Source organism: Pempheris klunzingeri, chromosome 15, assembly GCF_042242105.1.
Source record: "Pempheris klunzingeri isolate RE-2024b chromosome 15, fPemKlu1.hap1, whole genome shotgun sequence".
Lineage (NCBI taxonomy): Eukaryota > Metazoa > Chordata > Actinopteri > Acropomatiformes > Pempheridae > Pempheris > Pempheris klunzingeri.
In genome coordinates, this window is record NC_092026.1 from 13,679,793 (window position 1) to 13,745,349 (window position 65,557).

At 41.1% G+C, this 65,557-nt stretch overlaps 4 protein-coding genes and 3 non-coding genes across 7 annotated transcripts; 6 read left to right on the forward strand and 1 right to left on the reverse strand.

Moving 5' to 3' along the window:
• The first annotated feature begins 3,825 nt into the window (after positions 1 to 3,825).
• trnas-aga (transfer RNA serine (anticodon AGA)) lies at positions 3,826 to 3,907 on the forward strand. The gene has a single exon. It is a non-coding gene; the product is annotated as a tRNA-Ser (tRNA).
• An 837-nt stretch (positions 3,908 to 4,744) lies between these two features.
• Positions 4,745 to 4,816, forward strand: trnag-ucc (transfer RNA glycine (anticodon UCC)). The gene has a single exon. It is a non-coding gene; the product is annotated as a tRNA-Gly (tRNA).
• Positions 4,817 to 5,286: 470 nt separating this feature from the next.
• On the forward strand, positions 5,287 to 5,368 carry trnas-aga (transfer RNA serine (anticodon AGA)). Its single transcript has one exon. It is a non-coding gene; the product is annotated as a tRNA-Ser (tRNA).
• Positions 5,369 to 9,586: 4,218 nt separating this feature from the next.
• On the forward strand, positions 9,587 to 12,266 carry pdca (phosducin a). Its single transcript, XM_070845682.1, has 5 exons — positions 9,587 to 9,632; positions 9,803 to 9,939; positions 10,218 to 10,437; positions 10,569 to 10,681; positions 12,078 to 12,266. Exons 1-5 carry the CDS (start codon positions 9,587 to 9,589, stop codon positions 12,264 to 12,266), a joined length of 705 nt encoding a protein of 234 aa, XP_070701783.1.
• Positions 12,267 to 14,959: 2,693 nt separating this feature from the next.
• On the forward strand, positions 14,960 to 26,370 carry LOC139214109 (kinesin-associated protein 3-like). Its single transcript, XM_070844860.1, has 20 exons — positions 14,960 to 15,104; positions 16,267 to 16,398; positions 17,261 to 17,418; positions 18,195 to 18,256; positions 19,115 to 19,256; positions 20,181 to 20,280; positions 20,381 to 20,505; positions 20,611 to 20,709; positions 20,904 to 21,082; positions 22,112 to 22,274; positions 22,434 to 22,534; positions 22,638 to 22,746; positions 22,982 to 23,094; positions 23,314 to 23,479; positions 24,085 to 24,210; positions 24,514 to 24,612; positions 24,756 to 24,841; positions 25,002 to 25,155; positions 25,673 to 25,757; positions 26,135 to 26,370. The coding sequence occupies exons 1-20, from the start codon at positions 15,076 to 15,078 to the stop codon at positions 26,235 to 26,237; spliced, it is 2,331 nt and encodes a 776-aa protein (XP_070700961.1). The 5' UTR covers positions 14,960 to 15,075; the 3' UTR covers positions 26,238 to 26,370.
• Positions 26,371 to 30,486: 4,116 nt separating this feature from the next.
• On the forward strand, positions 30,487 to 42,464 carry olfml2bb (olfactomedin-like 2Bb). The gene is made up of 9 exons (XM_070844921.1): positions 30,487 to 30,699; positions 31,432 to 31,707; positions 31,808 to 31,915; positions 33,101 to 33,253; positions 33,396 to 33,585; positions 36,679 to 37,167; positions 37,295 to 37,471; positions 40,141 to 40,337; positions 41,783 to 42,464. The coding sequence occupies exons 1-9, from the start codon at positions 30,487 to 30,489 to the stop codon at positions 42,170 to 42,172; spliced, it is 2,193 nt and encodes a 730-aa protein (XP_070701022.1). The 3' UTR covers positions 42,173 to 42,464.
• A 5,941-nt stretch (positions 42,465 to 48,405) lies between these two features.
• On the reverse strand, positions 48,406 to 53,256 carry dusp12 (dual specificity phosphatase 12). Its single transcript, XM_070845383.1, has 7 exons — positions 52,982 to 53,256; positions 52,679 to 52,792; positions 50,612 to 50,730; positions 50,363 to 50,450; positions 50,020 to 50,111; positions 49,549 to 49,628; positions 48,406 to 49,178 (listed from the first exon to the last, which is right to left on the reverse strand). The coding sequence occupies exons 1-7, from the start codon at positions 53,242 to 53,244 to the stop codon at positions 49,041 to 49,043; spliced, it is 894 nt and encodes a 297-aa protein (XP_070701484.1). The 5' UTR covers positions 53,245 to 53,256; the 3' UTR covers positions 48,406 to 49,040.
• Positions 53,257 to 65,557: the final 12,301 nt, after the last annotated feature.

Below are 65,557 nucleotides of genomic sequence, written 5' to 3' on the forward strand. Positions count from 1 at the left end.
TATACCCTCAAACAGATCATGCGCTTAATCTGGAGGGTATCCTGCAGTGACATGAAAATGGGTAGGATTCTTAGTCAAAACACAATCCCTTTTAACTCCACAGCATACACTCTGTGTTTCCAGTGCACGCTTCAAATGAGCTTCATGAAGTTGCTGCGTTCGACGCTCAAAAACACCAGCAGTCAATGACTGAATTTCTGATTTCTTAGCTGTGCAGAATCTACAGATGTATTCAGCAGAAAAACTTTCCACAAAACCTGCCAGCCCGTGAGCACCTAGGTTGTCAGCTACTACACAACTAACAGTCCCTTTTATAGACTCACTCAACTGACTGATGAACACCCCACGTTGCTCCAAAATGACGAGATCTTTCAAAAGTGGATCCAACACTTGTTCAAACCCAAATGTCCTCACATCTTCACTTTTACAAAGCACAGCCAAATAAATGGATGACAGAGCAGAATGAGAGCCAGGAGGCAAATTCCCCAAGACCCAATATACACCACAAAGCTTATGCTTTTTGCGTGACGTCCCAAGAGGATTACAAATCTCGAACTCGTCAATATAAAGTCTTATGGAAATTCTCAATTCTCCAACAGCTAGAAAACTATTTGTTTTAATATGCTCACCATCTCGAAAAGACCTGTAAACACGCTGATCACCATGCAATTCCTCTCCATTTTCTTGAGCTATTTGTTCGTCAATCACTTTATCCAGTAATGTTTTGTGACTTAATATTTCCTGCAAGAACTGTAACAAAGGAATGTACTGAAATGACTGTCTTTGGTCTGCAGATAAAAAATACTCAACTGGCTCAATAACCCTAAAATTTTGCTTGTAGAATGCTTTTCTTTTGTAAGAAGTGGCAAGAGGGCCACACGTTCCCAATATTTTAGCTACAGGATTAGAAACACACACAGAATTGGCAAGTTCTTCAATGACAGCCTGACCAATATGGAGGTTATGGCTTTTGAAAATTTCAGTAACTGTATGCTTTGTGACAGATGCACAAGCTGAACTCAACAAAAAATGCAACTCTTCCAATAACTCATCAACTCTTCTTGCTGGAATATGAAAAATATGTTCCAATTTCAACAATATTAATGCTATTTTCTGCTCAGTTACTTCTGGCAGGTTTTCAACAGCACCATCATTTTCTGTCAATGATTCATTTTCAACTTCATCACATGACATGCTTCCTCTTTTTGTGTGTGTAAAAAGTACTGTAAACATTCGTTTTGAAAGGACAACCAAAAAACACACAACTAACCATCATTACTTTGCAGGTGTGTTCCAATATGAACAAAAAAAACTCTCTCAAAGGCTAGTTCAGCACATTCACATAACTCACATTTAAACGTCACTGAGTTAGAGGCTGTCTGTGTAAGCTGAGAAGAATGAGCTTTATGGACATGGCTGGCAAGTCCACTCCATGTCTTGAATGTGCATGGACAATTTACATATATGCACACATAATGTTGGCCTCGTCCGTAATGGTGGTGTAGTCTGTAATGTTTAATTAGTTTGTACCTACTACTCTCCTTGGTTGTACAATGTTTGCACTGCCACATACAGGTCACTGAAAGAAGAAGAAAGAAAAACATTAGCAAATGATGAAATGAAATAGGAATGCTCAATACAAAGACCCAACAGACTGGTCGGTGAGGGGCAACTAATAATGATGGTATTTTTAGGGCCCGAGCACCAAGCGGTGCGAGGACCCTATTGAAACTGCGTGGGGGAAAAACGTGCAAGGGAGGCAACGTGCAAGTACCCAAGAACCAAGAGGTGTACGGACCTCATTGGCCCCAAGCAGGTAGGCCTCGGAAAAATACGTCAAATGAAAAAAACCAGGCGACCAGGGGGCCGAAAACATAGTTGAAATTGAAGGAATTATTAGGGCCCGAGCACCAAGCGGTGCGAGGACCCTATTGAAACTGCGTGGGGGAAAAACGTGCAAGGGAGGAAAACGGGCCAGTACCCAAGAACCAAGAGGTGTACGGACCTCATAGGCCCCGAGCAGGTAGGCCTGGAAAAAACACGTGGAATGAAAAAAACCAGGCGACCGAAAACATAGTTGAAACTGAAGGAATTATGCAAGGGAGGAAAACGGGCCAGTACCCAAGAACCAAGAGGTGTACGGACCTCATAGGCCCCGAGCAGGTAGGCCTGGAAAAAATACGTGGAATGAAAAAAACTATTATTATTATTCTTCACCGTAAACAAAAGTAAATTTGGGGCCTTAACATGTACGTAGAGGCATGAAAATTTGCACAAAATTCAGGGTTTCGTAAATGGGCGTGAAAAAATGGCTCTATAGCGCCACCAGAAGGCAGCCCTGGAACTGCGGTTTATGTACATGTATGAAATTTGGTGAGTACATGTATCTCTTCAAGACATACAAAAAAGCCTCTTGGAGCATTGACCTAAACCAAACAGGAAGTTGGCTATTTTGAATTGCGTGTCAAAATTTGTGGAAAATAGCGGTTATAAATGAACGAACTAGTCCGAAGGGGTTGAAGCGATCGACTTCAAACTTGGTCAGCTGGTAGAAACAATATCAAGGATGAAAAGTTATCAAAGGTTTTATATAATCTTTAACGGTTTGGGCGTGGCGAGCTGTCAAAATTCAGTGCCTCGCAGTCAAACAGGAACTTGTTAATAACTTGACTGTACGTGATCCAATATGCACCAAACTTCACATGTCTGATGAGAGTCCCGCCCTGAAGATATCTACATGTCAATATTCATTCTAAGTCACAGCACCACCTGGTGGTGACTGGAAACGCTATGTTTTACGTTATGATGGCTCAAAACCAGCCAGTTGATCGGATCCACTTCAAATTTGGTCAGGAAAGCCTCAAGATGTTGATGTTGGTCTGGAGAGAATGCTGTAAGTCTCTGTCAAACGCTCTAACCGTGACGACGCCTCGTTCGCCATGAAAAGCGAAGTTAATTTCCGAGCTTACACATGCATGCACATTCACCAAATTTGGCATACATGTCAGGAGGCCCAAACTGAGTAATCTTATTTAGTTCATGGGTTTGGGTGGGCCAAAATGGCTCTACGGTGCCCCCTACAAAACTTTGACGAACTAGCCCCCGGTCTACGTTTTACCTACAAGTACCGAATTCGGTATACTTATGCAGGACGATAGGACCTACAAAAAAGCCTCTTGGAGCATTGACCTAAACCCAACAGGAAGTCGGCCATTTTGAATTACGTGTCAAAATTTCAGCCATTTATAGGGGTCGTAAATGAGCGAACTAGTCCGAGGGGATTGAAGCGATCGACTTCAAACTCGGTCAGCTGGTAGAAGAACTATTCAAGATGAAAAGTTATCAAAAGCTTTATATAATCCTTTATGGTTTGCCCGTGGCGAGCTGTCAAAGTTCAGTGTCCCGCCATGGCACCGAAAGTTCTTATAAATTCACTGTAGATTATCCAGTGTGTTTCACACTTCTCATGTTTTGTCTGAAAAGCATCAAGACCTTCACAGTGTAGTCAACACTTCATATACTGGAATATAGGACGTCATTAGCGCCCGTTTTCTAGTGCAACATAGGGGACGCAGGAAGTGACGTGTAAGTCCTTCACGCTCTGTCCAAACTACATGAACGCTCTGAGCCGCGTGGAAGGGTCAGAGTCCGGCACCGGGGCGGAGCCACCACACGCCCCGTCGCGCACGGAGGTGCGAGGGCCCTCCAACGCTGCTTGCAGCTTTAATTAGGAGGTTGATATCCTCTGCAACTGTAATCAAGGTGTGTCCAAATGGACTGCTATTGATTGAGGAACAGCACGTGCAGAGCAGTGGCGCAAGGGTGGTTGTCGTGGCCGAGTGGTTAAGGCGATGGACTAGAAATCCATTGGGGTCTCCCCGCGCAGGTTTGAATCCTGCCGACAACAGCGTTTATGTTAGCGGGCTGAGTCCACAGAACCAGCTCACTTGTTTCCAAAAGCGTCCCAGCTTCCCTTCACCCACTGAAAACCCTGCTCATGTCAATCTGATGATTGTCATCTGACTGCTGCTGCTCCTGGAACCTTTTGTGACGTATTTCTTTTGGTTTGCTGGTTCTAGTCTCTCAGTTGTCAGGATCTGCTGCTTCTTTTTGCTGAAACGTGTGTGATGAGTATTTTTTTGGACATTTTTCACAATATTCATTGACTTATTAAAAAAAATAAGGTGGTCAATATTTGACATGCTTGTCATTTACAGCCCTGAGCGTGACCCCGAAAGCCCCAAAAACTTTAAACGGAGGGGACTGCGTTCCTAAGGTGTTGAGGAAGCTTGTTCCATAGGTGTGGAGCGTCGAAACTAAAAGCTGCTTCACCTTGCTTAGTTCTGACCCCGGGAGCGCTGAGTAGACCTGCAGCGGACGAGTAAAGAAAAGCAAAGACAACCATTGAGTGTAATTGAATGCCCCAAACTCTAAAAAGTCTTTGTGATATCTTCAACATGGTTTCTTGTCTTTCATCACTTGTCAGGTCGTGCACCAAAGTTGGAGTGGCTCATTCTCTTCCTTTGCGGTTGTTTGGCAGATGGCGTAGGAAGCCATTGGGCTCTCCCTGCTGATGTTTGAATCCTGCCTACAATGCATGTCTATCATTATAGTGTACTATGCCTGATGTACCTCCCCCATGGCTCCCATCCATTCCTCCCCCTTCTCCTTCCCTCCTTTTCTTATTGAGTTCCTGCAGTAAACTGCTGAGTGTGTGGTGGAAGTTCCTGTGGTGTGATTTTCAGTGATGGTGGTATAGTGGTGAGCATAGCTGCCTTCCAAGCAGTTGACCTGGGTTCGATTCCCAGCCATCGCAGGTGCTTTCCTACGTGTTTCTTTTGATAGCCCAGTACCTGTAAGGGAATTGACCTGGATATACAAGTTCCTCTCAGCAGTAACCATTTCCAGCTCCAGCCGGGGAATCCTGAGCCATTCCCAAGCCCGATGAGCTCCAATGTATAATGTGCCCAGCGCTTCCTCGGTGTACCCAGAAAAGCCATCTCCCTCCCGAAGCTCCTGACCATAGCACGGGGGTTGGAACGTAGACCGAGTGGTAAATTGAAAGTTTTGACTTTATACTTTGTTCTCAGTTGTGATCAGTTGTGCTCACTCAACTTATGGATCTGCCCACTCAGCTGTCATGATTTTGTTTTGTTTTTCTTTCTTTTTTTTGTATATAATGTTTTTATTAGGAGGTTGATATCCTCTGCAACTGTAATCAAAGTGTGTCCAAATGGACTGCTATTGATTGAGGAACAGCACGTGCAAAGCGGTGGCGCAAGGGTGGTTGTCGTGGCCGAGTGGTTAAGGCGATAGACTAGAAATCCATTGGGGTCTCCCCGCGCAGGTTTGAATCCTGCCGACAACGGCAGATCTTTTAGCTGGCACAGTCCACAGAACCAGCTCACTTGTTTCCAAAGGCGTCCCACAACAACCATCACTTGTCAGGTCGTACACCAAAGTTGGAGTGGATCATTCTCTTCCTTTGCAGTTGTTATATATGTATATTTATATAAAAAATTGAATATAAATGCAAATTGATGTTAAATTTTTTTATATATGTATATATATATATGTAAAAAATAAATAAATATCAATTTACATTTAAATGCAAATTGATACTTAATGTTTCTTTATCGTTTGTCAGAATGTTCAATAAACACAATTTTCTTACAGCTGCCGAGGTGAGATAATAATAATGCTTGCCAGGGTGAAAAGGATATCCAGCCGGAATGGTGAAGACTATGGAACATAATTGTGATGCAGAATGTTTCTCACTGATTATCTGAAGAATTTGGATGCGAACAACAGTATGTCATCTCAGTAACAATTAATCTGAACAATACTTTGCAAGAAAGAAAATTTGATGGAGCACTGTTTTGTAATTCATTTTCAATAGTTATATAAATATTTCATTTCCATTATAATTAATTTTCATGTATATAAGAAAGTTAAAATTGAAAACTTTATTTGATATCACATTGAATTTCAAGATGTAATCTTTCAAGATATTGTTGATGATTTCTGGACTTATGTATGTTGATATTGTTTGATTTGTCTAATTTAATATTGTTCCTAATCATTGTTTATGGATGACATTTCAGTTCTGAGGGTTGCCTTTTCCTAAATAGAATAATAATAATTAGAGATATGGGGTAATTTAGTGTTAATCTCACAATCAAAAAGGGGGGACCTGTGAAGGAATTTTTGGAATTTGGTCACCTGATCTTCCCTTGGTTGTGGTTGGGTCAGGAGGGTCATCCTCAGACCGAACTGTAACCTGAAGTTGGAAAAGCCCTGTGTCTGTATTAAGCACAGGGCTCAGAGACAGGGAGGACCCAAATGCACGAAGCAAGACACTCAGAGACAGATTAACAAACTTTTAATTGAACAAGATACTTACTGAGACAAGATACTTACTATATACATGGCATGGAAAACTATGGCTTGGTTTACTAACACAAGAGACCTTTGACGCTCGAACAAGACAAGACAATCTGGCACAAGAAAAAGGGAGACGCAGACTACTTATACACAAGGTAATGGGGAACAGGTGGAGACAATCAGGGCGGGGCCGACAATCACACTGGCGGGAAAACACACAAGGGCAGGAAGTCAAACAGCCTGAAACGAGAGGAGAGTTTAGGGTTTCAAAATAAAACAGGAAGTGAGAGACAAGACTAGGCACAAGTGAACACAGACAACTTAACACACACGACGAGACATGACAGTCTGATTGTTTTGGGTTGGCTGGTGCCTCAAGATAGGGAGTAATGCTCCGTTGTCAGGGTTACCAAGTCTGCAGGTGATAGCTGTGCTGTCTCCTTTTGAATTACCATGATCACAGAGAGCTTGAGGTTCATATAACACGATCTGGGGCTATGTGAATGGTCAGAGATTTCAGAGGTAAATTTGGCTCGCCTAGAGGGGTTAAAAGACTAATCACAAGAGGCAGCCTTTCAGAACTGGGGTAACATCATGTTCTTGCTGAGTGCTGTTGTCTCACTTCTTCACGGAGCATCAATAAATTTTGCTGTGAAAGGTATCAAGGTCTCCAGCATCTTAAGTTGTAAATCTTTACTAATTATTATATCAGAGGTGTTGCCAGCTGGGATTGGCTTTGGGATTTTACTTTTGCTAACGTAAGCTTCGTCATAACCATTAATGCAGCCAGATAAGTGACAATGACAAGGAAATTAATGCACAGAACTGCTACTGTTAATAATTATACATATTCATAGTACAACGACAAGACCCCAAGATACTTAAATTCCCCCCTTGGGGCAGCAACTCGCTCCCAATCCAGAGGGGACAATCCACTGTTGTCTAGATCGGTGATAAGGGACAGCGGATAAGATCTCAAAATGTAAACCTGGCAGCTCAATAATTGTTTCACTCATTTTCTTTTTTAACAGTTGCATTTCAAAAGGTACACCATGGAACTATTAGATCAGTATATTTGGGCATGTTTTATTTTAGCTGCCAATCTTTATAATTGAGGAAAAAAATCCTGTGTCTACTTTGTCATTATCAGTTCATAATACTGAGCCTGGTATTACACCTAATCATATTAGACATCATCATAGTGACGCTGCTAATGAAGATAAAGCTTATTCCCTCATCTCTCTCCCCACCCTTTTCATAAACTTATGATTGCCTCTCCCCTGTCACTTCTCTATTTGTGGACACACCACTCAATGAATGCCCAGACTGACAGCTGATAGACACAGCGAAGATTGAAAAAAACAAATAAGCTGTAAGAAACTGAGTGACACCACTGAAGAGGCAAAGGTAAGACTTTCTGGCTATTTTAGTCAGGTGCCATGTAGTTATCTGTACAGTATGTCTTGTACGCACCTGCTGTTCTTTTTTCTTCACAAAAACTTGAGTTCTTTGGCTACAGTGGTAGTTTCTATACCCCAATAATGCTTCTGTTTATTTGATATACATCACTGTTAATCAGTCATGGTCACTGTATTCGCAACAAAAGTTTACATTTAGATACTTTCTGTATATATTTATTGTCGAGTTACTACATTATTGTTTGAATACCCAGAAAGTTGTATTTTTCTTTTTTGCATAATCATCGCCTTAGTCAAATACTTTGGTCATATGAAAGTAAAGTACATTACTCAGATATTTCCAATGTTTTTCATTGTTTAAAACTCGTGCAACTACTTGAAATCCATTTTCTAAACTACATTTCATTTAAACCAACTACACAAGAACTGTCTCTCTTGTCTCTGATAACATGAAGGAATTAACTGCCTCAGAGCATTATCTGTTGCATGACTGACGTAGTGTTGGATAGGACCCTGTTGTCATTGACAGCTCAGCTGTATCAGCATAATAGGTTTCCTCACCAGTGCACAGTCTGCATGTAACCAGCAGCATTCACTCCACATTTTGACAAAAGGAAAGGAGAGATCATGAGTGCAAAGGAACCCAAATGCGATGATTTTACATTTCAGAATTACTTTCAAGAACTATATAATCTATTTAATCAATGATTATGCTGGCATTAAATGAAGTGTAAAATGAGAAAGTAACATTCTCTCCTAAAAATGGAGTCTGTCACCAAAGGTTTATCTTAAATTGTCAGGGTCACAACTTGTTTGGGTTACAAAAAGGTAAAGAGAATAACAGGCTTAGCTAGATCACACACACAGCACATACATAATCAGATGTCCTAGGCATGTGTACTTGTCAGACTCCTGGTAATCTCATCATAATCTGATAAGTAAACGTCAGTCTGGCTCACACTAAGTGGTTGTGAGAACAATATGTTCAACAGCATAGACCCATGCACATGCACACACACAACGTTGTTGATAGTTAGCTTTGGGTGTGTCAAAGTGTTGAACATTGCTGTTATGGCAAGGTTTTGCTCACCGTTTTAGCCTTTCTTCCTCACCAAAAAACAACGCCTACCCTGGTGTATTAATCTGTGTATTTTACCGTCTGGTGGTGTGTTATTCCTTTAGCAAAGTGTGAGTTCATGTCAAATCATGAAACAATGATAGCTCTGTGTCAAACTTACAATGATGTTTACTCAGAGAACATTAATAACATTCATTTCATTTTCGATTAATTTCTAAAGAAGTAAAACTTAAGTCATGACCATCATTTGCATTAAAGGATAATTCATCTTGGTTTATTTCAACTTGCTATATTTCCCATTAGTGTAGCTATGGTTGGTGCTAACTTTGCGCTCCTCCAAACATAGATCCTTTTGCAGTTAGCCCTAATGGCTGTTCCAGTTTATGTGTTTACTCTTGGTCAGAATCAGAGACAAGCATTAATGCAAAAAACATGTTTATTAGTAATGCTACAGGAGGCTCCCAAGTCCTTATTTCACCAAATAGCTACAACAGAGGTAGCAAGTACAAAGCTGACATGGCCCAGAGTGCCCCAATGGCCACATGTATGGGAAATACATCAGGTTGAAATTAACTGGTATTTTCCTTTGGTTTCCTCCAATTGAGATGAATTTATAACATGGCCTTCAAAGGGCACATCTGCTCTCTGTGTGGAACTGGTCAGGTTATCCATTTTGTGTTTATTTGTATTGCAGACTGCTATCAGGATGTCTGGAGCAGCCCAGGAAGAAGATTTGCCTGCCAATCACACAGGTCAGACATATTAGTCAGACAGACATGAATCCCTAAAATGGCTGTCTAGTCTCACTCACACACTGTAGCTTTTGTAAGTCAGTCAGTCAGTACAAGAGGTGTACCATTATCACTCAAAACCAAAATCTCTATGAAAAGTTTCATTGACGTGCACATCTTTGTATCTGCAGGTCCAAAAGGGGTAATTAATGACTGGCGAAGGTTTAAGTTGGACAGTGTGGATCAGACAGTCCCGCAAAACAAGAGAGAGCTGCTCAGACAAATGTCCAGTCCACGAGAGGATGACAAGGAAAGAACCAACAGAAAGGTGGATAAACACAGAAAAACATACCCTCTGTACATTTTATAATAAAAGGATTTCAGTAGACATGATAATAGACACAACTGCAAAGACAACAAAAACATATCCACAGACAGAGGAAGAGAATCGAAATCATAGAGCACAGCATCCGTACACACATAAAGTAACACAAAGTTACAGGAAGACCAGCACAATCAAACAAAAACATTACACTGTGGCTTGCTTTGGACAAACATGTCTGCCAAAAGAATACATTTAAATCCTTTATATTTCTTTACCTCTAGATGAGTGTTCAGGAGTACGAACTGATCCAAGAAGAGGATGAACGTTGCCTGAAACGCTACAGAAAACAGTGTATGCAGGACATGCATGACCGCCTGAGCTTCGGTCCTACATTTGAGGAAGTCTATGAGCTTGAGAGTGGAGAAGACTTCCTAGAGGTCATAGAGAAGGAACATCGGTTAACCCTAGTGGTAGTCCACGTCTACCAGCACGGGGTCAAAGGTAAGGATTTTTTCTATCATGTGTGTGTATCATGTGATGTATTAGTTAATTGACTTGACATGTTACAATTATGGTTAAAGCTATGGTTCACTACAGTGCTGCTCATGCATGAATTGTCTGTCCTTTGTTAGGCTGCGAGCAGGTGAACTCATGTCTGGACTGTCTGGCTTCGGAGTACCCCAGTGTTAAATTTTGTCGCATTGATGCTGTGGCCACAGGGGCTGCTGAGCGCTTCTCCTCTGAGGTTAGTAAATTGTTAAAAACAAAAATAACAAAGAAAATGATGAGCATAATTAATAGAGTAGACTGAATGACTGAATTGCAATGATCCCTTTGGGACATTGGACTGTGGTAACAGAGTTTGTAGTCACTCTACTGTGAAGAACTGCAAGGTTATGAGAGGTTAATTGACCGCTAAACATGTCCCATGAACAGCAATTGTTGATATGCATGCAGCACTAGGAAAAGCAATAAAACAGCTATGAAACTAGAGGCTTCAAAACTAAAAGTCCCTTTTGCATATTTCTGTATGTTTTTCTTCTGTATCTGAGGAATGATGAGGATTAAACAAATCAGACTGACGAGAAATTGAAAAACTGACTGTAATGCAATTTTCACACATGGGAGAAAAGCAACACATTGATTCTGTTCCATGTTTGCTGACTCTGGACACCTGGAACTATCCTACAATGCCCCTGGTTAATCCCTGGTGAAAATGCCCAATATGTAGCCATGAAATCCATATTGAAGACTTTCAAAAAAATCATCCAGAAACCAGAAGCCAATTCCCCATCAACTCACTAAATTGAGTGCAGCAAATAACATCCACCACTAACAATCAGTTCAGTCAGGAAAACTGACTGTTGCTTTTGTCTTCCTCCATGTTAAATGATATTATGAATACAAATCTGCCTGTGTTGGCATGGTAAACTGCATTTTGCCAGAATGAAAATCTTGACAGGTGTAGCTACTCTAACTCTAACATTACGAAATCCATTTCAGTTCAAACGCAGCTGAATTTCCAGTTACACCTGCATACTGCTTGCATTAAAAAAAAAAATTATTATTTGGTTGGCAGTTTGACTTGACTTTGACTTTTTCTTTACTGATCCCCCATAGGGGGGAATTCACATTACAGCAGCAACAATAGAAAAAAAAGAGTAAAGAAAACAACAGTAGAAAATAAGCAGTAGCAAATAAATATATGTTGTATATCTTTTATACCCGTTTTTTACTTGTTGTATTGTACTTTTATTTGTATTCTGTACGGCGACCTTGAGAGCCTTGAAAGGCGCCCTAAATAAAATGTATTATTATTATTATTATTATTAAATATATGTTGTAATGATAAATAAATATTTACACTATGGACATAAGATGTACAAGTATGGACAGGAATATGAAAGGAATGGAATGATGTGAATGAAAACAGTGTATTAACATCAGCCAGTGATGCTGATGTTAAAGAGTCTGATGGCTGATGATTGTAGTAGTGTTACTAAGTGCTACTGATGAAATTAGAGCAGCATTGACATAAACTCCTAGTTATTGACAAAAGTTAATTAAAATTGTTACAAGATGCTGAGCACTAACTATATTATACTACAAGTTGATTTAGATTCCTATTACTGTTCTTCCAGGTTCTTCCTGCTCTGCTGGTGTACAAAGCTGGTGAATTGCTGGGTAATTTCCTGTCTTTTACCAAACACTTCAGTGAAGACTTCTTCGCAACGGACGTGGAAGCATTTCTCAATGAATATGGCCTGTTACCTGAAAAGGAGTTCACAGCATGTGCTGATGGTGAGGAAGAGGGAGGGGATGTAGAGTAGAAAGACAAGAGGTAAGAGGAAAAGGGTGATAGAACAGGAGGAAGTGTGGTGGAGGTGAGTGGATAAAAGCAGAGGAAGAGGAAACAGGAAGAGGGGATGGGAATTTGGGAAAGAAATGGGAGAAAACAGTGGGATAGTGTTCCAGTTATGACACACACACACACAGAAAACAGAAATCACATGTTGCATGTGCAGATAAAGACACAATAGTTCACATCCACCAGCACACACTTAGATAATTGTATTTAGAAGCAATGGAGACCACATGTTGTGAGAAAGCCTGTGCTGAAGTACTGTTTTGCAGTCATATCATAAATAAAAGACGACTTTACTGAAGTGCTCCATGTCTGTGTCTGTCTGTGTAATGTTGTACAGGCTACAACTGGCCTGCAAAATCCCTAATGGTATATCTCATCTAACGAGCGAAGTTACCATTTTAATAGTCTTTCAGCAGGTCAACTCTTCTTTCAGGTGACAATATGTTTACTTATCTTATGGAGTATGTGGAAAATTATGTGATCGTTTTAGCCACAGTGCCCTCTTGTAAAAACAAAAAAAGACTGCAAAAGTAAACAATGTCACGATTCAGAAAACCCAAGCACAGAATCACTGGACAGAGACTGGAGTAAGGCCACACGATGGCTTTACTTTGAGGTAAAGGCAGACAAATGTACAGTCTGTTCCAGAAGTCAAAACCATAACTTCAGGCAATCAAGCAGAAGTACAGTCATACGTCACAGAAACAAGTCAGAGAACAGGCGCAGGTCCGAAACCCAGATACTCAAAGAAACAAATCCAAAGCAGGCAAAACACTAACAACGACCTGGCAAACAACAAGGGCAGACTGACTGGTATAAATACTAAGAGATAATGAGCTGATCAGCGGCAGACTGAGCTGGCTGGCAGCTGATTAGTAGGCAAATAATTCAGAGGGAGTGAATAGTGAACTGGTGGGGAGATGCTGGCTGGCAGATAAGCAGAGGGGTGTGCAGGAGGCTGGGGTTTAGAAGCAGGAAGCTCCAGCAGCGTCCATAACAAATAAGGATACAATCCCGGGGAATCACGTAGAGATAGACAACCATCCACGCTCACGCTCACACCTACGGGCTGTTTGGAGTCACCACTTAACCTGCATGTGTTTGGACTGTAGGAGGAAGCCCGCAGAGAACCATTGATGCAAAAAGGTGGTGGTGAAAATATGGTCTTCATCTTCACATTAAAAGTTAACATCCAGGAAACACTGATAATCAACTGCATTTGACATCAAGCATCAATGATGTAAACAGACTCCATCAATTCATTAATTAATCAATCAAGGTAACCCCAAATTGATTATTTTTGGAAATGCCCACTATTCATTTTCATTCTATTCATGTGAGTGTAATACAGGCCTGCATGAACCCCGCCTTGAACCTGCCGGCAGGTTAGTGGGTCCTCCCACAGCCCAAAGACATGCAGGTCAGGTTAATTGGTGACTCTACATTGCCCGTAGGTGTGGGTGTGAATGGTTGCCTGTCTCTATGTGTTGTTATTGTGATTATAATAATAATAATAATACATTTTATTTTTAGGGCGCCTTTCAAAGCTCACAAGGTCGCCGTACAGAATACACATAAAACATACAATATAATAGATAAAACAGGTGTAAAACAGGTATAAAAACAAGCAATAAAATACAGTAGCAGTGCAAAATGAATCAGAGGGAGTAGGAAAGTGTGAAAAGATGGGTTTTGAGTCTGGATTTGAAGAGGTCAGGGGGGAGTGAGTTCCATAACTGGGGAGCCGAGCGGCTGAACGAGTGACGAGGCGAGCAGAGGGAACAGAGAGATGGACAGAGGAAGAGGATCGGAGGGTGCGGGTAGGTGCAGAAACGTGGATGAGGTCAGAGAGGTATGGAGGGGCGAGGCTGTGGATGGCTTTGAATGTGTGAAGCAGGACTGATTGACTGGCCTCTCGCCCAGTGTCAACGGGGATTGGCTCCAGCACCCCATGACCCTCAAGGATAAGCTGTTTATTTAATGGATGGATGGATGGACCATGCCTGCCTGGCATACAACAGTACTGCAACGGTAGATAACTATTCATTCAGTGTGTAAATGACACTCAATACGACAGGCGATCACAATCACCACTTTTAACCTCAGATGATGTGAATGTGCCACCAAAATGCTGCATTCACATGGCTTCAACAGGTAAGACTGAAAGAAGAAATCATGGTCATAAGGTGTTTCCCTTCTTTTTTTTTAAAAAAAGAGATGAGCTCACATAATAATGATTGTTGCAAATAGCAAAAGTTTGAGCCAAAAAACATTTTCCAAGTCCAAGTCTTCTGTTTTGCAATACAATCCCATGACTTTTATTTTTATTTATTCTGACATTATAAAAAAAAAACGAGTCCTCTAAATTCTATGCAAATGTGATAAAGCCAGGCCCATCGCATCAGGAAAACTACAGCACTGAATTGGGACAATAACTCCAAGCGTTTAGCCTCGCAGGCAGCTCTTCATCGTCCTACACACTTAAAACTCTGTTGATTTGTAGATGTTAAGTTGGTATGTGAGGCCATGGTTCAGATAGCAGTTACGATCTAGTGCCAATCGTTTTAAATGCTACTTAGCGCGAGAGGCGCCGCTGACCTCCGAGATCTAAGAGGAAAGGGGGAAACCTCCATGTTTGTAGTCCAGTCCCGCTGTTGATACTGCTGCTAGCGACTACCGCACGGAATTCTGTGATTGTGATTTGGGGGAGTCATTAAATGTGATCAAGCTACTAAGTTCATTTAAACTTTGACAGATTCGATTTGAGGAAGATGCAGGATGACGCACGCTACCTTAAACGGTGAGACGCAGCAAAGCTAACATGATTTTAACGTTAACTTAAAGCTGGTCTGGGGGGGTAGTAACGTTAGCTAGCTAATATTACTACAAAGCCTGTCGCACGCTAATATAATTAAACATGATACCTATAGTTGACGAGCACCTAGCTAGAAGACACTGAGTGTCTGCTACTGAAATCCCACCGTATCTAGTTAGCCCTGTTGTGTGTAGCTCAATTGCGTGGAGAGGAGCTCACACCAATTTCTGGTCAAACTTCAGGGGATTTCATACCTTCTTACTCACCAGGAAAAGAGAGTACCGATTGTAAGATGATTTAAAAGGCTTTGTAATTCACAATGACCCACTGATCAGTTCGGCATGTATATAATCCACACTTGAGACATATATTTGAAAAAAAAGTCACATTTAACAACCAGTGCGTTTGCCTCTGTAATCATGTCTCTCCATAACCGCCCCTTTGTGGAAGGTAGCGCTGACTGGAACCAACCAGTGTTGTATGTTATATTTCCACAATGCCGAATTCACCACAAGAAAATACAAAATCATAAAAAACTAACTTCATTTACCAACCGACATATATTTTCGCTGGCGAACAATACATCGCTAAACCTACAGATTGTTAAACGGGGTTTGGCATTACATTCCCACAATGAAGGGGGGGTAGGATACCTAGGTTACAGCAAACATAGCCAATAAGCTACTGTGAAAATAAGTTACCAGTAAACTCCCTAGTTAATTAGCTGCCTTTTGTTTAATTCGCTTGCTATATTGTGATTTACACCACGACCTGATCTAACCTGTCAACATTGGGTGTGCTAGCCCTTTAGCCAGTGCGGTCATCTGTATGTGGCTGCCTGGGCGTGTCTTGTACAGTGTGTGGGGAAACACTGCGTCCTCATTGTTCCAGTGACTATCTATCTATCTATCTATCTATCTATCTATCTATCTATCTATCTATAAGTAAAAGTAAGTAATCAAGATCCTGTGAAAGAAGAATGATAAAAACAGACATAAAGTCATTTTTCAGAAGTCACTAATGTGAAACTCACAGCCTATTCAAGGGTTATTTAAACCATCTAAAATGAACTCACTGGAGTTTTACAAGGTCGTGGAACATGTATGTAATGCTTGCGTTATTGTTCACTGTTCGTCCTGATCCGAAGCAAAGTGACTGCGGGCAGCTTGGATGTCCACCCTACAGAGAAGGCCCTTGTGATCCACTATGAGGTGGAAGCATCTATACTTGGAGAGACTGGAGGTCATATGCTGGGCGAACGCAAGGAGGGACAGAAAATGTGAGTGTGCTGTTTTATTTTCTCCACATGACTCTCATTCTTCCCCAAGTCCTGATGGTTCAATCTCTTCCTCTGCGGAGAGCTATTTTCATCTGTGTTTAAATAAATGTGTCAATGAAATGAATCCTGAAATAAATAAATGAGGCAATAATATATGACTATATACAAATCAATGTATAGAAATGATTCAATATTGTTAAATAGATAAACAGGTTTTTAAGCTTTTAAAAAGGACTCATTTCATCATGCCACATTTATTCATTTCATCAGACTTTATTTCATAATGACACATTTATTTGTGTGAATGTTTCCAACACTACATCTACAGAAAACTCTTTATTATTATTCTTCTGCCCCCTTTTTTGGCACTGAACTCCTTTTCAAAATAGCAACTTCATTCAAACATCAACGAATTCAGCTCAATTAGGACATGCCAGGAATTTTCTTAGTCATAACGTCCATACTTCGTGAAATATTCAACGTTTTGTGGGAAATGTTCCTCATTCAAAAGAATGGACAGAATGCCCATGTGTTGAATTTTCACTTTCACTATTCATTCATACTTTCAGCTGCAAACATCATTCTAATATTAAAATGTTCCACAACTTCCATGGTTTGCCCCCCCCCCCCCCCCCCCCCCCCCCAATTTTGTTTTCTACCTCTTAATATTTATTTTTAACCTCATTTGAATTGGAATCGTTCTATTCAGGCTGTTCCTTGAAATCACCATATTGAAACTAATTATAGCATTTCACTTACTCAAGCTTGCATTCCTTTAAATCAGTTGAATGCTGTGAAAATGGATGAAGTCAAACAGCCCTTATCTGTCTTCCTTCTCTTTGTCCTCTCTTTCTCCCTCCAGCATCCGTGTGAAGAGTCTTTCTCCTACCACAGATGTGGGAGCTTTGGCCAAGAAAGTGGTGGAGGAGTGTAAGCTCATCCCTCCCTCTCGTTTGCCCCAGGTGGAGCAGCTCCTCTACTACTTGCAAAACAGGAAATCATCCCCGGTGGAGGGCAAGAGTACGTCATGTCACCATTATTAAATACTTGATCTAGACTTTAACATATCCTCATTCTCACCATCAAAATTTGATCACAAGCCTAAACTCAATTTATTTTACTCGTGACACCTGGCACCATACTCCTGATTAGCAACACTGCACTTCATAAACGTTCAGTTGATTGAATTATTTTACTTGTCTCTGGGATGCCTCGTTGAATGCTACTCTTTCTATGGCCCACACAAAACGTCACATAGTGTGGAGAGTAGTAAACGTTGCTCCACACAGACATTCTATTTCAGGCAAATTTTGAGAAATTCAGCTGGCTCTGAACACTGCAACTAATATGTGAAGACAAGGGGATGGCAGCTTTGAGGAGTGTTAAAGGTTATTATATTAAAAACATTAGTGAGTGAAACTGAGCCAGAAAATGAGCTAGAGACTCTGCCTGCTGACAGACTCTGCTAATCAACTGAGCTAACAAAGCAGCACAAAAGCTAAGAGAGCTTGTCATCCGCCAGCTGTTGTGTACAGACCAAGAATGAATGTGAGACCTGAACGTGCAGCCACAGAGGCAAAGGATGGGGGCGGAGGAGGGTGCATATTTGTTTTGAACTGAGATCCTGAGGTGTACAAGACCTTTTAAATCATTGTTAACCAGTACACTAATTAGCCATGTAGATCCTGTTATTACTATATGTTATTGAATGCATGGTGAGAAACTAACCAAAATTCATCAGAAATTCAGCACTGTAATGTTTTCACTGTTGGATGTTTTTATTTTTGTGTTACCAGTGGAGAAGAAAGAGAAAAAAACAGTGAAACCCAGAGCGCTGACACCGTTTGAAGGAATGGAGGTAACGCTTTAAAGATACTGCTCATTGTTCATGTATGGTATCTGTTCTGTACCTGTGCCCTTTGTGTTCTTTAGCGGTAACACTATATTCATGCATTAACACGTCACTCAGACATAAATGATGGGGGCTCCCATGCAAGGTGCCAGCCTGCTGATCAGGGGGAAACTAACCATTCACGCCGTCACAATTTGGGGTTCTGTATCTTGCCCTAGGATACTTTGACATTGAGGAGCCGGGATTGAGCCACTGATGGACTGTCTCACAGCCACTCCTCTTGTTCCCTCATAGCCGTTTCGGTTTGATTTCAGATCTCGGGCAGCATTCAATCAATTTGGTTCTGCGTTTTTCATCACTGTTCTTAAGTTTGCTGAATCTGATTTGCACTGACACCAAATTTGAGGCATCTCTCTTAAGCAATAATCTATGATTTCCCATTTCTTTATTTCTGTTAAATTGAATTGGCAGTATGGTTGGTGAAAGACTAAAACCCCAAAGCTTCAAATCTCATTTTTGTTTTATTTGACTGGAATAGTGTGTCAAGCCTTATTATCAGTCATTATTTCATTCCTCTGTTGAATACTTGACTCTGATTGGTCAAGTACAGCATTCTACAGTCTGTTATTTCTGTATAGCTGACAGTTGCCATGTATAACAGACAATTGTAATGAACACAGTTTTTGAGTCAGTATTTTGTGTCAAATAGTTGATTTCTTTAGTACAAAGCTGTGATAAGCCGGATAATGTACAACACCCTGCACTGTGCTGCTGCATCGCCCTGTCAGGGTTTGTTTTGCCACAATGAGCGGATGGCTGTACATTCTCTCTTACGTAACACTGTGTTTATGTTTGTCTTTGCAGTTAAATGAGGAAGCCAGTGTAACCAGGGTAGATGAGTACGTTGAACTGCTCTATGAAGGCATCCCAGAGAAAATCAGAGGCTCGGCTCTCATTCTGCAGCTTGCCCGCAACCCCGATAACCTGGAGGAGCTACTACACAACGGTATACTGCCACCTGCTAATACAAATGTTTAGCGCTTCTTATATTTTCATTATCACTAAAATCATTGAAACATACTTTTTCAGCCAACATTTGATTTTCACACCTCAGCTCAATTTTTCATAACATCTTTGGTAAAATCAAACTTGCCTGTGGTTATCCAAAGAAACTAGTAGCACTTTGGATCAGCTGAAAGTAAGTTTTGATGCTGCATTTTAGTTTCAAGTCAACTGTGTTGCTGTGTTGTAAATAGTCAACTAACGCTGTCATTCAAGTAAGGAAATCATAACCCAAACATTAATGCAGAGATTGATCTTTATTTAGAGCAATATTAATGCTAAAGTGAAAGCCACTGCTGTATAGCAACGGACACTGGCTGTGGCTCAGAGGTAGAGTGGGTCGTCCTTCAATCGGAAGGCCGGTGGTTCGATCCCCGGCTCCTATGAGTCAGCATGTCGAAGTGTCCTTGGGGAAGACCCTTAACCCCCCAGCTTGCTGCTGTGTGTGTGTGAACGAGAAGTCTCCTCCGACTTAGATTCCTCCTGAATGAATGGTGTGTGAATGGGTGAATTAGGTTTGCTAAGATAAAGCTGGTGATAACTGCCATAAATAGGAAAAGAAATATCAAAAACTTCCAGGAAAAAGCTTGGTGTTCTAGATTCTGGTGAAGTAAGCACCCACTGGTGCCGAATAGTTATGAGTTCCTATGACAGGCAACCAAGAGTTGCCAGTAACGATCTCCGTCTCAACTGAATAAATGCCCTTGTTTAATCCAAGTATCCAAATTATGACCCAATTCCTTTTACTGCGTTCAGATGTAGCTAAGTTGGTGTCACAGTTAGCTGTATGTGTGCCAGAATGAGTTCCCTCTCATGAAAACGCCGTCTGTTTGTGTGTGTGTGTGTGTGTGTGTGTGTGTGTGTGTAGAGGCAGCTCTAGGTGCTCTGGCCAGAGTGTTGAGGGAGGACTGGAAACAGAGTGTGGATCTGGCTACCATCATCATTTACATCTTCTTCTGCTTCTCCAGGTAACACACCCTCACACACACAGGCACTTATGTGTATCTTAGTATGTCTTACTGTTCTACTTCATTCATTTTACATGCATATATCTCCTCTCCTCTCAAGTTTCTCTCAGTTTCATGGAGTGGTGAGTCATTACAAAATAGGTGCGTTGTGCATGAGTGTGGTGGAACACGAGCTGAAAAGACATGACGTGTGGCGCGAGGAGCTCCGCAAAAAAAACAAAGCTTATATCCTTTTACCTGCCGTCACTTGCTTTGAGCTGTCAATAATTGTTACTTGACTCGTTTTGTGCGTGCGTGTACAAAATGTATTCCTTAACACTTTTTGTGTACGTGAGTCGGCACCAGAGAATGGCTCTCTAAGAAGAGACCAGGATAAAGCACTGAGAAAGTACCAAGGCCTTCTGGGTAAACAGGAACAGCTGCTCAGAGGTGACTGAAGAACCCTTTTTTTTATGTCACAGGTAGCAGTAACAGCAGAGCTAGTCTTTGTCTTTGCTGTGATCTAAGTGCAGTCAGAATGCATCACTTGAATCCAATTAAGATCAGAATATCTCATAATATATTATAATATCTCTCTCATCATCATTTCTTCCTCTCTTTCCATCCCTCTCTCTGTCTCCCAGTTTCTCTGTATCTTCTGTTGAACCTTGCTGAGGACACGAGGACGGAGCTGAAGATGAGGAATAAAAACATTGTTGGTCTACTGGTCAAAGTCCTTGAACGGGATGACGAGGAACTGCTGGTGCTCGTGATTTCATTTCTCAAAAAACTGTCCATCTTCCTGGAAAACAAGAATGACATGGTGAGTGGAAGAGATGTACTTCAGCGTCCGTCCTGTAAGACTACGTTAATGGTTGTGAAAGGACAGAAGAAGAGCCTAAAATATTTTCACAAAGCAATGTTGAGTGATTTCAAAGTGAGCAAGCCACGAGTCTACAAATGAGGTGATTCACTTGTTAAGTCATGATCTAAGAGACAGAGTCAAATGGCAACATTTCTAAGGAACTTAGTATATCCCATTATTAAAGACAAGACTGAGATACTTGTAGTAGATTCCAGAAGCCAAATAGAGTAACACTGTCTCTGGAGACTAGTGAGCAAGTCAGGAACCGCAGGACTTATTTGGAATCTTAACTTTGAAAGTCACACCAGTAACTTAACCGGGGACGGCTGTTAATCGCCTGAAAGACATATCAAGGAGGATTTATATCTCAAGCTGACTGAGAAGCTGATTCATGGATTCATCTCAACCAGGTTGGATTTCTGTAATGCTATCTTTGCAGGATTATCCAAACAAACAAGCGGAGACACGAAGCTCGTTCATGCAGAAACACGTGCACACACAAAAGCAACTCATTACTCTGTTGCTTAAATCCGTTCACTGGCTCCCAGTGCATCACAGACTCAACTTCGCAATTCTTCATTTAGTCTTTAAACTCTATATTTTTGTAATAATAATGTATCAAATGACAATGTGTAATCAATATGACAATATGCCGAGCCTACAGTGAATTATCAGCTGTATATTATTTATTACTATTTATTCTAATTTAGTTCATATATGTAATTGAGTATAACTTCTCTCTCACCTGCCTCATTTATTTCTGTCGTTTATGTGAAGCGGCTGCTGGACCACTGCAAGCCATTGATCTGTCTACTATGTTACTTGTTGTGATTATGTTTTGTCTGATGTTTGTCTTACTCTACTTCTTGTAATACTTATTGCTTTACGCTCAATAGTTGTTCCCATGCTCAACTATTATGTTCCTTTGTGCTCTAATGACTCAGTATCATTCACTTGGCGCTATCTGTTTCTGCTTGTGGTTTACAGGCTGAGGTGGATACTGTAGAGCGACTGGCTCGTCTGGTCCCCTGTGACCATGAAGACCTCTTAAACCTGACTCTGCGGCTGCTGCTCAATCTTTCCTTTGACTCTGGACTCAGAGCCAAGATAGTGGAAGTTGGACTGCTACCTAAACTGACTGCCTTGTTGGGTAACAGTACACAATACATGCACAGCATTGTAGATTATTCACAATACAGTAGCCACGTGATGATTAACTGTCTGTGGAGCTCATAATGTTCGTAGCCATGCTGGCAAAGTGGTTCTGCTACAAGAATGACTGGTGTTGTGTTTGCTTGTTGCCACTCAGGCGATGAGAACAACCGTCAGGTAGCCATGCGCATCTTGTATCACATCAGCATCGACGACAGCTTCAAGGGCATGTTTGTTTACACTGACTGCATACCTCAGGTACAACTTCAAACAAACTAAAGGAATATGAAGTGTTCATCCCAACATTTATACTGACTTTGGTAGTTCTAAAGTCACAAGGAAACATTGTGTTTGTGTCTAGTTGATGCAAATGCTGTACGAGCACAGTGAGGAGGAGATTGAAGCTGAGCTCATCTCTATCTGCATCAATCTGGCTGCAAACAAGAGGAATGCACAACTCATGTGTGAGGGTATGTTTATGCTTCATTCTACATTTTATGAACAGATAATGGCTCATTACGTCTGTAAAGTCCCCCAGACCACTGACACTTTAAGTTGATCTTCCAGTCACTGACTGCGGTGTTGCACCACTAAGTTGAGTCTTGGCTCATCTGTGCACACAAGTCTGCTTCATTGATCTGTGTGATCCGGGATTGGGTCTGTGTCAAGATTGGGTCTTGAGTCTGTTTGTGTCTTCCTTGCAAGGAAACGGATTGAAGATGCTTATGAAGAGAGCTCTGAAGATGAAAGACTGCCTCCTGATGAAGATGATCAGAAACATCTCGCAACATGACGGCCCAATCAAACCACTGTTCATAGTGAGTTACAAATACACAGTACTACTCCCAAAATCCCACTTCTGGAAAAAAAAATCTATGTCCAGGTCTATGGTAAGGTTTTACACAAGTTAGTGGTGGTTGTTAGTATTAGTATTGGCATTAATGGTAGTGGTGCTAGCAGTAGAAGCAGTCTTTCATTGTACAGGAGGCTTCTATTTCCCAGTGATGTGAATGATTTCTTATGTCTTTCTCTGTCAGGACTACGTTGGTGACCTGGCAGCAGAGATTCGTGCAGAGGAAGAGGAGGAGTGGGTTCTGGAGTGTCTGGGGACACTGGCCAACCTCACTATCCCCGACCTGGACTGGGAGTTGGTGCTGAAGGAGTACAACCTGGTGCCCTACCTCAAAGACAGGCTTAAACCAGGTACAGGTTAGATTTGCACACACACAGACAGAAACCAGAGCATTTTCCTTAATAGTAACACGTATCAGTATTGGAACCCAGCTGATATAGCAAAAATAGGTTTGCATTGGCATATACCGTCGGTGCATATGGGATACACTGGATGCAAAGAAGTGTAGTTACAAATTGCAGCAGTGTATGTATATGTATATATCAGAATTTCCTATACAGTATATGATCTATTCACTGTTTGTATTATTCATGTGTAAAGTATTCATACATGTCTCTCTTGCAACATTTAAACAACCAAATTTTAGGCATCCTTGCCAAATTTTTTTGTTCATGTTATAGTGTGCAATTGTAAAAAGATAATCTAACATCTTGCATGTCATGATTGGGTTTTTATTATTCTCAAATATCTGTCTTGATCTCAATCAGTTTGGCTCCAGTATATAAACTACTTGATTTGGCTCAGTGTGTTCAGTTCTTTGCATGTGTAAAAGCCCTCAGTCATCACTTTAGGTACTTTCTTTGCTGCAACTTCTTTTCTACTACAACAACCTAAGTTACCAACATTTAATCATGTTTGATTTTCTTAGATTTGTCTTTAAATGTGTGTGTGTCAGGCTCCGCAGAGGATGACCTCATCCTTGAGGTGGTGATAATGATTGGAACAGTTTCCATGGATGACGCCTGTGCTGCCATGTTGGCTAAATCTGGCATTATTCCTGCCCTTATCGACTTGCTGAACGGTAATACACACACACCTGAGGTTTTGTTCAAAATGTTTTCTTTTAGGCTCATAAACACGGTCAGTGGTAACGTTAACACACCAGAAAGACAGGCAAAAAGACTTTTTTCGTGTTTGAATGCAGTAACCCAATCTCGAGGTCAAAGAAACAGCTGCTCATTTCTAACTATAAAAAAAACAAAAACCAACCAAAAACAAAATGTTCACAATGTGAAATGTGAAATCTGCCAAGAAATCCATACTTCATGAAATGATCAGTATTTTGAACTGCTTTCCATATGTTCCTTATGTTTGTTGAATGTAGCCAAGCAGGAGGATGATGAGTTTGTGTGTCAGATTGTTTACGTCTTCTATCAGATGGTGTTTCACCAAGCTACACGAGATGTCATCATCAAAGACACCCGTATCCTTCCCACAGTGCACTCTGTCTGCCCGCAATGTAAAGATGAATGACATTCTTTTAGCTGAGGTTCAGGTACCACACAGACTGTAACATCTTACTCCACCACGCTGGAAGAATTTCTTTCTTTAACCTCATATCTCCAGAGGCTCCAGCTTACCTGATAGATCTGATGCATGACAAGAATGCTGAGATCAGAAAAGTGTGTGACAACACCCTCGATATTATTGCTGTAAGTGAACACACACACGCATTGCTGCTGCACACACAGGCTAACAAATGTGACACTTCAGGACAGAGTCTTTACTACGGAGTAGAAACACATTGTAGTGTCTTTGTGTGTACATTGTTGTCTAACTTGTTAACCTTCTAACCTTTTCTTCATCTTCCAGGAGTACGACGAGGAATGGGGGAGGAAGATTCAGTCAGAGAAGTTCCGTTTCCATAACAACCAGTGGTTGGAAATGGTCGAGAGCCGCCAAGCTGATGATTCTGAACTATATCTTTATGATAATGATGACAGAACTGATCTGTTCTATAGCGCAGGTACACACACACACTCACACACAATCTATTTGAAAATTCAGACCAAAAGTGACAGCAGCACAAACGTCCATAGGAGTGTCTGTTAGTCTCTTCCACAATGACCTCCATCATTATTGTCAAGATCCTCAGAACCAGCTGGCTTTTCATTAGCACAGACAGCAGCTGACTAAATTGTCCTAACTACAAAAACACTGCATGTTCAGTGGACAAAAATAGTTTTCAGGTACTAAAGGAAGGAATGATGATTTTGTTTATTGATTAACTTATTCACCAGCCATGAAACTTTTGGAGTCAATGCTGATTGCTATTTCTTCTTATGAGACCACTGAATTGAAGCTGCAGTGTTGAGGTGAGGTAGTGTAGTGTAGTAGTCACTGAGTGATGAGGAAAACTACTCTTTACTTAAGAGCTCCAGCTGCTGTAGTAACATTTGATTATGACTTTGGCTTAGTATGAAGTGCAAGCACTTGTTTGTGTGTGCATTTTACTCTCATGTGTATGTGTATGTGTCTTTTAGATGGAATAACTCCAGCAGATGGTTCAGTCAGCCCAGATTTCTTCAGTGACCTACAGCCTCAAAACGGAGACTCGCACCATACAGGGTGAGTTACCATTACACCAGCAACATGAGGTGACTTACAGCAGCTGCTGGGTTGGATGAAAGAAAAAAAGCTTCAAGCCAACAAATAATAACTTGCCAGGTTAAACTCTACCAGCAAGCAGGGGGAAAACAGTAGAAAGCGCTTTGCTTTTTTCCTCAAACACAAAACAATCAGAAGAGAATGTGGTCAGTGATCTCACAGCCATTGATTATCTGGTAACAGTAGCTTGTGTGGGGGTGAGACTTGGATTTATTTGTACTTGTTCTTTCTGTCATCAGAAGAAATCATTATTTTTCTGGTCTAATCAGTCCCAGTTTGAGTTCCCAAGTGGTAAAAGTAACAGTCTGTGTTCATTTCACTGACTTTTTTTTTTCCAGAGATGGCAATGATGTCTTTGACCAGACCAGCTCATCACCTGGACGACCAGCTACTGCTTATGGCTTCAGGACCGATGAACAACCCTTCTATCAGTACTCATAGACACACACGTGCTTGGCTTGTTAAACACTTCAGGACATCCTGTCATCTTAGATACTAGTCGTTCTTCATTATGTTAAACAGATAAGTACTTAAGTCTTCCTTACCCAATGCCTAGAGTCTTCTTACGTTACCAGTGGGTCAGCAAATAATTTAAAGAATATCAACAGACATATTAATACATTTTTGCATGTTTTTCATGAATAGTTGTTGCCTCTTCAAATTCACAGAAGAAACAGAACAGTCAAACTCAAGTTCAGAAAAGTAAAGCCAGTGTGAAAGTGGCCTAAGTTGAAAGTAGTAGTTAAAATTCTGCTGTCTAGTGCCAGCACATGGCTCTGGTCGATCTCATGGCCACCACTCAGTGTGTTGTATATACAGTATGTTATTGATGTCAAACCATAGCAGTATTACATTTATCTAGCGACAAGAAAAGTAGAAACCTCGTCACTGTTATACAGGATGATACCACATACTAAAATGAATGTTATTGATCTGCCCCTGATACTCGCCTGATACTGTATCAGTCCCCTTCAATAACATTGGGATGAACTGAATACGGTGTCCATTCCCCATGCTAGCTTTAGAAAGTCACAGGTCCTCACTGCCAGCACATGTAGCAGCTAGCAGTAGGGTCAAAAATTGTTTACTGGTTGTACATCTACATAGTATTATTAATTGTTTGTAAAGGAGGACACCAGGGAAACCAACTGCTTAAATTAAGTATCTGTTAAATAGGAAAGGAGGAACCTCTGTTTTCCCATTCCTGCTAAATAAAAAAAAAAAAAAATAGCCATAATCCTCGGTTGCCCAAATCTGGTTTCCTCATGGCTGTTGAAATGGCGAGAAGGCACTACATTAAAGGCATCTACATTTTTCATACTATATACAAGTTTTAGCATGTGAAGTGTTTGGTTTGCAAGTTTAACCAATCTACATCCTGAGTTAGAAGCACAAACCCATTTCATATTGAGCACATATTTGGACATTTGAACCAATGATGTTCCTCTGCAGAGCCGTGCATGTATTAGGCACTACATCATTGCTCATAATGCCTTTGGTTTTTAACTACAGTGAGATCAGAACATTTGGGCGACGAGGGATGAATGTTTTTGTTGTATCAACTAAGTCAGCATTATTGGTATGATTTCTTGATAATGACTCTCTTCAGTCTTCTCCAGAAATCACTGTTTTCACTGTGTCATTGTTTGCTATGTATTCTTAAAGCTGCAGATAATTATTACAATAATATTAGTACACTAAATCATGAGTAAAATTTAAAAAATGCACAAAGTACTGTATCATCAACTGGAATAGTCTGGCTAAGGGAACAAATGATGTTCCTTGAGAATGGCACTTACTGCTAGACAACAGAGCAGCTCCAGGTCTATGAATCTCAATCAGAGCAGTATTAATTCCACTTTTCAAAACAAAAATAGATTTTGCCATTAACTACATGCATATGAATATAGTCTCACACTTAATGTATTTGCAGATAACTTGACAATTACGTACATACTATATTACTTCTAGCCATATTTGCACATATTTTAAGGCATGGTTATGTTTTAGTTTTTTTATCATAAGTTATTGTTGTATATCTATGTATACTATGTTTTTTTTAATTCATTTTATTGCTACTCAACAAGACACTGAAAACAAGTAAGTACTGGACTATAGATATGCTCCATCTTCCTGTCTTTCATCCTCAGGAAATTTAAATAAAACTAAAAAAAAATCTCACATCTCATTTGGCTGTTTTAAATCATTAAAGACAATTGATTATATGACTTACAGTTTTCTGCAGAAGTTCCAGGCAGGTGTGAAGAAATGCTGTAAGGTAAGAATGCTTTCAAAAATGTAACATTTCCTCTTTATTTTTATCAATTTACAAAATGCAAGGTGAGCGAGCAAGAAAAATCTAAATCAAATCAATATTTGGTTCCTGGTTCTGGCCGGACTTCTCCGGACAGTAGATGTTGTACCAGGGTCCCACTGCTTTCTGCTGGTTCTGAGCTGATGGCCCTCCTGGACAGTAAACATAATGTGTTTATCATCTGCTGCACTAAATTTCCTTGGCCGACAGCTGCGTCTACGGCCCTCAATGTTGCCTGTTTCTTTGTGCTTCTTCCAAAGAGCTTGAACAGCACATCCTGAAACCCCCGTCTGCTCTGAAATCTTTGCTGATGCAGTATAACGACCTGGTGTCTTGTTGCTGTGCTCAGTCTGAACATCAAACTGTCCACAGCCGCACCTTGGTAGCAGAGTTTGGCTGTTCCTCCCCCAGTTTTAATCCTCCTACAGCTGTCTCTGTGTCAGTTGATGACTGTTTCAATCTACATATAAAACTGATGATCATTAGCACCTGTTTGGTATGATTGCTTGATCATACACCTGACTATGATCCTAAAAATTGATAATTGATGGACCATTCGTAAAATGAACCGTAACCAACCTTATAAACCACCCTAATGAAGGCGAGATAACCTAAATGTTCAGGTAATAAATCAAAATGGGTACACTGGAGTTCAAATTCAAATTCCAACCGGTCTGCACCTCACTGTGTGTGCAATCTCTAAATTCTGCATCTGTCAAAGCTCTGCTGTGATAATCAGCTGGCATAATTGGGTAAGAGGTTTACTCCTGAGACTCACACAGGCTTGAATTTCATTTACATTTATACAATGTAACTTGACCACCGTGTGTCTGTGTTTATTCATCTCAAGCTCACTGTCTGTCTTCATCATCTACCTTCTCTTCACACTCCCTCTGCTCTGTGGGTAAGGTAGTGGCACTTTTCTGCTGGGGAGTCAGAGAACTGGCAGCCTTCATCAACTGGTTCACCTCCTGTTTGGGAAACACCTCCCATTTGCAATTAACCTCTCTCCCCCTCCAAGAAGAGGAAGAAAAAAAAATAGGTTCTTTCCCTTCTCCAGTCTCTGTCTCTTCTTTCCCCTCTTTGATTCTTTCGTGCATGTCTTTATCCTCGGCTGCCTCTTTCTGTTTCATTTTATACAATGTAACTGTCTCAGTAGGCTGTATCCAGGTGATTTCTTTACTGCACTTTGTATGCATTAGTCTGGTTGTATGTGTTGTAGCAAATATAGTGGGACATTTAAGCAGACAAACAAAAAAAAAACTGTAGATATAAACATGACAGGACAGAGGAAACTCTCCGGGGAAACCGAATTCAAGTTTTAGCTTCTGAAATAAAATGTTTTGGACAACTCCACAGCCTAAATCCCACCGGGAGCGTTTGCGGTGCGCTCTGGCTGCAACATGGCCCCAGGAGCTCAGTCTTCAGAAGCAACTGGGCTTGTGCTTAAGAATCGTGTCTGATCTATTTTGCGGGGGAATCCGGACCGGCCACGTTGAATCACCAGAGCAGATCAGGCAGCTTGGAAGACAAAGAAACGGCATGGAGAAACTGTTCAATGAAGACTCTCGATCCACCACATCGATATTATTTTATCATTTGAGGCACCGGGCCAGATGTCAACAGAAGTCACATCTAGAACAGAAAATAAGAAACACTGCATGTGTTTGAAGCGTGAAAACCAAGGATTACCAAACCATCAAAGTTTCTTCTTTTCAGTGTTCCAAATAGGCTTCTTTACATAGCTTTATAACTCGGTTTACTCTGTTTGGTGTTAGGAAAACAGTGTTTGGTTTTCCTAACACTGGTCAGTGTGTCTTAAGGGTTGGGGGCAGTTAGTCTGAGCGGGAAGAGCCATGAAGACTGAGTGGACCCCATACTTCACAACCATGCAGTGACACACACACACACACACACACACACACACACACACACACACACACACACACGGAAACACTTCTACTTGGATGACACCATCAAATATTTTACAAATTGGAATTTGAGATTACATTACTTTTCCTCATTTACGGCCAGGGCTCTCTCTCTCTCTCTCTCTCTCTCTCTCTCTCCCTCTCCCTCTCCCACACACACACACACACACACATACACACCCACAGCCAGTTAGACCGGAGTGATGTCGGTGTGATGGTCTGTCCTCTCCGGTGTTTTAAACGTGAATAACTCCTAACTTGCTCTTTAATTGTTAATGATCCTTTAATACCTTTGGACCGTCGCATTTAAGCATTTGGAAGCTGGACACCTATTTTTTTTATAGCAGTAGCCTGGAGCTTCTTCAGACAGGACCTACTCAGGCATTCTTGGCTCCCTCTACCTTTGTCACCAGCAGGCACTACTTTCTTGTGGTGCTGAGGAGGAATGTGGCTCCGGGTGTCGCTGCTGATTCTGTGCTGTGCCGTGAGGGCCCGTGATGCTCTCAGCACCGGGAAACCGGACAAGAGCGTCCGCTCCGGGGCAGAGGAGGAAGGGCTGCGGCAGTCCCCCAGGAGAGACCCCGGAGGTGTGGGTGCGGAGGGGGGAGTTCGGCCTCCCGACGAGGAACTGGACAATGAAGAGAACCTCCTCAGCCAGGTTGGTGTGCTGCTCATCTATTCGGCCATAGATGAAGTTCTGTGTGGATAGATCACAAAAAGTAACGCTGATGATGAAAAGAAAACAATCCTGATTATTATTAACGCTTGATTTGCATGTGCCTTCTGTGTCACATCACATCAGTGGTCACTCAGTGAAATGAGGGCTATTTTCCAAGCACGGCATTAAGTGAAAAGCCCATGAGGATTCAGAACAGCTGGACTTTCTGGTGGCTTTGAAACTGCAGATCTTACATTTCTCATTTCCAATCTCAAATTGAGATGAAGTGATTGTGCTAGACACACAGATTTTACTTGCAAAAGTTTGTTTATTTGTCTCACTCCAAACCTCACAGTTTGTCACTCAGGATGTGTTTTGAGTGTGTGTGTGTGTGTGTGTCTGTCTGTGGCTTGCATCCTTGTGGTGTTTGGTTATGTATTATCCTTTAAACTGTCGAACCCTAAAAAGTGCCTGTTTATAAAAGGCTGTCCTGCAGCTTGTCACTGCTGCAGCTGCAGATCATCACACATGCTGCAATTCTTTTTTTTTTATTTTCATTCAAGTATTTCTGCTTCATAGTTAACTACTAATAGACTGATAGAGTAACAATTATACATTCACATTAAAGTTAAGTGTATTATTCCTGAAAAGTTTCCCTTAAGCTGCCAAAGATAATGAGAGGAAAAAAACCCCAATACAAACGAAACAAAAAGCTCACTCCCTCTCTTTCAGTTGCTGGGTGATTACGACAAAGTGAAGACTGTGTCATCAGGGTCCGACTGTGTGTGTCGCTGTATTGTTCACGCAATCAAACGCTCTGACTGTAGCCGTATCCATGACAGTGAGCCAGCATCACAGTCCGGGCAAGATTTTTACACAGTGGAAACTGTTACCAAGGGAACAGACTGCAAGAAGTGTGTGTGCATGGCTCCACCTTCAGCTGTAAACCCCTGTGAGGCAGATTACAGGTTTAAAAAACTACAGGAGGCCAGCAAAGACGACATTAAGGTAGAAACACACACACGCCTTCACTGTTTTTGGCTGTTGGTTACTGAGGACAAATTCTCTCTCATCTTTTATCTATGCGATTTTGCTTTATGCCGTTTAGCTAGCAACTATCATTGAGTTGTTGGAGAGCTCTCTTTACGGACTGGATTTGTTAAAGCTCCACTCTGTCACCACGAGGCTACTGACCAGGATGGACAACATGGAGAAGGTAAGCACACACAGACCTAGACACACACATGCACATGTACCAATCTGTTATACGTACTTTGGTATGACTCTGGGTTTTTACCCACAACTTAGTTACATAATGTACATCTTTCACGTCATTTTCATTTTCAGGACCAGAGCAATACGTTCAGTTGCCATGTATCTATGGATGTATAGTACCAGTCAAAGGTTTCTCATCCTTCTCATTCAATGGTTTTTCATTTTTTTACACCGTAGATTGATATTGAAGACATCAAAACTATGAAGGAACGCATGCAGGAGTAACAAAAAAAGTGTTAAACAAACCAGAATAATGTTCTATATTTTAGATTCTTCAAAGTAGCCTTTTGCTTTGACGACAGCTTTGGACATTCTTGGCATCCTCTCAGTCAGCCTCATGAGGTCGTCACCTGGAATTGTTTTCGGTTCACACGTGTGCCTTGTCAACAGTTAATTTGTGGACTCTCTTGCCTTAATGTGTTTGAGACCATCACTTGTGTTGTGAGGAGGGTAGGGTTGCTGCACAGTTCTATACAAAGAACTACTCTTCTAATCCACATTATGGCAAGAACCCTCTCAACTAAGTGAAGAGAAACAACAGCCAATCATTACTTTAAGACATGAAGGTCAGTCAAAATTTCAAGACGGGGCCGCCCCATAGTTTGACAACCTTTGCAATAGATCAGTCCAGCACACTTCCAGTAATATTTCTTGCAGCATTTAATGTGTACTGGCAGAGCCGTTAGTAAACTTTGTGTATTTTGCTGCAGATTAAAGTTTTTTTCTTTCAACATTTCCTTCTTTCAATCACTAAAAAGAGAAAATATGCAAAAATATGCTTGAATACCAGATCGTCTTTGTGCTCAAGCTTTGTAAGCTCGAACACTAGATTCACGTTGCTCTAAAATCTCCCATGGGTGTTCAATTGAGTTGACATCTGGTGACAGTAAAGGCCACAGCATATGCCTATAGTTGCCTATACATATGCCTCAGTTTCATACTCATCAAACTATTCAGCAAATCCTTGGGCTCTGTATGGTAGAATCAGCAGTTCTATTTCTCCACTCATCCATTCAGGTTTCTATCTCAATTTGTCACCCGTCTGTATATTCCATACGTGTACCTAGTTTCTGATAATGCCACTGTGAATCTTGGACTGTAATGTCACATTGTCTGTGCACTTCAGGCTTTTATCCACAATTCCACTGTGAGAGCGAGAGAGAAACAACGTGTGAAGGAAAGGGCAAAAGAAAAGGAGAGAGAGAAGCAGAAACAAAAAGTGAATGATTTGCAGCGTGCAGGACAGAAAACTGGAGAAGCTGCTTACGCCAACAAGCAGGTACTGGAAATGTGTGTCTGACATATCAGCGAGTGAAGTGAAGACAGACTCCAGCTTACCTGCTGTCCAAAAATATTGTTATCTCAACTGAAAACCCCATATTCCTCACAGATTAGACTGAACTTTGCTTGTCCTGTTGCAGAAGAATTATGAAGGTCAGCCCAAGAAGAACCAACCGCAAAATGGTCTGGAACAGCCCACCAGGAATAAGACAGGAACTCAAAAGCCAATCAAAGACAAGAACATCATGGTCATCAAGGGTGTGACCTTTTACAAGGCAGAGGAGGAAATCTACAAAGAAGAGGATGAGCAGAAAGGGACAGGAAAGAGAAGTAAGTTTAATGTACCCTTATGATTGATACAAACAGCCTGAAGTATTCCCCTCCTGTCCAGTCATGACTGTTTTTTTGTGGACAGTTTGCATGATTATTTTTACGCCTGCAACAATCATGGCTGCAGGCAATATGTTTTAAAATGTTGTTTGTCTGCCCATTCATCCCGTTGTTGTGAATGTGATGTCTCAAAAACGCCTGGAGGGTCTTTTATTATATTTGGAACAAACGTCCATTTGGACTCAAGGATGAACTAATTAACCTTTGAACATCAAATTCTTAGGTCAGGAAAAACGTTTTTAGACCAAGACATCGTACTAATTCATATGCGAATTGTGAGTATAAGTTTAAATTTAATTTTAAATCAGAAATAATCAATAATTGTTAGAGATGATTAATTTCAATTAATTATCTCAATTAATAGGACTTAATGTAAGTCCACATCAAGGCACTGTCTCTGAGGCAGTTAAACTGGCTATTTCTTCTTGTCAGTCTTTTTAACTACTGTTGTATATTTCAATTCCTGCTGTATATATACACTGTTGCCCATAAAGTTGGAATAATTGTTCAATACCCCCATTTTGTTAAACCCTGAATACACAGTTTGCAAAGGTTCATTGTGGTTTAAGTTTCACTGTGATATGTTTGGAAGAGTTTGATCAATAAAGTTGAGAAGATATACAGAATAAATAGATATACAAGAATAAATCACATTGTCACAATCATTTCATGAGAAGAGGTAAAAGACATTTTATTCCAACTTTATGGGCAACAGTGTATTTATATAATCACTGTATATATGTGTATGTATGTATATATATATATATATATATCACTTGCATTTTTAATTATATTTTAATACTGTGCCGAGCCAATGCAACGAAATTTTGTTCTGTTGTGTTTTTTTTCTTGTTGCATACCTGAATGACAATAAAGTCTAGGTCTAGGTCTAAGTTAGATATACTAAACTATGAATTTGGAGCTAACAGTTATTGGAACTTCTAATTAATTTTAACAACTACAACCGTATAGATAGCTGATAAAGTTGAAGGATTTTTGGAGTTCTTGGCAGAGTTCTTTTTAGTACAATTTTAAAGAGAACAGCATGTATATTAAATAGCATTTATCAACACTAGCAAAAGTCAAAACACACAAAACTTACGCTTTGTAAGTAAATATTCCTACCTAAAGAGCAATAGGGAGAGAGTGCATATATGTGTGTGTGTGTACGTATTAATATGCATAGGAGGTCAGGCTAGAAGCCCAAATCCAAGATACCTACAGACAAGGAAACCATGTCTGTTAGCTGTGTCTCTTGGTGGAGGATGAGGCCAATGTACCAATATGTAGCTGTATGTGAATGTGTAGGTATAACGGTGTAACGGTTAGAAAAAGATGGTTAGTTTGCATGTGGTTCTTGTGCGTCTGTAAAGCAGAACTAACATCAGCTTAGTGGTGTGGCTAAACAACACATCACAACAATCAAACTCTCATCTCATCTCATCTCATTTTCTATACCACTTATCCGTCAGGGTCGCGGGGGAGCTGGAGCCTATCCCAGCTGACATTGGGCGAGAGGCGGGGTACACCCTGGACTGGTCGCCAGCCAATCACAGGGCCACATACAGAGACAGACAACCATTCACTCTCACACTCACACCTACGGACAATTTAGAGTTACCAATTAACCTAATGTGCATGTCTTTGGATTGTGGGAGGAAGTCGGAGTACCCGGAGAGAACCCACGCTAGCATGGGGAGAACATGCAAACTCCACACAGAAAGACCCCGAGTTCAAACTGGGATTTGAACCCTGGACTTTCTTGCTGTGAGGCAACAGTGCTAACCACGGCACCACCATGCTGCCCACAATCAAACTCACTGAATAGTAATAAAGCAAATTCATATATGTTTATTAGCAAGGTTAAACAGTGGCTTAGCCATGTGCACAATTATCCCATGCTATGTATGCCCAGTTAAGGTTGCTGTAAGCAGTCCTTGGAGGGAAAGAGAGAGCTTTGGCATGCTGCTTTCATAGCTGGTGAAGGATGAACCAGCTATGAAAAAAGGTTGTGATTCTATTCTTCTTCATGGCGGTGACGTGAGTGGCACCGAGCGGCTAAGGCAGATGCCTCACTAAGGCCTCCTCAGACCTGAGGATGTCATGGGTCATGTACCACACACTGACCAATGGTAGCTGAAAGCTGGGTCCAGACCTTCCATGGTAGCCCCTGTCACCAATGTGAGACCTAGAAAGTTGCAATACAAGCACAGTCTATTTCATTTAAAGTATTCACTACCTATATGAGTCTGGACAGGTGTGGATGCAAACTGCAACTTGAGAGGTTGGTGGAGGCATACGGCCATGAGGTCATGAGGTATGCCTAAAAAATGTAAAGCCTAAAACCAGTGTCACACTTGACTCAATCGGAGAGGAACATAATGAAAGGCCATGAATGACAGCATAGCAACACCACAATCATTACAACTGAACAACCATTCAACTAAACTTTTCTGTCTTTGCTTGAGAAGAAACCCTGGATTAGGCACACCGGAGGCAATCAGCAGGGTCGTGAACAAAGTAAAAGTTATCAGCCAGTGTGTGGTCAGCCCAGCTGATCTTTGTTTTTAGCTTTAAGGTCTAACTGGACTACTGTTAGCATCTGTAACATTACACTAACTAACATGCTTTGTGGAGTTGACATCAGTAGTGGGTGGATTCTTCACTATGAGCTACCCCTTTTACTTACAAGTAGCCATCTGATGTGTTGTTAGTATAAACTATTGACTGTAACTACTTTGAAGTTATGAATGTGTTCTAGTTCTGAGTGTTTAGTGTATCTATAACCTCACGAAGAAAATGAGAGCAGGTCTTGGCACATTCAACGATCTTCTGAAAAATACAGTATGCTAACCCTAATTCACTGCAAAACTTAAACAAAGTAATATTTGTACCAGAAATAGGATGTGACTAACTCATAATAATAAATAGTGTTCAGTGTGAATTGGCAGTTCTTGCAGGAAGAACTGGCAGGAATCTAAATAATTCAACATGGAACTGTTCTCCTCCCGTATCTCTCCTTTTCTTATTTAGCTGCTCAGACTGCGAGTGCTTCAGTGGACTTAGTGATCTCTGATCATCTTCCAACTACAAGGACAGTCTCAACCAGGAGTCCAGCACCTTCAACCCCTGTGAGCTCAAAAGTAAGCTTTCTGGACCTACCAAGGAGACCCAGCAGGCCTGCAGCCACCCAGCAACCAACAGCTCCCCAGACAAGCACCCAACAAACCACAACTACAACCACTCCAGCTCCCACCACCACCAAACCAACAACTGAATTAATCACTAACATACCAACAACTCCAAAGCCGCCGACAAGAAAACTGGTAACTACTTCAGAACAAACTACAGCTACTATTGCGCGTACCCTGCACATCAAGCAGTATACCACCTCAGCCTCAGACACCAATATAGGTCCACCAACCGATGCGTCTCCCACGGTAGTGTCTCGACCAGGACCCAAAACTCGACTCACCTGGACGGAGAACCCTGCTGACCAACCAAAGGCCACAAAAAAGCCTGGTAGAGATACATGTTATACACTAGTTTATCCGGTAGTGAGTGCACATATTTTCAAAGAAAGTAACAAATGCTAATTATGATACACAGTCTTGATTCAGTGTCACATTTCACGTGTGTGTTCTTACAGCAGTGTGTAAGGACACAGTAGCCAGCATCTCTGAACCAGTCCAGCAGAACACTTATGGCCTTAGTGATGGAGCCTGGATGAGAGATGCTCGTGGACATGGCAACGTCATCTACCTTACCAATGGTCACTATGGCAGCAACCTCCTGGAGTTTCGAGACTTGAGCACCCTTAAATCAGGTATAGGAGGTGTGTGTGTGTGTGTGTGTGTGTGTGTGTGTGTGTGTGTGTGTGTGTGTGTGTGTGTGTGTGTGTGTGTGTGTGTGTGTGTGTGTGTGTGTGTGTGTGTGTGTGTGTGTGTGTGTGTGTGTGTGTGTGTGTGTGTGTGTGTGTGTGTGTGTGTGTCCTCACAAAGACAAACCCATCTCTTAAAACATATGGATCCTCTCGACCCAATTAGTCTCAGTTCCACACTCCCTAAGTGATCTCATGAATCGTTTAACTGTATTTTCTTGAGACGAATGTGCCAGAGCTACTACTACTATAGTATACTATATTAGTACTATAATACATTTAGATAGCACCCAGTTTTCTTCCAGTCCATGTGTGTCCTGTTGCCTTCAGCACTTTTTTGATTTAAGTTGTGTTTTGTTTTAAATAGACTTGAAACAGGATTTGTCTTGTACTTTTCAAACACCTGACAGTGAAATATTTCTCAGCTGTACACAAGTGAAGAAATATTATGAAATCTAATCTGATCTAAATCTGATCTGTAAAGTGCAAATATTTTTACCACTTTGAATTGCCATCAGACAGCCCTCCTGACTGGGAACTGAAGCCAGTCTCTCTTACTCTTTGCTCGCTTCAGAACCACTAGACAAACACAGTCAATTTATCTCAAAAAACAGAGGATTTTGTTGTCTACCACAGTTAGTTACACACAGTACCAGTCAAAAGTTTGGACACACCTTCTCATTCAATGGTTTTTCTTTATTTTGATTATTTTCTACATCGTAGAGTGATATTGAAGACATCAAAATTATGAGGGAATACAAATGGAATAATGTAGTGAACAAAAAAATGTTGACAAGAATATGTTTTCTATTTTAGACTCTTCAAAGTAGCCACCTTTTGCTTTGATGACAGCTGTGCGCACTACTGGCATCCTCTCAGTCAGCTTCATGACATAGTCACCTGGATGGTTTTCAGTTAACACGTATGCCTTGTCAACAGTTAGTTTGTGGCATTTCTTTCCCTCTTAATGTGTTTGAGAGCATCACTTGTGTTGTGCAGAGGTAGGATCGGTGCACAGTTCTATACAGAAAATACCCCTTAGGTTGTTAATTCATATTATGGCGAGAACTACTCAACTAAGTAAAGAGAAACAATTGACCTTCATGTCTTTAAGTAATGATGGACTGTCAGTCGAGAAAATGTCAAGAACTTTGTTTTGTGACAGCACTTGAATCAAGTGCTACGATGAAACTAGCTCTCATGAGGACCCCCCAGGAAAGGAAGACCAAGAGTTACCTCTGCTGCAGAGGGTGAAATCATTAGAGTTGCCAGACTGTATGAATCAGGCTTTTGTGGTCAAACTACAAAGAAACCACTACAGAGGAAGAACAACAAGAGGAAGAGAATTGCTTGGGCCAAGAAACACAAGGAATGGACATTAGACCAGTGGAAATCTGTATTTTGGTCCTAAGGAGTCCAAATTTGAGATTATGTAACAACTATTTGACCAAGATGGAGAGTGATGGAGTGCTGCATCACCCAGCCCAAATTCAGTTGACATGGTTTGGGATGAGTTGGACCGCAGAGTCAAGGAAAAGCATCCAACAATTGCTAAGAGAAACCATCCCAGGTGACTACTTCATGAAGCTGCCTGAGAGGATACCAGTAGTGTGCACAGCTGTCATCAAAGCAAAAGGTGACTACTTTGAAGAGTCTAAAATATAAAACTGTGGTTTGTTTAACACTTTTTGTTTACTACGCAATTCAATGTGTTCCTTCATAGTTTTCATGTCTTCAATATTAATCTACAATATAGAAAATGATAAAAAAAATAAAGAAATCATTGAATGAGAAGATGTGTCCAAACTTTTGCCTGGTACTGTATGTGTTATGTTACAGTGTAGATGTTCATATTAAACGTGGCTAAAGTTTCAAATGATTTCATATGTAAAAGTTATCGCTGTGAGCCAAAAGCTGAGAATTCCGACTGCTAGGTTACATCAGATAGGCTCGGATTTCTTTATGCAGTCATCTGCTCCAGGCACAGCACAACAACTCCTCTGCCTCCTTCAGTCTTTCTCTAGACAACATTGCACAAGGATGTGTCGTTACCGCTCATCTGTGGCCTGAGTTCAGACTTTGAAGCTGTGATTTTGTCAATGTTTTACTTTGTTTTTCTGTTAATTTGGCAGGTTAGCCTGTTAGCATGTTGTGTTGCTAATGTGCTCAGTATCTACTGCTCTCACACAGGCTAGAGCAATGTTGGACTAATAATAATAATAATAACTAAAAGTAATATTAAGGGACAGTTGAGAGACTGGTGATATTTATGGTGGAGGTGCAACTAAACTCAGTTAATGTGGCTCAGACAGAGCTGATGTGCCCTCGGGAAGGGGATTCAGGCAGATGGTCGAAGGCAAACTGGATACCATTTTAGTGGATCCACTAATATGAATTGTGGCCGGCAGAGAATACGACAGTATTTCCCTCCAAAGTTAAAATATTTTCACTTTTTGCATCCTCCATGACAGAATTTACAACTGGATAAGGCAGCTCTCTCCCAGAAAAATATTAGTAGAAAAATATTTTCTATACATAATGGATGGATGAATCAGAACTTGATGTGCAGTCCTGACCAGCCGCATGTGTGTTTTCTGTGTGTTCTTCCTGCTCAGGTCAGGCAAGTAATTCATACAAGCTGCCCTACAGTTTCACTGGAACAGGTCACGTTGTGTTTAATGGAGCTTTCTACTACAACCGTGCCTTCAGCAGGGACGTCATCAGATATGACCTGAGACACAGATATGTGGCTGCCTGGACCACACTGCATGATGCTATACTGGAGGAGCAAGCTCAGAGGACACAAAGTGAAGTAAGACTCATGGTAGCTGCACAAGAAACACTGCATGGTGATTTACTGGTTGGAATATACACCTGGGAGACGTAAAAGGGTCATAAAAGGTCTATAAAGGAAACGGGAAGGAAAAGGTGTCGAGTAGAAACAACTGCGTATGTTTTTGTAGTTTTGTTCCTTGTTCAATTCACATTTTAAAGCTTAATATGGCTGGTGAGCACAGGTTGTAGTTTTTAGTAAGTTTCTATACAACCACAATGGTACCAAACCTGGCAATGTCACTGTAATTACAAGACTGTTAAAAGTACTTATGTCAGTAACTAGTCCTAAAATGACAAACTGTCACAAGGGTTTGGGTCACAATGGGTTATGAGGTACAATGATAGTGATTGATGATTTTTTTCCTCCTGCTTTGAGTCTTTGTGCTAGGCTAAGCTATTGTATACGTTTTTCAAATTTCAAAGTCGTGGCACTAATAAAGGAATATCTTATCTTATCTTAAGCATAAACATACTGATAGAATATTGATGGATCTCTAATGTTCATTTGAAAACCTGCTATAACTGATTTTTTTTTTTTTGGGCCACTTGGGTGCAACAGAAACAAGCTGTGAACACAATTACACATCACCTTTCAAGCTGACATGCAAATGCTTATTTAGATAGATAGATAGAAATACTTTATTGATCCCCGAGGGGAAATTCTGGTGCTACAGCAGCAAAAGTGAGTAAAAGTGACCACCACCATGAATACAACAATAAATAAGCAGATAATAAATAAGCAGATAAATTGATAAAAAGATTAAAACCAAAGTGCGAGTTAAATTAAATTACATAAAATAAAAACTATAGTGCACGTTATACACTTATTTACACTTCCAGCAGACATGGAACAACATTATAATACATTTGGTCACCACCAGCTGGTGGTTAATGCTCCACTATGTTCACCAGCCAGTCAACAACTTTATTTTTTGTGAGAGTGAAGAGGCAGATAGGACATGTGGAGAGAGAGAGAGAGGGAACTGACATACAACAACAGTCAGACAAAAGACGGTTGTGTCTGTGTGTTCGAGGGATGCAATGTAACCATTCAGTTACAGGTGCGATCCAAGCCAGTTGCTAATTTTTATCTGTGGAGCTCCTTGGTGCTGGGTTGGTAGCTTACAACGAGTTTTAAGAACTTTTCACTGGAAACAGCTGTCTGCTGTAGCTGAAAGTGACACAGAGTGGTGAGAGTGAACCAAAACAGTAAAGGTGTGAGCTGTAAAACCAAAACCATGAACTGAAAGACGCTAAAAGGCGCTGTAGAGCTGAGGGGAGCTGTAAGTGTCATTTCATCCATTGTTTATCTAAAAATACAGAATTTTGTCGCTTTAATGCATGAAGATAATAAAAGTAATGCTCTTGAGTTTTGCATATTTGCTCCTCCATAAGTGATGTTACAGACATTCTATCTTCCAGGTGGAGTTTGCTGTTGATGAGTCCGGCCTGTGGCTGCTCTACCCTGCTCTGGACACGGAGGGCTTCCACCAGGAAGTGATCCTGCTCATCCAGCTCCGCCCCAGAGACCTGCAACAAATACAGAGCTTCCGCACGGGTCTTCGGCGTGGTCGCTATGGAAACATCTTCCTGGTTTGTGGTGTGCTTTATGCAGTGGACAGTATGGAGCATCGCTACGCTAACGTGACATACGCCTTCGACACACACACACTCACACACACTGTGCCCAGCCTGTCATTCACGAACACGCATGCACGCACCTCCCAGCTGACTTACTGCCCGCTAGACAAGAAACTTTATGCATGGGACGATGGACATCAGATGACATATGATGTCGTCTTTGCTTATTAGCACTGCAAATGGACAAACAGTTGGAATAAGTTACAGTAATTCAGCGTATCCAGCAGGAGGCCAAAGCAAAACTGGGGACAGAAGAAATAAGATAATAAGTGATCAGATATTTTATGAATGATTTGTTTCTAAATGTCTGTGGATTGGTCTAACTGAAGGTGTTTTTGTAGAACCCTTAGCTGCTGCTTTGCCACACACACCAAAGTCAATATTTATCAGAAAGAGCAACGCTTAACTCACAGGCAAAATCAGAAAACAAGTGGAAATATATTCACATTTGGAAAAGATCCCTACGGTACATATGAATGAATGTAAATCTGTACACACCATAGTGTGTTATGTATACCTGCTCCTATACCTGTGTATGCATTGAACCATACACAGATGATTCTAAAAAGGATAATAATTCCCCCGTTCATTCTATTCTTCAGAAGAACTTCCTTCTAGTGTTGGATTTTGTGGCCAAATACAAACCTCACATCAAGTTTATTTTTTGTAAATAATGTTCACTGAGTTCAGTGCTGTGCAATAGACATTATTAGTAATTAGAGTATTAGACGTTATCGTGTAAAGTGGGACTGATCTAGTTTGTACAAGATCTTTGTAAGTTCCCCTTTAATATGACAAAGGATGGTCTCACAATAATCCCAAAATGTTAGAAATCAGACAGAGAACTATTCAACTTGGGAAAACTGCTGTATAAGGTATCCTGCTATGGGAGAGTCTGAGACAGCCTACAAGGTTACACATTTAAGAGCCTCTGAGATCTTTGAGATGATTATTTTTTGTGATTAAAAAAAAAATCAAATCAACAAAGATCCACTTACTAGCTTGTTTATAACGTCCATGCTCAGATGAAGGTGTGAAGTGTGGGTACTGACAGGAGTAATTGACACTGGGATATATCTGGGATCTCGGCCTCTGCTGCATCACATTTGACCAGTCATGTGAAAAAGTTTCCCCTTAAGAACGCTGAATACATTTTGCTGTTGAATTCATAAACCATGCATTCACAGCATCAAATGACACGTGCCTTTAAGGCATATGCCACTAAACATCTGTAAGCTTTCCAACACCTCTGGTCAGTGAGCTAATGTCACAGTGTCATATCAGAAATACAATGTCAAGTAGAACCAGATTTGTGTGAAACAACGTTCAATTCCAAAGAGTGAAAACTGATTCTGATAATGACTGAAGATATTTTACTGTAAGTGTTGCATCTAACATCAGTATAATTCCTTTATTTAGAGTGTGTATTGAACAAACTGTTTTCCTATATGGTCGACGTATATATTGTATGTTTTTTTTAACCGTATGTCGGCATAGCATGTTTCATATTTGCTGTCACTCCCGTCCTGTGCTTCATCTCCCTTACAATTTCATTCATTTAAAACCATTCTCCACACTACTCTGCTTGTGGAAAAGAAAATTCCCAAGACAAGGTTGATTTCAACTGCTGTACTTGCAATTTGTCTTGTTTTGTTAATTTATAATAAAATATTTCAAAAAGATCAAGGTGAACAAGCTCTTTCTCCTTCTCCCTTTCCTTCTCTTCAGTCCTGTGCATGTTGCCTGCTGTGGATATTATTTCTGGGGTTGATTTAGTTTTCCTGGAAGCAGCAGAGTCGCTGGAAAGATGTCAGGGTAGAAAATAAATCTCTGACTGGGAATTCTCAGAACACACACCAGACCCTCACATAAAGTCTCATAACTGTGTGTAAGACGTCATCACAGGGAGCCTTTGTTTTCATTCCATTCTGGTCTGGTGCAGCATTGCCCAGTGACCTTCAGATCAATCAATCAATCTTTACTCATAAAGCACCGATTCTTAACAAATGTCATCTCAAGACACTTTCCATAAAGAGCAGGTCTAACTCCTCAGTTAAGAGAGAGAGCCAACCATTCAAGAATTCAAAATTGGGGATTTAAGAATCCCCATGAGCAAGCATTAGGCATCAGATCAGTTCACATCAACTGAAAACAGAATGAAAATGCACTAAAATAACATATTTTTATTGCTGGCGTGCACATGGGAAGTTAATAGCTCTGCATCATGGACTACTTTATGAGCCCTTGGTGCCAGTACTTCAGCCTGTCAATGGACTCTCCAGAAATCAACCTGACACACAGAAAACTTCAAGGGAAATATTACCTGCAAAATAATTACTAGCTTCTTACCTTAAAGATGCAGCCTTACCTGCACTGAGCTTTTGCAGTACCTGCAAATAAGGATACAGTTCCCGTTGAATAGGACAAAAAAATCGACTGTAGAAAAGAAAGGGTTTCTCCAAAATACACACAAACAACATTTTGACTACAAACGCAATTACAGCAGGAATGTTCCAGTAAAGCTGATTGGGTCCTCTGGAGATGAAACCAGAAGTTATATAACCATCATGTTTATGTGGTGATGTCTGTGTGTAATGTGTGTGTATGTGTGTGGCAACTGACCACCTAGCAGGATGCAGAAGAAAGGCACCCATTCATTTTAACTCCAAAAGATTCAAAATGCGTGTGTGTGTGTGTGTTCTGTTCAACTGTCAGTCTTAAAACCACTTGGTCTGAATGTCTGATGCATGCCAACCACACACACACGCGTGCACACACACACACACACACACACACACTGCATAATGTCTGGTTTAAAGGCAGCATTCCTCACTGCCACCAAGCAAAAAATCTGTGCAAAAAAAGAAAAAGAAAGGCAGAGAGAGAGATCGTGGAGATTTGGGACCTTCAGAGGTAATCTGTGTTTAAATATAGAGGTAGATGTGGATGGAATAAGGTGGCAAGAAATCTACAAAAGAAGGCTGTGGAAAGTGAGGAAAGAAAAGACAAAACAGGCCTTGCTTAGAGAGAAAAGAGGGAGGAAAAAGTAAGGAAGGAAAAGACACCAAGGTAAGAGACACAGAGGAAAGGAGAGAGGATGATAGGGATGAATGTAGAGGTTAGATGTCAGAGATCACAGGAAAGGTGGAGAAGTGAATAACAAATATGATCATAAAACTCAAAGTGAGACTACAGGGAGCTTGTGGGGCTTTTCTGGACAACAAAGAGATCAACAGAATATGAAAACACATTTTATTTTTATTTATCTGTCAGCCTGATATTAAAAGTGGGGACACACATTACAACTATATCTCCGATAACGAATACGATTTCTGCACGATGATGGAAAGACTGAGTCAGACTGGACTGAGTCTGAAGTCCTCAGATTTGTTGCGTCAACATGTTTCATCGATGACGAATGGCGTCTCTGGAGGGATACATGCCAGTCAATAAACAGCTTACCTGACGACAACTTTGTTTCACTCACCTCCAGTTTCCTTATTAGGCTCAACAGTCCAGGCGCTGGTTGCTGTCCATGTTAGCATTCTCACAGGATTTGAACAATTGTCTACCTCCAGAACTCCAGTAGTTGCTGTGGTACCAGTGGTTCCGTGTGTTTTCTGGACTACTTATTATGTCGTACATTTTATGCTCCTTCCTGACGGTCAAAGAGTAAGAAATCTGGAGTCACACCTTTTTTTTTCCTAGACAGACTTTTTCACAAACTGACTTTGATGTGTCAAATTGGTGGAGTTCCCCTTTCAGAATAAAATGTACACTGAAACAGGTACTTGCTGTAATCATTCTTCCTGGACATTAAAAGATCTTCTTCCAGTGATGGGGGCCGAAATTTAGTTTTTGGTCGGTGAAAATATACATTCCAAAGTTTATCTGAAGCTTCAGCGGTCTGAGTCCCAAAAAGTTGGTACCTTCCAAAGATACAGTGTTTTTATTACAACCTGTGTCTTTTCCCTCGTCTGGTGGAGTTTTTCCACTAAAAAGACTAACTTTGGAAGATTGTGGGTTTGCAGATTTTACTCAGTGAAAGCATCATGTAGCTTCAGTGAAGAGCTGGAACAAGCTGCAGAATCTATACTGTTAATGATACTCTCTTTTCACTCTTCAAAATGAATAGGTTTTGACGTGCCCATAATATGAAATACAGAGACTTGCCTTAGCTTCCAGCCAGACCCTCAGGGCTGGTAGGGAGGAAAAACAAGAAAGCAGAGGATGATGAAAAGATAGCAATCAGATTTGGAAGAGGAGAAAAGTGGTGGAAAATAAGGGAGGGGGGAAGGAAATAGAGAAGAGAAGAGCAGGAGAAGGAGACAGGAAAGAGGGCTAATGTGTCCCCCAGATTTCAACATCTGGTTTGTTACTTTAAGGGCTTCAGACGGACAGACAGGCAACGTGCTGACAGAAAAAATGTTGCTGTGGTTAATACACAGTGATAAAAGTAACATGACTAAATGACAAGCAGCTCAGATAGCTTATCAAAATGTAAAACTTGACAAATTAGATGAAGGAGTATAAAAGAGTTGGAGGCTAAAAGATGTTAAATCACATTTCAGGCACATGCAACGGAAAAACATTTAGTTTGCCATGTCGATCTGCAGCCAGTTTGAGAACGTAATGAGAAATAGACAGACAGAAATAGCTCATTTTAGAACTCTGAGTTGTTGCATGAATCTGCAAATATTCTACTTTTGACAGACTCCCAAGTTTGCTGCCAAAACCTTTCACATTTTTTGTAATAATGACTGAAATCAAAGCTAGTAAAAATGACCTTTCTGTTAAGTCCGGTGAGAGAAGCAGATCTTTCCAGAACACCATGAACCCAGACACAGAAACCGCAGAGTCACGGGGTTTGGGGGTTTGAGGGTTTGACTGTGACTCACATCCTCCATGGTGTCATTCCTTTACTTTGTTCCTGTAACTCCTCATCGGATCTGGTTACAGGAAGCAGGTCAATCAAAGCCGTCTCCTCGTCAGGTGCAGACAATACACAAAGCAAGCACGTCAGACATTCACATTCAATCTCTTCTTATTTCTGATGCTAACTAACTAGTCCAGACTGCAACAGGACACATCTGCTATATTAATCTGATCTCATTCTCTCTCCAAGCACAGTCAGGTCCCTCTCCATCCTAAGCTCGCTGTTACTGCTTGTCTGCAGTAAAATAAGAACAATTACTCGCTCAGTCTGTGGACGTTCATTACCTGACGATGACTAAGTTAACTCTGTTTTATTATGGAGAAGTAACTGTGACATAAACGCTTTAAAGTGGTCGAAGGCAGACATGATTCAAAGCAGTCCAACACCAGCCTCGGTCTGTCTGTGATTGGCTTCATTGTAGATATGACATTACCCAGCATAGAATGTCTATACCCACAAGCTTATTAATAACCTTTGTTACTGTTTGATGGCTGATTTACACCAATGCTTTAAAATGATCGTGCAGTTTGCAGCACATAACGTGCTGTCCATGTTTGTGCATGCTGCTTTTATAGTTTGTTAGTTATCAGAAGTGGACACTTGAATACTGAAGCCTCTTGAGATCAAATTTAAAGATACAACACTGCTTCAGCACTGTGGAACTGGACTCCCAGAAACAAGTGGTCTTTCCTTTTCTTCCTAAAGGGTAGATCGCTGCTGATGAGAACATGGATGGATGTAGTCATGGTCTCACATGTCAGACGCACATGCACACACACAGCATGTGGGAAGTCCCTGGTGATTGATCTCCTGGGCTCTGTGAGCATGGAAAAGTTGACCAAGTCTCCTCTCTGTCACTCATTCTTTTTTTTTTTCCTTGTCATTTTCACACATTTTCACTTTACCTTATTTAAACCCTCTCTCCACCTGTTTTACATAAGCCACTCTTTTCGTTGGCAGTCGCCCCTTTTTGCTCCTCCTCCTTTCCACACCACATTTCCAGTTTCCAGTGTGCATGTCCAGTTTTCCAGATGTCTGTCAGACATATTACAGTCCACTGCTGGTAGAATCACCTCACTTGATATCATCCACTGCAGTAAGAACGTACACACTCAGTGGCCTCTTGTGTTTCAAGCGAAATGCTTAGTGAAGTGAGATCTGAGGATGAACCATTGTCAAAAACTGCCCTCAGGGTTTGTGTGATGGTGGCTCAGGACAGAACCAAGTTCATACTGTGGCCTGCTGCTCAATGGTATTACCTACAGTTTGAGCCTGATCTCACAGAAATACGTGATATATCCACAAATTCTTATCACCACCGTGGTGGTGGCACGTCATGTGTTAAAATGATGTGCCACGGAAACAATGTCAATGGAAATCAACAGGTAGAGAACAAACTGTAAAAAATCACAAATCAAGTCACTCAAACTCTTTACATGTAAATCTTTAATTTACAGAATTACCAGGAACAGAATGCAGCAGACTTGTTTTTTGAGATATAAAGTGTGCTTTCATTTTCCATTTATTTACATGATGCACATTACAGAACAGACATCCGCCCTGCACTCAGATTTAAAAAACAGGAAGAATGTTAAGGCGATCCTTGTATTGGAATATTAGCTGTGGTATAAAATTCACTTTTTCTATCTTCTGAATGCATTAAAGCAATGCTAGCATATAGGCTTTAGTGAGCTGTTAGTGTCCTGATAACAGTTTCACCACTGTTATTAGGACTGCAATGAATATTTCTTTACATTAATTTATCTCTTTCTTATTATATTGTACCTATTGATTGATCAAATTACTGAATGATATTTCTGTAAAATGTCTGATATTTTAGTTTGCAGCCATCCTTTAAATATTTAAAGCTCTACCTGTGATTCACACTTCACACGTCTCATGCAGTGAAACAAAATATTTTTCATTTTCTCATATATAAGTAACATCCTGTACTGCATTACTACCTCATTAGTCTTGGAACATTTAAAAAATCTGTCATACTTCTTGCTTGACTGTGTTAATGAGCTGTGTGCCTTTCTCTAGACTGCATTCATTTATGTACAAGTGTGTGTTTTTGTGTGTGTGTGTGTGCATGCATGCATGTTATTTCTGTATGTGTCGGATCTCGTCCACTCTGTTGCGATGCAGCTGGAAGGCAGGAGTGACCCAGCGACCACATGAGCACTGATCACCACACCAGCTAAATGAGCCCAGCTTAGAGTTACATTTAGGACACAGCAGCTACACACACACACACACACACACACACACACACACACACACACACACACACACACACACACACACACACACACACACACACACACACACACACACACACACACACACACACACACACACACACACACACACACACACACACACACACACACACACACACACACACACACACACAGGAAAAGAGAAGCATGTGTGTAGGTCCAGATTATCATAATTACATTCATACTTGTCATACTTGATTCTATTTAAAAGCTGACTTAATTAGTGAGGGTTGAAACATCCATGGCAGCATATTTTATACCAGTTAATAACAATGACCTGACCTGTGTATGTGTATGTGTGTGTGTGGGTGTATGTATGTATGCATTACCTGCCCATCCATTACTCCAAGTAAAGCTTGTTCCATCCACTGCACTGGTTCTATGAAGTAAGACGTACATCGGACTTCTCCTAAACAACACATGTTGTCATGACTTATAAAAACCTATTCACCCATTCAGTGTGTGTAAATATTGCAATAGCATTTCCCCCCAGCAGACATTTTCATTTGTCAAAGTGGGAAAACCACAGAAGTGTCCCAAGTAAACACACACACATTTCTTTGATCAGACACTAAAACCTTCAAGTCAGCACAGAATCCACATTCATCCAAATTGTACAATGTGATTCTGACCATGTCAAAGGACTCGCTTAACCTGAGGTCTACGTAGTAGCTTTGTCGGAGCGGTCAGTCACCTATGGTGACCTGGTTTACTCAGGTGAGTCTGTCTGTGTGTTAAACCTCACAGTTTCACATCCTCTGGGCTAGCTCAGCTGAATAACAGTACAGTTGTGTTCTTACCACTGAGGTTACTCGACTTCTTGTGACTAAAGGCTGGCGCTCCTTCTCCTACTGGGTGACCAAGAACACTTGAGCCACGGAACAGAGTTCGTCTGCAGAGGAGAAGGTTACGGTTAAGTACGGAGCTGGACTTTCTAAAATGTTGAATAACTCCTTTAACTGTATGTTGTGTACAGTGTTGCGTGTGAAGCTGTTTGGATGTGAAATCTTTAAGAACATTCAACAGATCTTGACCTCTCCAATATGGCGACTGCAAATTTCACCTCTCCTATGTGGCGGACTCTCTACTTCAGATGTGTGTGTGAGAGACTTATCCAGTAGAAAAAAAAAATCCATCTTTCACCTGCACTTCCTGCAGCGATAGGACATTTCAGAGGAGGTGGAGTGGGCGGGGTCAACAGCAAACAGTTCCCTGGGAACATGCGCCAACTCTGCTCACACACACACACACAAATAAAATACTGTTGGAAATCAAGACACAAATAATGATCCATGTCAGAAAACATTAAGATTAGTAGCTAACACAAGTTAGCCACTCTTGGCTACGTTTTTAACAAACAAAGATTTTCTGTGCGTGTGTGTGTGCAGTCACCAGGGTACTTCTCGGTGATCTTGGTCAGTCTGTACTGTTTGTACAAAGGACTGGAGGTGTCCACTTCACACTGCATGGCCTCATACAGACACAACTGCTCCTCAAACCCACTGTTCACCCTGAAACACACCCACCAGCTGTCAATCATCTGTCCTGAGTCTCGTAGTTATGATAACATCTGTAGTGACTTTCAACGAAACGTATACATTAATAACTTGTTCCGGACACGTGTTCGGTGCATGAAATAAGTTCTTCCAGCAAGACGCATCAACACACAGTAACACACACTGTCAGCTTTCCATGTATCACACACAGGGTGGTGCATTATAAGCACCACCCTGTGGTCAATAATCGAGCAGCATGTGTACACATCATATTTTAAATAAAGACATACGAAAGCCTACATTATGGCTCAAACACACTGGCCCCTAATCGTTAATGGCAGGAAGTTATAAACAATTCAATTACACAATGGAACCAATAAATCTATGAAAATAAATCAATAAAAAAAATTCCCTCTGTAGCCTCAAACAATTACAACATATGTTACAGCCTTTTCTTCAGTTTTTCTGTCCACTTTTGTCTGCTGTGTCTCAGCTCAGCCTTCTTTCACTACTTTTTCAAAGTAAATAAAGGCGTCAATATCTGGGAACTGCAATTGTTTCTTTCCAGTAGCTCACATGCAGAGATTCTTCTCTTAGCCTGTATGGAAGCTTAAAAATCACTGTCCTCACGTTAGCTGGCATACCAAGATGTACAGCATGTCCTCCATTGCACTGCAGCACTCACGTAGAAAGAGCGCAGAGGCTTGAAGAGATTTAACATCCTCAGGCTCCACATCTGGCCAGATGAGGACTTTCTCCATAGAAGCAGCAGTGATCATCATCATCGCCAAAGTGTTCTTGTCACAGGCCTTCAGCCCAGCGGAGCCTCGGTCCAGAGCCACATGCTGACGGCTCCACAGCCCTCTTAGCTGCCCTCTGGTGCATTTATTCAAGAAATGCACACAGTTTAAGGGATAGTTGAGACTGAATGACCTTTGAAGAGCTGCACTTGAAGGTCCAAGAGAGGTTTACTTGATGCTTGGTTTAGTTGACTTTAGTTGACACTCTGATCTGCATGTTGTTGATGTATAGGCCACTGTTGTCTTGAAACCACAGATGTTGGTTGATATTCTTTGGCATGAGGGCTGAGAGAGGTGGAAGTGTCCTTTAACCTTGCTCCTTTTTCAAAGTCTGATTCCATTCCATTAGATTGTGTGTCTGAGAAAGCTTGCTGACTGGGGGCTGCTGAACCTGCCGAGTTAGTAGCTGAACCTGCTGTTCTGTTTCCAGTTCCAGCCTCTTTTCTGATCCTCAACGACTCTGCTTGCTCCTCCAGAGCGTTCTTCTCCTTTAAAGCTTAATCGGCGCTGCTGCGGAGGAGGATTTACTGGTTTTTGAACTGCTGTGACTTTTTCAGCTCGATTGCTCGCTAGAAATATTTGTTTCAACATTGGAAACACTGTCACTGTGTTTTACTTCACTTTCCATTCCATCATCCTTTTCACCAGCTTTTGAAATGTCTGTGTTTGACAACCATTCATTTACATCACCAGTAAAATCATAGACACCCAACACTTTTGCTTTTCTCTTCTGGAGGCAACAATTGTAACAGAGACTCGTGAGCTTCCTTGGCTTCGTTGCACAGAGCATTACATTTGTCAAAAGTACAATGGACCTTCGTTCCATATTTTGTCTTGCCTTAAGTCTTTTTAAGTCAGATGCTTTGTTTAGCTTGGACTTCCTTTGTTTTGCAGCTTATCCACTTTATCCATCAACGCTCTTTGTGTTAATTTAATAGAACGTTTGACAGATTGTGTTTGCGTTTCACCATGGACGGTGTTTCAACCAGCCTCATTAAACAAAGGACCTTGGGTTTTGTACCCTTGTATCAGAATACATCACATCTTCAATCAAATATATAGTTTTATAGTCAAAATTACATGTGTCCTTAACTTAACACTCCGCACTGTGTTTGGAGTGTCGACCCCCACAATGACGCTCACTATACACTGTATACACTTACTGTACATCCCGTTTGACATGCTTCAGTTTGTGGTAAGCCTCAGTGAAGCCCAGCTGGTATCTCCTCATTAGATAAGCAGTAATGATGGTGGCACTGCGACTCCGACCGGCCTGGCTGACAACCACAAACACACACACACACACACACAGGGTTGTTTTAACATCTCATCTAGTTCCAGAAACTGGATGCATATTAGTTTATTTTTCAACAGGAAATTGTCCCACTGAGTCCACAACTCTTCAGACTGGCTTACTGTTCAATAACCAAACGATCAGTACATCAATGGCTAAGGCGTTCCCTCACCAGTGAACGAGTGCGGCCCCGCCTCCATTCACAGCCTCCTGAATGAACAGGAAGCAGTCATCCATGTGACTCAGGAGGTCAGAGGTGTTCTCATCCAGAACATTGACCCACTTCCTGCAGAACCCCCCATCAGCAGGAAGCAAAGGGGTGGGATCCACAGAGTCCACAGACAGGATGTGAGTGACAGCTGCATCTGCCAATGCCCGGCTGTCGTTGAGGTCAGCTGCAGTGCCAATGTACAGACCGGGGTCCACCAAGAGCATGACTCAAGACGAAGACTGAAAGAGAGAGCTCAACTCAATATCTTCCGGCATAAGCATCAAAAAATTAGGAATTCAAATAATTTAGGATCATTTAAATGTTAAAGGTGTAGATCATTTCTCTCACACAGGACTGTTGAGACTGTTCAAGCAGCTCTTATGTAGGAGCTGGACATCAAGATCAGATAAAGAGGCGGCCTAGCCTACTGTTGAATTATACAGGTCTGGTTTTGTATTTTACAAAATCATGATTTCATACATTCATCTTTTATTTGCAATATGTGGATGTTCACTTTGGAAACCTTGGGTTTCTTGACCCTGCCTCTCACAGCTCACTTCTGGTGTCATGCTGGTCGCTTAATGTCAATTGAAAATAACTAAATGACTTGAGCAAAGTTTGAACGGGTCAGACTGCTGTGAGGCTACAGACTGCTGTGAGGGTACAGACTGCTGTGAAGCTACAGACTGCTGTGAAGCTACAGACTGCTCCCCTGTGAAGCTACAGACTGTTGTGAAGCTACAGACTGCTCCCCTGTGAAGCTACAGACTGCTGTGAGGGTACAGACTGCTGTGAGGCTACAGACTGCTCCCCTGTGAGGCTACAGACTGTTGTGAAGCTACAGACTGCTCCCCTGTGAGGCTACGGACTGCTGTGAAGCTACGGACTGCTGTGAAGCTACGGACTGCTGTGAAGCTACAGACTGCTGTGAAGCTACAGACTGCTCCCCTGTGAAGCTACAGACTGTTGTGAAGCTACAGACTGCTCCCCTGTGAGGCTACAGACTGCTGTGAAGCTACAGACTGCTCCCCTGTGAAGCTACAGACTGTTGTGAGGCTACAGACTGTTGTGAAGCTACAGACTGCTCCCCTGTGAAGCTACAGACTGCTCCCCTGTGAAGCTACAGACTGCTGTGAAGCTACAGACTGTTGTGAAGCTACAGACTGCTCCCCTGTGAAGCTACAGACTGCTCCCCTGTGAGCCTACAGGACCTCACGGTGCTTCACTCACCTGGTAGCTGCTGTTCCTGCTTTCTACTGAACCTGTTGTGTCCGGACTAAAGAACTGTACGTCACAGCGACGTAGAATCATTCACAGAAAACGGAATTAAATAAATCAGAAAACGTGGGTTCGCTGAGGTGTTTGGTTCGTCTGTTAAACCGTCCGGGCGGAAACATACAAAGGGACACTTTAGTACCGACGTGACTAAATTCAGTTACCAGTCAGATTTGCCTCACTTTATTTTGGCCCATTTTATATATTATATTACCATATATATACACCATATTTTATATGGTACCTAAATGGTACTTACTTGGTGTTGCAGGTGATAGAAAGAATACTGGAGACAACAAATCCATCTATGGGGAAACAAAAACAATGCAAATGAAAAAAATAAACATTTAAAACAGTGGAAGATCTACGTCCACATGTCAGAGGACAGTCGTACATTCTTAATCATGTGTGTCTGCTCCAGACATGCCATCTGACCCAAACCCAGACCAGATGTGCACTGTGACGGTAAAAATGACTGCTCAGGAGTTACATTACACTTGTTCAACGACCCCATTTTAATTCAGAGTATTCTCGACAATTGTATTAAATGTAACGAAGAAATGTGTGCTCGCTGTACGTTGGGAAATCAGAAGCTCCACGTGTTCTGGAAATCAGTTCTTGGACTGATTTCCAAATGAGGAGAAAGTATTGTTCCCTTTCAAGCTGAATTATGACTGGAATTATTACTTATACCGTAAACCCTGAAGATATCCAGTAAAGGAAACACAAACTCATTCATTTCAGTCTGTTACAGGCCAAACAGGTAACTTCTTTGAAAAGAAAGGATATCATTTTGAGACATCATTTTGTTAGAAACTTTTTCGTCCGGCTCTTATATTGGCAGCTCAAGAACTCAACGGAGGTTTTCAGTCTGGTCTCACAAGCAGTTTATTCTGGTCACAGGTCACAGGTAAAGTACTCGCAGCGCTGGGCTCATGACGGACCCCGAGGGGCCGGTCAGAGGAGCCCCCTCTGGTGTGTGTGTCCCTCTGGTGTGTCCTGTCCTGTTCTGTTCCTGTTTCCAAACATCTCATGTTTAAATGCTTGTTGGATATCATAAAGTATGTAACCATTTCTGATCAACTGTTTAGGTTCGTGCGTCACAGATAGCACGTTCCTGTAGTGATGTTATGGTAATCTAACAGTTGGATGTTGGTTGCAAGGCGTGTATCTATAATCTAACTTCAGAATATGTTTTGCACAACAAAAGCACTACAATCAAGGTCTGTCTGGTACATTCTGGAGGTCAGATTGACATATTCTGAGAGAGTAACTTTATTTGAGAAGGCCTGAAACATTCTATGGTCATATTAAATTCTAATTCAACAATTTTATTCAATGGATTGCGCTGCAGTATCAGAAAACTTGGTTTACACAGAAGTGCTGCTGCTGCCACTCCATGGTAGCTCATTACAAGACTAACATGGTTGTGAGCAGATGATAAGATGATGACTTGATTGTACAATAATGATTTAAAAATTTTTTTATTCATAATTCATCTTCTGTCGGGGTCCTTCTGAGATATACATTCTTTTAAAGATATTTTACCAATGTTTTTATTTGACCACTTTTATATAATAATGTCTATATGTATTACATCCAGTAACTAGGCTACTAATTTATATCTAATGACTAGTTTCTGCTTCTACAGAGAAGGATTCATTTATTCAAAATGGCCAAAAGTCAATAAAATGATGAAACATTTAACAAAAGTGTGGCTCATAGAGCATCTCAACCCACAACAATTCCAGAAGAATAGAAATTTATACTTTACTGCAGAACTGGTCAAAGATTGACCGTCTGGGTATGATTTCTGACTGCTATTTTCTACAAACTTAAAAAAAAACATTTTTCTAATTTATTAGGTCCATGTGACCACAAACTGAAAGTAAACAAAAAGAGAACAATCTTTGCCCACTGGGAAAAAAAATATGCAGCATAAAACTGGCTTCAGCTATAAAGCTGAAATAAGGAGAAGGAACAAGTGTGGCAGGCGAGGGGGAGATATAGAAGGGTAAAGTAATGCATGTAGACACTGGTCAGCAACCCACAGTCTCATTACTGAGTCACTACCAGTGCCAAGTGAAGGAAGTAGGAGCAGTAAAATAGCACAAAGTAAACGTGGAATCTACAAACATCCTGTCAGCTCCTTTGGCAACGATGGAGAGGAACAGATGCTTCTCAAATGAACTGCCTGGTGTCATGCATTAATGGACCAAACTTGGAATCACATGAATGAATGTCTGTTGTTCTTTCAGCTGTTTTGTGTGCCCGAAACTCTTTAAATACAGGTTTCATAATGTCTGTCTGAGTCGCTGTTTCTCAACACCTACTAAGTGTGAGTTAGTGTGTGTGTGTGTGTGGTTCCCACCATCTTCCATCCCACAGTCTGCACATGGTCACAATGTGGGGTGATAATAAAGTTTTATGGGCTTGCTTTAATCTGACCAGTCACAATACCTCACTGCAGCCACACCCCGTCCTCCCTGAGGGCTCATTAGAGGCCTGCACATCACACATAACTGACTGCTGGAAATGAAGCGTAAGAAAACATTCAGTGACTCACTCATTGCATTGTATTATCTGTCTAGCAGATTGCCTGTGGGAGTGTTGACAAGCTGATTTTAACACACGTGAAACTGCCTTTTTCTCCGTGATAAACACTGATACAGATTTTTCACACAGCTTACCTGACTTCTGCTTTTTTGAAAGTTTGAAAGTTCACTTTACGATGATGAAAGTTTTGGTTTGTGTTTGGACATCACGTAAATGTGTTTGGTGTTCTAATAAACAATATTGTCAAGGTGGAACATGACAGTTTATTCTGGACCTCAGAAATCATAATTTGACAAGATAATCCTAACTCAAGGTCCGCTTATTAGCTTTTTCTAGAGCTTTCAACTACATACTATCTTCATCAGTGGCTGAAGTTGGCTCAGTTGTCAGTATTTCATGTGAAACAGGTGGTTGATTCATACCTTTGCCCATATATGACTTCCTAGCAACTGACACCAAGCTCCATTTTCTGACGAAGACAGTGAGATGTGGGTGAAAGCTCTGGAAAAGGAAGTCAGATTATTCTTGTTTTATTGTAAAGGCTGCTAAATCGGATACTGAACAACAATATTGAACAACAATGTTGTCACTGAAGAGATTAGAGCATTAGGTTTTGTCAGAGCTTAATGTATGACGGAAGTGTTGCTCCTGTGTTTATAGATGGTCTTTTAAATATTTGGTTTATGCTCTTTACATTATTAGTCACTTTGAATAGGTAAAACATCTTTCTGTATTTGCCAGGCTCTCCTTAAATGTATTTCCTTGTCCTTGCTAGTTTTACTTTTAGGAAGACATAAATAAATCCAAAATTATCGTAAACTAAAGTAAATGGCTCACCAGATTAAACCTTTTTATTCATCCCTTAATCCCACATGTAGACACTTTTTACGACCCATGGCCTGAACTGAACAATTGGAACTCCTCTGCAAAACTGTCAAAACCACATTACATCAGCTTTGGCTGGCTGAAGCATCTAATTCCACAGGTTGGCTGGCAGGAAAAAACTGGCCAAAGGGCAAAAGGTAGGAGTAATATCCCATGTGGACAGAGCCACAGACATCACAAGTAGAAAAAACACTGAGATATTGCATTTGAATATTATTGTGCTTTAGGTTTATTTACCCATAACTTATCATTTATTTACCTATAACTTCAAAATAATTAGCTAATTCATACACTTGTGTTGGTTTTTAGGTGCTGTATGACACTGATCCCAGGGATACACACAGGGAGGTTATTGTTGTTGAAATAGTTCATGATAATGAAATGTCTGCACTGACCACATAAAATGTAAAATATGAAATATTATAAACATTCTAAAAAGAAGAGTAAGTCTGGCTCTGTTGTGTATCTGAAATACATGAATGCTAATAAAGTAAATGCTGTAACGTGTAGTTAATTACTGTGTGTTACTGTGTGGGAGTTCATTTACTGCCAGTGTAGGAAGCTTAAATACATCATAAATTAGTCTGTGGGTGTAGTATGACTGTGTCTATGTGTGTGGTGCGAATTAAAAGTGTCCTGTTTCAGTGTCTTTGTCTCGTATATAAGAACGACGGACTGACAGGCTGAGAGAAGAAGAGGAAAGGTTACACACTTACAAGGTAACTACTGATTCTATCCCACACACCATCTATCACTGTCGCAGTGTCTCTCTCTCTCTCTCTTATGCTGTCTTTTCCCTTTATTAAGTCTTGGAAGGAAATGATGATGACAAGGATGATGATGAAAATGTCACCGTGGCTCCTGTTGCTTGGTTTTGCTGGGACCTACACTGCTTCCGCTGGACCAGGTACATCACGACACGAGTGTTTCACCTTATAAATCAACAGTATGGTGCTGCTGTTTGTTAATCAGTTACTCTTCAAAGCTTTTCTGGTGCCTTATAGTCTATCTATACCTTAGAATGTCTAATAATGCATCTAGTCATGTATTATTAGGACTTATGATGCCCAATAATATTCCTATAGTGTGTGTTATATGATAACACACCTACTATTATTTAAAATCTACTAATGTGCAGCTGTGATATTATGTAATGTCTAATAATGTCCATGATATCTTGTCATGCATATATGCATATACAATAGAACTATGGTAAGAGCTAATGTTAAATACTGGACCAATAACACCTTGGGAAGTCTTGCAGTCCTCTTGATGATGCCTTACAATAAAGTTACGATGCCTGATAATAGACTTAAAGGGCATTATGAATGAAAATGAAAGGATTAGTGAGATTCCCCTCCCCTGCCGTCTTCTCTTCAGGCAGCTGCGTGGGTCGTTGTGGTGAGAGTTTCACCAGGGGACAACGATGCACCTGTGACCACAGCTGCCTGCAATATGATGAGTGCTGCCAAGACTTCCAGGCGATTTGCACCACTGGTGAGACACACAGAATGTGGCAGGGAACATTACATTTGATAGACCTGTAGAGGTGTTACTAATAGTGCTAGGAATTACTGTGCTCTACTGAGGAGTCCCGGTAAGCCATGACAGTGTGACACGTTTAACCGAAGCAGCTAATGGAATTCATCATCATCATTTATTCTATTATTTACAAAATTCACGTCATGTCAACATGTTGCTTCCTGTGGGGGAGTTGATATTTGGCAACAGCAAACCATGACTGAATACAATACAGAGATAGATAGTGAATGAGAAAGGCCAAAGATAAGTTATCAGACATGCATGCAATACCTGAACATAGTATTCCTGTGTTAGAGTGAATGGAGGGAAGTAAATGGAGTATAACCTTGGCCGCTTATAATTTAATGAAATGGCTCGAAGGAACTTTTTAACCTATTTTAAATATTTGCTTTTGTTTCTTTAGGCTTTTTTTTAGCTTGTTGTTTTGCTGTTTGGACTTCTTAGCTCAATACATTATTTTTCTAAAGCATCTTAGTCTTTAAATCAGCTTTTGTTTTAGCTTCTAAGGACATTTTTACCTCATTTTATGTTATTGTTTTAGTTTCTATAGAACTTTTCGAGATTATTTTCGCTTGTTGTTTTGGTCTCTTAGCACCGGCTTTTATCAATCAATCAATCAATCTTTATTTATAGAGCGCCAATTCACAACAGCGTTATCTCAAGACTCTTTCCATGAAGAGCAGGTCTAGACCAAACTCTTTAATTAAGAGAGAGACCCAACGATTTAGGAATTCAACATTAAGGATTCAAGAATTCCCACATGAGCATCATCAGATATTATATTATATTGAGCAACAGTGGCAGGAAGAACTCCCCTTTAACGGGAAGAAACCTCGAACAGACCAAGGCTCAATGTGGGCGGCTTCTGTAGGGGTCTGCGTTGGGTGGAGGTTGGACAGAGAGAGAGAGAGAGAGAGAGAGAGAGAGAGAGACAACACAAACAGCAACCAACATACTAGCAGAGACTATAGCACTAACAATAGGAATGTGACTAAAAGATTAGCAGTATGATATTATTGAAAAACATGACGAGTTTTATGGTACATTTTTGTTTGGGTCGGTCTCAGTGTTCGCATCCACCTGCTTTCCAGCAGCTGCAGTCAGTTGCATTTAGCAAGAAAAACTGAAATAAACCCGTTCTACAGCTAACTTCCCAGCACCAGGAAGCAGAGAGTGGCAGTTATCTGGGGAACATAATGGAACATTTTCAGAGTCACATTCATTCTGTGGACAGAAATATGAAATGAATGGTAATATTTCTTCATATCTGCTGGATGTTTAATAGGCAATCATTTGCTCACACAACTTGATAATGTCATATCCGTGCTGTGTGTCTATCTTCTTGTTATTCTGTCCCCTAGAAGCCAAATCTGACGAACGCAGCTTTAAATTTCAGACAGTTTTGACCAGTTTGAAATCAACATGTGCTCTCCTGTGGAGATAATGTTCTCTTTGTCTGGTTGCTGTCCTCAGCTCAGTCCTGCCAGGGTCGCTGTAGTGAGACATTTAGGCGCGGTCGGCCATGTGAGTGCGATTCACAGTGCGCCCAGTACAGCACCTGCTGTCACGATTACCAGCTGCACTGTGGTAAGGAACATGACGACAGCTTCAACAGCACACACACACACACACACACTATTGTACTATTGTACATCTAATGAAGCTTCAGGAGGCTTGGGTGTTGAACAAGATATCCTGATTTGAATGGTTGACACTGTTTTAGTGATGGTCACTAAATAATCCCAGAGTCCTTTCCTCCACCTTGTCTCTGTCCACAGATGCCAGTGTGTCAGTTTCACACCCCAGGACTGTCCATCCTCTCAGGGCTGCAGCTTCAGGTTAGCAGCTTCAGTAGCAACTCACTAACCAGTAGCACAGGTTCCCTTTCACTACAACTGTAGGTTCTGCACTGAAATATGTTATTACTGCACCAGGTATAGAACTTTTCTCTGAATACAGGAACCAAACACAAATGTAGCTCCTTCATTCAAGCGTGTCAATTGAGACTATTTTTGCTCCTGTAAATTACCATCATACATTTAGGAGGACTGAAAATGAATATCTTTGTCTGACAACAAGTTTGACAGAGTGATCCTCTGGAGCTTTTTTTTCCTTTTCAAAATATGTATTCGATTAATCAGTGGAACAGAGGAAAAGGAAGGGAGCCATTCAATGCAGAGATGGGGAAAAAATATTTTTCATATGTTTGATTTGTGCACAAACACACGTACAAAAGGCTCGAACAGGAACCCACTCAGAACTGCAATGTGGCTATAAGCTTGAAACATGTCGCAGTTTCTGAGTAGCTGCCAGTCCGAACCTCGCTGTATTCCTTTTTGAATATACTAATGCTGAATGACAATGGCGTCCGCTTCATAAAAGTGTTATCTTTCCCTTTGTTTCATCCTCAGGAAATCTCAAATCACAGAGGAACAAGAAAAGGTCCAACAGCGAAAGTGAGGAATGGCACACAGGTAGTTGTTATGCTGAATTTGCTGTTGATTCAAAATAAGACAATAGCTGTGCTGTATACAAACAGCAGTCATTAAGGATGCCGCTCACGCAATCAAAACCTTTACTATCATCTGTGCATACAGAAATATATGTTTAACAAGTTAGATGAGAGGATCAATGGCATTCTCATGTCTGTATAGTAAATATCAAGCTGGGCCAGTTACCCTAAAGTTACTACTTTACTTAGTTACTCAAGTATGAAGACTGGCTCCAAAGGTCCAAAGCTAACTAAATCCACCACCCACCACCTCTAAAGCTCACTAATTCACATGTTGTATCTCATTTATTAATAATTAGCTTAAAGACTTTGCAAATTGGGTGATAATTTGAATGAATGTTTTTCTGTAGAAAGGAGATCCTGCCCACAGTACCCTAGGGCTCAGTGTCCAGCTGCGTTTCCACCTCCCAATCCACTGCAACATGGTTTTAAATGTTTCTTTATTTCTACTTACTTACACTTCCTTTACAGAAAAGATAATATTCTTTTGTCTAATTCACTTTTACTCCGGTAGGTGTGAGTAACACCCCTGTAGGTCTACTCCCAATGTCCAACCCGTCCTCTCATGGCAGAGCTCTGGACTCACCAACATCTGGCTCATCTCTGCCCTCCTACGGCGCTCAGTCTCCGGGCAGTAGTGCACCTGGGAGTCCCTCTGGTAGTGGAGGTTCTGTTGGTAACACCAATGTCCACCTGCTGCTGTCTCCTGGGGGAATGGCTCCATCTGGACCAGGACAAGGTTCAGTAAACGGAAATTATTTCAATTTAATTTTGAATATATCATTTGTTTTGTTCTGTATTATAGATAAGTGAAAAAATAAAAACTACAAATAAGATACAAAAAATACATTCATTGCGTTTCTCCTCACAGTGTTCCCAGGTCTCAGTGGCCCAACAGTCTCCAGGCCCAGACCCAGCACTCTGCAAGATGTAGTCCAGGACTTATGTCCCTCTTTGATGGAAGAAGGTTCTGAGGGACCTGAGACAGGTACCTGTCTTTATGTGTACCGTTTTGACTGACCAACTTCTCATCCTCTGTATCTTTACACATACAAACATCACAAATCCCTAGTAATGACATTTAAACAAATTCTAAGGATCTCTAGACACATTCAGTATCTCTCTTTGAAGATGACGTTTTGTTTTGAGAAATTCAAGCAATTTATAAAATTGCACACACACAAAATATCACTAGGTTAAAATAGAAAAATCTAGCAGTAAAACAATAATGGATTAAGTCTGCCCAGTGCTTTTGGGTAGAAAGCCAACATTAATCCAACAGCAGTATTAAAAACATCCATTTTTACCCCAGTGATGTCCGTGCATAAGATAAATTGTTTATGCGTAGGACTCTTTGAAGCCAACCTGTGCAGTGATTCTCCCATCGACGGACTGACGGCTCTCAGCAACGGGACCATCCTGATATTTAGAGGTCAGTATCCCTATGTAATGTCGTTTGTGGTTGCGAGCCATCGTGTCCTGTTGCCCCTGTGGATAAATGTTGTATTATATCGTTTGGACATCTGTTAAAGTTTGTGTTGGGACTCACAGGAAGGTGTGTGATCGATGCATATGGATGTAGCATGGTTCTCTGAAGTCTCCGAGCCGTTCCATGTGTCTTTCAGGTGAACTGTTCTGGTCAGTGGATCCCGTCAATCGCTCAGTTGGTTGCGCACAGAATATCACAGACACTCTGGGTGTCTCCTCTCCCATCGGTGCTGTATTCACACGCTGCAACTGCCATGGAAACAACTACATCATCAAGGTACAAGTATTACCATAACCCATTATCAGTGGTGCCGTCACCACAGCTGCACCCACTGTTTTACTTCTGCTGCTACTGTAACTCCGCCTGTTTATTAGTCTGCTAAATGTCTGGATGTCTGGATCTTGTATTAATACTGATACTGGATTATAAACGCTGCAAGTCCAGAGTATTCCAGTTACCGGAGGGTTAAAATCTGAAATGATCTGCCAGCGTGTGCAGATTATTTGTAAGGAACTTCTGTTGTTTTGAGTACAGTTATTAAGCAAACGCTTGTTTCTGTCTCTCGCAAACTTCCATACACTTTCTCATATATCTGGTAACTGCTGCCTCAGATAATGAGAAAAACATTTACAGTGGCATCAGTTGTCAGACATTTTTGTGTTAAGGAGTAAATTTCGGATCAATTTTCAACCAAAACAGAATATTTAGAATATTAATTTCCCAGGTCTAAAGGGGAGATGAAGCAGTATCGGTGGAAACTAAACTAATTCTACAATTGTTTTGGAAAACCTACTATTTCCTGCTCTGCTGTGCCAAACTGTTCAGATGCTTTTCAACTTGTTTTGAACTCTAAATAGCTGCTATAGAGATTCCAACGGAAGAAGTCTTTCTACATTTGACTGTACTGAATACTGCATGTTTATACAAAGATTATAGTGATATTACTGTAATAGCAATATGAACACAACACAGAGAAATCTCTGTGTTCTCACAATACTCTGTCATGATGTCATCGCCTCTCCTTCTTTGCACCACCCCAGGGAGACCAGTACTGGCGTCTAGATGGGAACATGGTGATGGAGCCGGGCTATCCAAAGCCCTTAGCCTCTGAGTTCCCAGGTCTGACAGGAAGCATCAGCGCGGCACTGGCAGTACCAGCCACTAGGAGCAGACCAGAAACTGTGTACTTCTTTAAGAATGGTGAGGAATACAGGAAGACACAAACGAGGTGATCAAAGATAAACTGACTAAAGCACAGGGGCTGGGAGGCATTCACTTTACCTGGCACAAGAACAAGTTCCTGAATCCTAAGAGCAGCGTGGACACCATGAGTGGGACGAATGAATAAGTCACAGTGTCGCACATTAACAGCCGTCAAGTATGTGTCAGTCAGAACATATCCAAAGAACTGGTGTGGTTGCATGAGAAAAATACTCTCAAGTCAAGGTCCACTTACTATCTTTTTTGAGTTTCAACTACAGCTCACAGACTGGTGCCATTGTGACCTCAGTAGTTTAGTTTAACTACTGGTATGGGATGTCAGGTGGTAGACACTGTTGTCAGCGGCTCCTGGCACCTCAGCCGGTTACACTGGCTGATGAAGACCATGAGATGCAGTTGAAAGAGGTGGACCCACACTGGCTAACAGTAACTCTCCCTGTCCGTCCTCCAGGAGACATCATGCAGAAGTTCACATTCCCAGCAAAGAGCACTCCCCCCTGCAAGGAGAAACCAAGGAGCTCATTTCAGAGGCGCCCCACTCGCCAGGCTGGTTAGTACCCAAAGGAAGCATTGCTGCCAAAGTGTTGGACTGTCCTTTAAAAGCCATGTAACATGGTGTCATGGTTCAATGTAGTATAATTAACTCAATGTTTGAGTTCATTATAATAATTTAGTTTTTCTAAGTATTGAAATCACATATCTAGACATTTATTAGGTCTAAGTAATAAAATCAAAGTGGACGTGCAACTGTACCTTAAATGCTGTTTTTATTTCTCAAATCCAAAAGTTCTTTCAGGTGGAGAGATCAACATCAAAGTGTCTCTGAAGGGATTCCCTACCCCAGTTACCTCTGCTCTGTCCATGCCCAGCCCTTTGAGGAATGACCGATACAAGCACTTCGTCTTCTCTGGACGTAAGAACCATCCTGTTTATGTACTCGGTGCTTCAGTGCCGTTTAGTGTTCGTGTTGTTTTGGAGGCTTTTCCACTGAGATCATATCCTGTCTTTTCCACAGCTCTCTTCTTTAGCATCCAGATTTCAGGTGACTTGCCGGTGC

What these genes read in the sequence shown, in the direction of transcription:
- pdca (XM_070845682.1), top strand. Translation starts at nt 9,587, where the DNA reads ATGTCTGGAGCAGCCCAGGAAGAAGATTTGCCTGCCAATCACACAG. An exon ending in CTACCAGCACGGGGTCAAAG is followed by an intron (nt 10,438 to 10,568) that starts GTAAGGATTTTT and finishes GTCCTTTGTTAG; the next exon opens with GCTGCGAGCAGGTGAACTCA. An exon ending in CTGAGCGCTTCTCCTCTGAG is followed by an intron (nt 10,682 to 12,077) that starts GTTAGTAAATTG and finishes CTGTTCTTCCAG; the next exon opens with GTTCTTCCTGCTCTGCTGGT.
- olfml2bb (XM_070844921.1), top strand. Translation starts at nt 30,487, where the DNA reads ATGTGGCTCCGGGTGTCGCTGCTGATTCTGTGCTGTGCCGTGAGGGCC. An exon ending in AAGAGAACCTCCTCAGCCAG is followed by an intron (nt 30,700 to 31,431) that starts GTTGGTGTGCTG and finishes CCTCTCTTTCAG; the next exon opens with TTGCTGGGTGATTACGACAA. An exon ending in CTCAGAGGACACAAAGTGAA is followed by an intron (nt 40,338 to 41,782) that starts GTAAGACTCATG and finishes TCTATCTTCCAG; the next exon opens with GTGGAGTTTGCTGTTGATGA.
- LOC139214109 (XM_070844860.1), top strand. Translation starts at nt 15,076, where the DNA reads ATGCAGGATGACGCACGCTACCTTAAACG. An exon ending in GGAGGAGCTACTACACAACG is followed by an intron (nt 19,257 to 20,180) that starts GTATACTGCCAC and finishes GTGTGTGTGTAG; the next exon opens with AGGCAGCTCTAGGTGCTCTG. An exon ending in TAAACTGACTGCCTTGTTGG is followed by an intron (nt 22,275 to 22,433) that starts GTAACAGTACAC and finishes GTTGCCACTCAG; the next exon opens with GCGATGAGAACAACCGTCAG.
- dusp12 (XM_070845383.1), bottom strand. Translation starts at nt 53,244, where the DNA reads ATGCTCTTGGTGGACCCCGGTCTGTACATTGGCACTGCAGCTGACCTC. An exon ending in CATGTCAAACGGGATGTACA is followed by an intron (nt 50,731 to 52,678) that starts GTAAGTGTATAC and finishes GGTGTGTTTCAG; the next exon opens with GGTGAACAGTGGGTTTGAGG. An exon ending in GAAGTCGAGTAACCTCAGTG is followed by an intron (nt 49,629 to 50,019) that starts GTAAGAACACAA and finishes TGTGTTGTTTAG; the next exon opens with GAGAAGTCCGATGTACGTCT.